Source organism: Hemiscyllium ocellatum, chromosome 34 (genome assembly GCF_020745735.1).
Source record: "Hemiscyllium ocellatum isolate sHemOce1 chromosome 34, sHemOce1.pat.X.cur, whole genome shotgun sequence".
NCBI classification, from domain to species: Eukaryota; Metazoa; Chordata; class Chondrichthyes; order Orectolobiformes; family Hemiscylliidae; genus Hemiscyllium; species Hemiscyllium ocellatum.
This window is the reverse complement of record NC_083434.1, coordinates 11,849,026-11,921,114: the sequence shown is the minus strand read 5'-3', so window position 1 is coordinate 11,921,114 and position 72,089 is coordinate 11,849,026.

The window sequence follows — 72,089 nt, the reverse complement described above, 5'->3', positions numbered from 1 at the left end:
TGATGCAATGAGAATATTAATGAAAATGGAAGGTTAGTGACTGTGGTACAATGGGAATGTTAGTGATTGTGGTGCAATGGGAATATTAGTGAATGCGGTCGAATGCAGATGTTAGTGACTATGGGGCAATGATAATGTTAGTGACTGTGGTGCATTGGGGCTGTTAGGGATTGTGGTGCCATGGGAATGTTAATGATTGTGGTGCAATGGGAATGTTTGTGATTGTGTTGCAATGGGAATGTTAGTAACCGTAGTGCATTCGGAATGTTAGTGACTGTGGTGCAATGGGAATCTTAGTGAATATGGTACAATAGGAATGTTAGTGCTTTTGGTGCAATGGGAATATTAGTGACTGAGGAGGAATGGGAATGTTAGTGATTGTGATGCAATGGGAATGTTTGTGAAAGTGGGACAATTTTAGTGATTGTGGTGCCATTTGAATGTTCGTGACAGTGGTGCAATGGGAATGGTACTGATCGTGGTGCCATGGGAATGTTATTGAGAGTGGTGCAATGGGAATATTAATGATTGTGGTGCAATGGGAATGTTAGTGACTGTGATGCAAAGAGAATGTTAGTGACTGTGGTGTACTGGGAAGGTTAGAGACTGTGGTGCAATGGGAATGTTAGTGACAGTGGTACACAGGGAATGTTCGTGATTGTGTTGCCATGGGTAGCTTAGTTACGGAGGTGCAATGGGAATGTTAGTTAATGTGGTTCCGTGGGAATGCTGGTGATTATGATGGAATGGGAATGATCGTGCTTGTGGTGCAATGGAATTTTAGTGTCTGTGGTGCAATGGGATTGTTAGTGACTGTGGTACAATGGGAATGTTTGTGATTGTGGTGTAATGGGAATGTTAGTAACTGTGGTGCAGTCAGCTGTTAGTCGCTGTGGTGTAATGGGAATGTTAGTGACTGTGTTGCAATGGGAATGGTATTGTTTGAGGGGCAATAGGAATGTTCACCAGTGTGGTGCCATGGGAATGTTATTGAGAGTGGTGCAATGGGAATGTTTGCTGCTGTGGTGCAATGGGAGTGTTAGTGACTGTGGCGCAATGAGAATGTGAATGACTGTGGTGTAATGGGAATGTTAGTGATTGTGGTGCAATGGGATTTTAGTGACTATGGTGCAATGGTAGCCTTTGTGAATGTGGTGCCAAGGAATGCTAGTGATTGTGTGGTGCAATGTGAATGTGAATGACTGCGGTGTAATGGGAATGCTAGTGATTGTGGTGCAATGGGAATATTTGTGACTGTGGTGCAATGGGAGTGTTAGTGACTGTGGTACAATGGGAATGTTAGGGATGGTGATGCAATGGGAATGTTTGAAATTGTGGTGCAATTGGAATGTTAGTGCTTTTGGTGTCACGGGAATGTTATTGAATGCAGTACAATGGGAATGTTAATGATTGTGGTGCAAAGGGAATGTTTGTGATTGTGGTGCAATGGGAATGTTAGTAAATGTGGTGCAGTCGGAATGTTCGTGACTGTAGTGCAATGGGAGGCTTTGTGAATATGGTGCAATTGGAATGTTAGTGCTTTTGGTGCCATGGGCATGTTATTGAATGCAGTGCAATGGAAATGTTAATGATTGTAGTGCAAAGGGAATGTTAGTAAATGTGGTGCAGTCGGAATGTTAGTGACTGTGGTGCAATGGAAATATTAGTGACTGAGAGTGTTTGTGATTGTGGTACAATTGGAATGTAATGACTGTGGTAAAATGGGATTGTTTGTGACTGTGGTGCCATGGGAATCTTAGTTACGGAGGTGCAATGGGAATGTTAGTTAATGTGGTTCAGTGAGAATCCTGGTGATTATGATGGAATGGGAATGATAGTGCTTGTGGTCCAACAGAATCTTAGCGACTGTGGTGCAATGAGATTGTTAGTGACTGTGGTACAATGGTAATGTTTGTGTATGTGGTGCAGTGGGAACGTTAGTAACTGTGATGCAGTCGGAATGTTAGTGACAGTGATGCAATAGGATTGTTAGAAAATGTGGTGCAATGGGAATGTTTGTGCTTTTAGTGCAATGGGAATGTTAGTGACTGAGAAAGAATGGGAATGTTAGTGATTGTGATGCAATGGGAATGTTAGTGACTATGGTATAATGGGAATGTTTGTGTATGTGGTGCAATGGGAATGTTAGTAACTGTGGTGCAGTGGGAATGTTAGTGACTGAAGAGGATTGGCAATGTTAGTGACTGCGATGTAATGGGAATGTTAGTGAAAGTGGGGCAATTGTAGTGATTGTGGTGCCATGCGAATGTTAGTGACAGTGGTGCAATGGGAATGGTACTGATTGAGGCGCAATAGGAATGTTCACAATTGTGGTGCCATGGGAATGCTATTGAGATTGGTGCAATGGGAATGTTAGCTACTGTGGTGCAATGGTAATGTTTGTGACTGTCGTGCAATAGGAATGTTAGTGACTGTGGGGCAGTGGGGGTCTTAGTGAATGTGATGAAAAGGGAATGTTAGTGATTGTGGTGCAATGGGAATGCTGGTGATTGTGGTGCCTTGGGAATGTTAGTGAAAGTGGTGTGAAGGGAATGATGGTGACTGTGATGCAATGAGAATATTAATGAAAATGGAAGGTTAGTGACTGTGGTACAATGGGAATGTTAGTGATTGTGGTGCAATGGGAATATTAGTGAATGCGGTCGAATGCAGATGTTAGTGACTATGGGGCAATGATAATGTTAGTGACTGTGGTGCATTGGGGCTGTTAGGGATTGTGGTGCCATGGGAATGTTAATGATTGTGGTGCAATGGGAATGTTTGTGATTGTGTTGCAATGGGAATGTTAGTAACCGTAGTGCATTCGGAATGTTAGTGACTGTGGTGCAATGGGAATCTTAGTGAATATGGTACAATAGGAATGTTAGTGCTTTTGGTGCAATGGGAATATTAGTGACTGAGGAGGAATGGGAATGTTAGTGATTGTGATGCAATGGGAATGTTTGTGAAAGTGGGACAATTTTAGTGATTGTGGTGCCATTTGAATGTTCGTGACAGTGGTGCAATGGGAATGGTACTGATCGTGGTGCCATGGGAATGTTATTGAGAGTGGTGCAATGGGAATATTAATGATTGTGGTGCAATGGGAATGTTAGTGACTGTGATGCAAAGAGAATGTTAGTGACTGTGGTGTACTGGGAAGGTTAGAGACTGTGGTGCAATGGGAATGTTAGTGACAGTGGTACACAGGGAATGTTCGTGATTGTGTTGCCATGGGTAGCTTAGTTACGGAGGTGCAATGGGAATGTTAGTTAATGTGGTTCCGTGGGAATGCTGGTGATTATGATGGAATGGGAATGATCGTGCTTGTGGTGCAATGGAATTTTAGTGTCTGTGGTGCAATGGGATTGTTAGTGACTGTGGTACAATGGGAATGTTTGTGATTGTGGTGTAATGGGAATGTTAGTAACTGTGGTGCAGTCAGCTGTTAGTCGCTGTGGTGTAATGGGAATGTTAGTGACTGTGTTGCAATGGGAATGGTATTGTTTGAGGGGCAATAGGAATGTTCACCAGTGTGGTGCCATGGGAATGTTATTGAGAGTGGTGCAATGGGAATGTTTGCTGCTGTGGTGCAATGGGAGTGTTAGTGACTGTGGCGCAATGAGAATGTGAATGACTGTGGTGTAATGGGAATGTTAGTGATTGTGGTGCAATGGGATTTTAGTGACTATGGTGCAATGGTAGCCTTTGTGAATGTGGTGCCAAGGAATGCTAGTGATTGTGTGGTGCAATGTGAATGTGAATGACTGCGGTGTAATGGGAATGCTAGTGATTGTGGTGCAATGGGAATATTTGTGACTGTGGTGCAATGGGAGTGTTAGTGACTGTGGTACAATGGGAATGTTAGGGATGGTGATGCAATGGGAATGTTTGAAATTGTGGTGCAATTGGAATGTTAGTGCTTTTGGTGTCACGGGAATGTTATTGAATGCAGTACAATGGGAATGTTAATGATTGTGGTGCAAAGGGAATGTTTGTGATTGTGGTGCAATGGGAATGTTAGTAAATGTGGTGCAGTCGGAATGTTCGTGACTGTAGTGCAATGGGAGGCTTTGTGAATATGGTGCAATTGGAATGTTAGTGCTTTTGGTGCCATGGGCATGTTATTGAATGCAGTGCAATGGAAATGTTAATGATTGTAGTGCAAAGGGAATGTTAGTAAATGTGGTGCAGTCGGAATGTTAGTGACTGTGGTGCAATGGAAATATTAGTGACTGAGAGTGTTTGTGATTGTGGTACAATTGGAATGTAATGACTGTGGTAAAATGGGATTGTTCGTGACTGTGGTGCCATGGGAATCTTAGTTACGGAGGTGCAATGGGAATGTTAGTTAATGTGGTTCAGTGAGAATCCTGGTGATTATGATGGAATGGCAATGATAGTGCTAGTGGTGCAACAGAATCTTAGTGACTGTGGTGCAGTCGGAATGTTTGTGATTGTGATGCAATAGGAGTCTTAGAAAACGTGGTGCAATGGAAATGTTTGTGCTTTTGGTGCAATGGGAATGTTAGTGACTGAGAAAGAATGGGAATGTTAGTGATTGTGGTGCAATGGGAATGTTAGTGACTATGGTACAAAGGGAATGTTTGTGATTGTGGTGCAATGGGAATGTAAGCTACTGTGGTGCAATAGGAATGCTGGTGGTTATGGTGCAAAAGGAATGTTAGTAACTGTGGGGCAATGGGAGTCTTAGTGAATGTGATGAAAAGGGAATGTTAGTGAATGTGTCGCAATGAGAATGTGAATGACTTTGGTGTAATGGGAATGTTAGAGTAAGTGGTGCAATGGGAATTTAGTGACTATGGTGCAATGGTAGCCTTAGTAAATGTGGTTCACAGGGAATGCTAGTGATTGTGGTGTAATGGGAATATTTGTGACTGTGGTGCAATGGGAGTGTTAGTGACTGTGGTACAATGGGAATGTTAGGGATGGTGATGCAATGGGAATGTTTGAAATTGTGGTGCTATTGGAATGTTAGTGCTTTTGGTGTCACGGGAATGTTATAGAATGCGGTACAATGGGCATGTTAATGATTGTGGTGCAAAGGGAATGTTTGTGATTGTGGTGCAATGGGAATGTTAGCGACTGTGGTGTACTGGGAAGGTTAGTGACTGTGGTGCAATGGAAATATTAGTGACTGTGGTACACAGAGAATGTAAGTGACTGTGGTGCAATGGAATTGTTAGTGACTGTGGTACAATGGGGTGTTTGTGATTGTGGTACAATGGGAATGTAATGACTGTGGTAAAATGGGATTGTTCATGACTGTGGTGCCATGGGAATCTTAGTTACGGAGATGCAATGGGAATGTTAGTTAATGTGGTTCAGTGAGAATCCTGGTGATTATGATGGAATGGGAATGATAGTGCTTGTGGTGCAAAGGTATCTTAGTGACTGTGGTGCAATGGGATTGTTAGTGACTGTGGTACAATGGGAATGTTTGTGATTGTGATGCAATGGGAATGATAGTAACTGTGGTGCAGTCGGAATGTTAGTGACTGTGATGCAATAGGAGTCTTAGAAAACTTGGTGCAATGGGAATGTTTGTGCTTTTGGTGCAATGGGAATGTTAGTGACTGAGGAAGAATGGGAATGTTAGTGATTGTGGTGCAATGGGAATGTTAGTGACTATGGTACAATGGGAATGTTTGTGATTGTGGTGCAATGGGAATATAAGCTACTGTGATGCAATAGGAATGTTTGTGACTGTCGTGCAATAGGAATGCTGGTGGTTGTGGTGCAAAAGGAATGTTAGTGACTGTGGGGCAGTGGGAGTCTCAGTGAATGTGATGAAAAGGGAATGTTAGTGATTGTGGTGCAATGGGAATGCTGGTGATTGTGGTGCCGTGGAAATGTTAGTGAAAGTGGTGTGAAGGGAATGATGGTGACTGTGATGCAATGAGAATATTAATGACTGTGCTGAAAATGGAAGGTTAGTGACTGTGGTACAGTGGGAATGTTAGTGATTGTGGTGCAATGGGAATATTAGTGAATGTGGTCGAATGCAGATGTTAGTGACTATGGGGCAATGATAATGTTAGTGACTGTGGTGCATTGGGGCTGTTAGGGATTGTGGTGCCATGGGAATGTTAATGATTGTGGTGCAATGGCAATGTTTATGATTGTGTTGCAATGGGAATGTTAGTAACCATAGTGCATTCGGAATGTTAGTGACTGTGGTGCAATGGGAGTCTTAGCGAATATGGTACAATAGGAATGTTAGTGCTTTTGGTGCAATGGGAATATTAGTGACTGAGGAGGAATGGGAATGTTAGTGATTGTGATGCAATGGGAATGTTTGTGAAAGTGGGTCAATTTTAGTAATTGTGGTGCCATGTGAATGTTCATGACAGTGGTGCAATGGGAATGGTACTGATCGTGGTGCCATGGGAATGTTATTGAGAGTGGTGCAATGGGAATGTTGGCTACTGTGGTGCAATGGGAATGTTAGTGAATGTGTCGCAATGAGAATGTGAATGACTGTGGTGTAATGGGAATGTTAGTGATTGTGGTGCAATGGGAGTCTTAGTGAATGTGGTGCAAAGGGAATGTTAGTGACTGTAGTAGAATGGGAATGTTCGTGATTGTGATGCCATGGGAATGTTAGTTATGGTGGTGCAATGGGAATGTTAGTTAATGTGGTTCCATCAGAATGCTGGTGATTATGATGGAATGGGAATGATAGTGCTAGTGGTGCAACAGAATCTTAGTGCCTGTGGTGCAATGGGATTGTTAGTGACTGCGGTACAATGGGAATGTTAGTGATTGTAGTGCAATGGGAATGTTTCTGTGTGTGGTGAAATGGGAATGTTAGTAACTGTGGTGCAATTGGAATGTTAGTGACAGTGGTACACAGGGAAGGTTAGTGTTTGTGGTGCATTGGGATTGTTAATGACTGTGGTGCAAAGGGAATGTTAGTGATTGTGGTGCCATGGGAATGTTTGAGTTTGTGGCGTGATGGGATAGTTAGTGACTGTGGTGCCATGGGAATGTTAGTAAATGTGGTGCAGTCGGAATGTTAGTGACTGTGGTGCAATGGGTGCCTTAGTGAATATGGTGCAATAGGAATGTTAGTGCTTTTGGTGCCACGTAAATATTATTGAATGCGGTGCAATGGGAATGTTAATGATTGTGGTGCAATGGGAATGTTAGTGACAGTGGTACACAGGGAATGTTCGTGATTGTGTTGCCATGGGTATCTTAGTTACGGAGGTGCAATGGGAATGTTAGTTAATGTGGTTCCGTGAGAATGCTGGTGATTATGATGGAATGGGAGTGATAGTGCTTGTGGTGCAACGGAATCTTAGTGTCTGTGGTGCAATGGGAATGTTTGTGATTGTGGTGCATTGGGAATGTTAGTGACTGTGATGCAATGGGAATGTTAGTGCTTTTGGTGCAATGGGAATGTTAATGACTGAGGAGGAATGGGAATGTTAGTGATTGTGATGTAATGGGAATGTTAGTGACCATGGGGAACCTTTAGTGATTTTGGTGCCATGGGAATGTTAGTGACAGTGGTGCAATGGGAATGGTATTGAGAGTGGTGCAATGGAAATCTTAGCTAATGTGGTGCAATCGGAATGTTAGTGACTGTGGCACAATGAGAACGTGAATGACTGTGGTGTAATGGGAATGCTAGAAATTGTGGTGCAATGGGAATATTTGTGACTGTGGTGTAATGGGAGTGTTAGTGACTGTCGTGCAACGGGAATGTTTGTGATTGTGGTGCAATGGGAATGTTAGTTAACGTGGTTCAGTGAGAATGCTGGTAATTATGATGGAATGGGAATGATAGTGCTTGTGGTGCAATGGGAATATTTGGAACTGTGGTGCAATGGGACTGTTATTGACTGTGGTACAATGGGAATGTCAGTGATGGTGATGCAATGGAAATGTTTGAAAATGTGGTGCAATTGGAATGTTAGTGACTGTGGTACACAGGGAAGGTTAGTATTGTGGTGCAATGGTAATGCTAGTGACTGTGGTACACAGGGAATGTTAGTGTTTGTGGTGCAATGGGATTGTTAATGACTGTGGTGCAATGGGAATGTTAGTGATTGTGGTGCAATGGGAATGTTAGTGACTGTGGTGCAGTTGGAATATTAGTGACTGTGATGCAATAGGAGTCTTAGTGAAATTGGTGCGATAGGAATATTAGTGCTTTTGGTGCAGTGGGAATGTTAATGTCTGAAGAGGATTGGCAATGTTAGTGACTGTGATGTAATGGGGATGTTAGTGAAAGTGGGGCAATTGTAGTGATTGTGGTGCCATGCGAATGTTAGTGACAGTGGTGCAATGGGAATCGTACTGATTGAGGCACAATAGGAATGTTCACGAAACTGGTGCCATGGGAATGCTATTGAGATTGGTGCAATGGGAATGTAAGCTAGTGTGGTGCAATAGGAATGTTTGTGACTGTCGTGCAATAGGAATGCTGGTGGTTGTGGTGCAAAAGGAATGTTAGTGACTGTGGGGCAGTGGGGGTCTTAGTGAATGTGATAAAAAGGGAATGTTAGTGATTGTGGTGCAATGGGAATGCTGGTGATTGTGGTGCCGTGGGAATGTTAGAGTAAGTGGTGTGAAGGGAATGATGGTGACTGTGATGCAATGAGAATATTAATGACTGTGCTGAAAATGGAAGGTTAGTGACTGTGGTACAGTGGGAATGTTTGTGATTGTGGTGCAATGGTAATATTAGTGAATGCTGTCGAATGTGGATGTTAGTGACTATGGGGCAATGATAATGTTAGTGACTGTGGTGCATTGGGGCTGTTAGGGATTGTGGTGCCATGGGAATGTTAATGATTGTGGTGCAATGGGAATGTTTATGATTGTGTTGCAATGGGAATGTTAGTAACCATAGTGCATTCGGAATGTTAGTGACTGTGGTGCAATGGGAGTCTTAGTGAATATGGTACAATAGGAATGTTAGTGCTTTTGGTGCAATGGGAATATTAGTGACTGAGGAGGAATGGGAATGTTAGTGATTGTGATGTAATGGGAATGTTTGTGAAAGTGGGGCAATTTTAGTAATTGTGGTGCCATGTGAATGTTCGTGACAGTGGTGCAATGGGAATGGTACTGATTGTGGTGCCATGGGAATGTTATTGAGAGTGGTGCAATGGGAATGTTTGCTACTGTGGTGCAATGGGAATGTTAGTGACTGTGGCGCAATGAGAATGTGAATGACTGTGGTGTAATGGGAATGTTAGTGATTGTGGTGCAATGGGAATTTAGTGACTATGGTGCAATAGTAGCCTTAGTGAATGTGGTGCAAATGGAATGCTAGTGATTGTGGTGCAATGGGAATATTTGTGACTGTGGTGCAATGGGAGTGTTAGTGACTGTGGTACAATGGGAATATTAGGGATGGTGATGCAATGGGAATGTTTGAAATTGTGGTGCAATTGGAATGTTAGTGCTTTTGGTGTCACGGGAATGTTATTGAATGCGGTACAATGGGAATGTTAATGATTGTGGTGCAAAGAGAATATTTGTGATTGTGGTGCAATGGGAATGTTAGTAAATGTGGTGCAGTCGGAATGTTCGTGACTGTAGTGCAATGGGAGGCTTTGTGAATATGGTGCAATTGGAATGTTAGTGCTTTTGGTGCCATGGGCATGTAATTGAATGCAGTGCAATGGAAATGTTAATGATTGTAGTGCAAAGGGAATGTTAGTAAATGTGGTGCAGTCGGAATGTTAGTGACTGTGGTGTACTGGGAAGGTTAGTGACTGTGGTGCAATGGGATTGTTAATGACTGTGGTACAATGAGAGTGTTTGTGATTGGGAATCTTACAATGGGAATGTAATGACTGTGGTAAAATGGGATTGTTTGTGATTGTGTTGCCATGGGAATCTTAGTTACGGAGGTGCAATGGGAATGTTAGTTAATGTGGTTCAGTGAGAATCCTGGTGATTATGATGGAATGGGAATGATAGTGCTAGTGGTGCAACGGAATCTTAGTGACTGTGGTGCTATGGTAATGTTTGTGATTGTGGTGCAGTGGGAATGTTTGTGATTGTGGTACAATGGGAATGTTAGTGACTGAGGTGGAATGGGAATGTTAGTGACTGTGGTGCAATGGGAGTGTTAGTGACTGTGGTACAATGGGAATATTAGGGATGGTGATGCAATGGGAATGTTTGAAATTGTGGTGCAATTGGAATGTTAGTGCTTTTGGTGTCACGGGAATGTTATTGAATGCGGTACAATGGGAATGTTAATGATTGTGGTGCAAAGAGAATATTTGTGATTGTGGTGCAATGGGAATGTTAGTAAATGTGGTGCAGTCGGAATGTTCGTGACTGTAGTGCAATGGGAGGCTTTGTGAATATGGTGCAATTGGAATGTTAGTGCTTTTGGTGCCATGGGCATGTAATTGAATGCAGTGCAATGGAAATGTTAATGATTGTAGTGCAAAGGGAATGTTAGTAAATGTGGTGCAATCGGAATGTTAGTGACTGTGGTGTACTGGGAAGGTTAGTGACTGTGGTGCAATGGGATTGTTAATGACTGTGGTACAATGAGAGTGTTTGTGATTGGGAATCTTACAATGGGAATGTAATGACTGTGGTAAAATGGGATTGTTTGTGATTGTGTTGCCATGGGAATCTTAGTTACGGAGGTGCAATGGGAATGTTAGTTAATGTGGTTCAGTGAGAATCCTGGTGATTATGATGGAATGGGAATGATAGTGCTAGTGGTGCAACGGAATCTTAGTGACTGTGGTGCTATGGTAATGTTTGTGATTGTGGTGCTATAGGAATGTTTGTGCTTTTAGTGCAATGGGAATGTTAGTGACTGAGGAGGAATGGGAATGTTAGTGCTTGTAGTGCAAGGGAATGTTAGTGACTGTGGTGCAAAGGCAATGTTTCAGATTATGGTACAATAGGAATGTTCGTGACTGTGGTACACAGGGAAGGTTAGTATTGGGTGCAATGGGAATGTTAGTGACTGAAGAGGAATGGGAATGTTAGTGACTGTGATGTAATGTGAATGTTAGTGACCGTGGGGCAATTTTAGTGATTGTGGTGCTGTGGGAATGTTAGTGACAGTGGTGCAATGGTGCATTGGGGCTGTTAGGGATTGTGGTGCCATGGGAATGTTAGTTAATGTGGTTCAATGAGAATGTTAGTGATTATGATAGAATGGGAATGATCGTACTTGTGGTACAACGGATTCTTAGTGAATGTGGTGCAAAAGGAATGTTAGTGCTTTTAGTGCAATGGGAATGTTAGTGACTGAGGAGGAATGGGAATGTTAGTGATTGTGATGTAATGGGAATATTAGTGACCGTGAGGCAATTTTAGTGATTGTGGTTCCATGCGAATGTTAGTGACAGTGGTGCAATGGGAATGTTCGTGATTGTGGTTCCATGTGAATGTTAGTGACTGTAGTGCAATGGGAATGGCACTGATTATTGCACAATAGGAATGTTCATGATGGTGGTGCCACGGGAATGTTATTGAGAATGGTGCAATGGGAATGTTAGTGTCTGTGGTGCAATGGGAGTCTTCGTGAACGTGGTGCAAAGGGAATGTTATTGATTGTGCAGCAATGGGGACATTAGTGACTGTGGTGTAATGGGAATGTTAGTGATTGTGGTACAATGGGAATGTTAAAGACTGTGGTGCAATGGGAATGCTGGTGATTGTGGTGCAATGGGAATGTTAGCGAAAGTGGTGCGGTGGGAGTCTTAGTGACTGTGCTGTAATGGGAAGGTTAGTGACTGCAATGGTAACGTTACTGATTGTGGTACAATGGGAATGATCGTGATTGTGGTGCAGTGGGAATATTAGTGAATGTGGTCGAATGTTAGTGACTATAGGGCAATGATAACGTTAGTAACTGTGGTCCATTGGGGCTGTTAGTGATTGTAGTGCAATGGAAATGTTTGTGATTGTGTCGCAGTGGGAATGTTAGTAACTGTGGTGCAATGGGAGTCTTACTGAATATGGTGCAATAGAAATTTTAGTGCTTTTGGTGCAATGGGAATGTTATTAACTGCAGTGCAATGGGAATGTTAATGGTTGTGGTGCAATGGGAATGTTAGTGATTGTGGTGCAAGGAAATGTTAGTGACTGAGGAGGAATGGGAATGTTAGTGATTGTGGTTTAATGGGAATGTTAGTGACCGTGGTGCACTGGGAATTTTAGTGATTGTGGTGCAAAGAGAATGTTAGTGACTGTGGTGCAAAGAGAATGTTAGTGACTGTGGTGCAATGTGAATGCTGGTGATTGTGGTGCCATAGGAACATTAGTGATTGTGGTGCAATGGGAATGTTAGGGATTGTGGAGTAATGGGAATGTTCGCGATTGTGGTGCCATGGGAATGTTATTGCAAGTGGTGCAATGGGATTGTTAGTTACTGTGGTGCAATGGGAATATTAATGTCGGTGGTGCAATGGGAACGTTACTGATTGTGGTGTAATGGGAATGTTAGTGACTGTGGTGCAATGGAGTCTTAGTGAACGTGGTGAAACGGGAATGTTAGTGATTGTGGTACAAAAGGAATGTTAGTGACTGTGGTGCAATGGGAGTCGTAGTGAATGTGGTGCAATGGGAGTGTTAGCGATTTTGGTACACAGGGAAGGTTAGTATTGTGGTGCAATGGGAATGCTCGTGACTGTGATACACAGGGAATGTTAGTAATTGTGGTGCATTGGGAGTGTTTGTGACTGTGGTGTAATGGGAATGTTAGTGCTTGTTGTGCAAGGGAATGTTAGTGACTGAGGTGCAATAGGAATGTTATTGATTGTGGTGCAAAGGGAATGTTTCAGATTATGGTACAATGGGAATGCTCGTGACTGTGGTACAATGGGAATATTTGTGATTGTGGTGTAATGGGATTGTTAGTGCTTGCGGTGCAAGGGAATGTTAATGACTGTGGTGCAATGGGATTGTTTTTGACTGAGGTACAGTGGGAATGTTAGTGATTGTCATACAATGGGAATGTTAGTGATGGTGGTGCAATGGGAATGTTTGAGATTGTGGTACACTAGGAATGTTAATGACGGTTAGTATAGTGGTGCAATGGGAATGTTAGTGACTGTGGTACACAGGGAATGTTAGTGACTGAGGAGGAATGGGAGTCTTAGTGAATGTGGTGCAATGAGAATGCTAGTGACTGTGGTGCAATGAGAATGTTAGTGCTTTTGGTGCCTTGGGAATGATATTGACTGTGGTGCAATGGGAATTTTAATGATTGTGGTGCAATGGGAATGTTTGTGACTGAGGAGGAATGCGAATATTAGTCATTGTGGTGTAATGGGAATGGTAGTGACCGTGGTGCCCTGGGAATGTTCGTGATTGTGGTTCCATGCAAATGTTAGTGACTGTGGTGTCATGGGAATGGTACTGATTGTGGCGCAATAGGAATGTACACGATTGTGGTGCCACGGAAATGTTATTGAGAGTGGTGCAATGGGAATGTTAGTGTCTGTAGTGCAATGGGAATGCTAGTGACTGTGCAGCAATGGGGACATTAGTGACTGTGGTGCAATGGGAATATTAGTGATTCTGATGCAATAGGAATGTTAGAGACTGTGGTGCAATAGGAATGTTAGTGAAAGTGGTGCAGTGGGTGTCTTAGTGACTGTGCTGTAATGGGAAGGTTAGTGACTGTAGTACAATGGGAATGTTCGTGATTGTGGTGCAATGGGAATATTAGTGAACATGGTCGAATGTCAGTGACTATAGGGCAATGATAATGTTAGTGACTGTGGTGCATTGGGGCTGTTAGTGATTGTGGTGCAATGGGAATGTTTGTGATTGCGTTGCAGTGGGAATGTTAGTAACTGTGGTGTAGTCGGAATGTTAGGAATTGTGGTGCAATGGGAGTCTTACTGAATATGGTGCAATAGAAATTTCAATGCTTTTGGTGCAATGGGAATGTTATTGACTGCGGTGAAATGGGAATGTTAGTGATTGTTTTGCAATGGGAATGCAAGTGATTGTGGTGCAATGGGAATGTTAGTGACTGTGGTGCAATGGGAATGTTAGTGATTGTGGTGCCATGCGAATGTTAGTGACTGTGGTGCAAAGAGAATGTTAGTGACTGTGGTGTACTGGGAAGGTTAGTGACCGTGGTGCAGTGAGAATCCTGGTGATTATGGTGCCACGGGATTGTTAGTGATTGTGGTGCAATGGGAATGTTAGTGATTGTGGTATAAAGGGAATGTTAGTGATTGTGGAGCCATGCAAATGTTAGTGACTGTGGTGCAATGGGAATATAAGGGATTGTGGATTAATGGGAATGTTCACTATTGTGGTGCCATGGGAATGTTATTGAGAGTGGTGCAATGGGAATGTTAGTTACCTGTGGTGCAATGGGAATGTTAATGTCTGTGGTGCAATGGGAATGTTAGTGACAGTGGTACTTAGGGAATGTTAGTGATTGTGGTGCAAAGGGAATGTTAGTTACTGTGGTGGAAAGGGAATGATAGTGACTGTGGTGCAATGGAAATCTTAGTGAATGTGGTGAAACGGGAATGTTCATGATTGTGGTGCAAAGGGAATGTTAGTGACTGGTGCAATGGGATTCATAGTGAATGTGGTGAAAAAGGAATGTTAGCGATTGTGGTGCAATGAGAATGTTAATGATTGTGGTGCCATGGGAATGTTAGTGATTGTGGTGTAATGTGAATGTTAGTTAATGTGGTACAATGGGAATGTTAGTGATTGTGGTGCCTGAGAATGTTGGTGACGATATTGCAATGGGAATGTTACTGATCGTGGTGCAATGGGAATGTTAGTGACTGTGGTGCAATGGGAATGTTATTGAGAGTGGTGCAATGGGAATGTTAGTTACTGTGGTGCAATGGGAATATTAATGTCTGTGGTGCAATGGGAATGTTACTGTTTGTGGTGTAATGGGAATGTTAGTAATTGTGGTGGAAAGGGAATGTTAGTGATTGTGGTGCAATGGGAGTCTTAGTGAATGTGGTGAAACGGGAATGTTCGTGATTATGGTGCAATGGAATGTTAGTGACTATGGTACAATGGGAATGTAAGTGATTGTGGTGCCATGGGAATGTTAGTTACTATGATGCAATGAGAATGTTAGTGATTGTGGTGCAAAGGGAGTGTTAGTGATTCCGATGCAATGGGCATTTTAGTGACTATAAGGAAATGAGAATGCTGATGATTATGGTGGAATGGAAATGTTAGTGATTCTGATGCAATGGGAATGTTAGTGATTGTGGGGCAATAGGAATGCTGGTGATTGTGGTGCAAAGGGAATGTAAGTGACTGTGGTGCAATGGGAGTCTTAGTTAATGTGGTGCAAAGGGAATGTTAGTGATTCCGATGCAATGGGAATGTTAGTGACTGTGGTGCAATAGGAATGCTGGTGACTGTGGTGCAATGGGAATGTTAATGACTGTGGTGCAATGGGACTGTTGTTGACTGTGGTGCAATGGGAATGTTAGTGATTGTGGTGCAATGAGAATGCTGGTCATTGTAGTGGAATGGGAGTCTTAGTGAATGTGGTGCAATGGGAATGTTCGTCATTGTGGTGTTATGGGAATGTCAGTGATTTTGGTGCAATGTAAATGTTAGTGACTGTGGTGCAATGGGACTGTTGGTGACTGTGGTGAAATGGGAATGTTATTGACGGAGATGGAATGGGAATGTTAGTGATTATGGTGTAATAGGAATGTTAGTGTCTGTGGTGCAATGAGAATGTTAGTGATTGTGGTAGAATGGGAGTCTTAGTGAATGTTATGCAATGGGAATATTAGTGACTGTGGTACAATGGGAATGTTAGTGACTGTGGTGCAATGAGAATGTTAGTGACTGTGGTGCAATGAGAATACTGGTGATTGTGGTAGAATGGGAGTCTCAGTGAATGTGGTGCAATGGGAATGTTAATGATTGTGGTGCAATGGGATTGCTGGTGATTGTGGTGCAATGGGAATGTTAGTGACTGAGGAGGACTGGGAATATTAGTGATTATGGTATAATGGAAATGTTAGTAACTTTGGTGCAATGGGAATGTTAGTGGTTGTGGTGCCATCTGAATCTTAGTTACTGTTCTGCAATAGGAATGTTGGTGACCGTGGTGCAAAAGGAATGTTAGTGATTGTGTTGCCATGTGAACGTTAGTGACTGTGGTGCAATGGGAATGGTACTGATTGTGGCACAATAGGAATGTTCACGATTGTGATGCCATGGGAATGTTATTGAGAGTGGTGAAATGGGAATGTTAGTTACTGTGGTGCAATGGGAATGATAGTGACTGTGGCGCAATGGGAGTCTTAGTGAATTTGGTGCAAAGCGAATGAGAGTGATTGTGGTGCAATGAGAATATTGGTGATTGTGGTGGAATGGGCGTCTTAGTGATTGTGGTGCAATGGAAATGTTAATGACTGCAGTGCAGTGGGAATGTTAATAATTGTGGTACAATGGGAATGTTAATGATTATGGTGGAATGCAAATGTTAGTGATTGTGGTGCCATGGGAATGTTAGTGATTGTGTTGCAATGGGAATGTTTGTGATTGTGGTACAATGGTGTGGGATATGGTAAATTAATGTTACTTCTGCAAATCTCAATTATAATTTCTGATACAACGTGAATGAACTCACATCAGTGTGTAATTGTTTCAGCCAAGAGCTGAGTCAACAAGAATGGGAACTATGTGGAGGAAATGCATAATGTTTTTTTTGTATTAGCTAAAAATGTATGCAAGAAAGAAATGGGACTGTAAGACTTTGGTTAAAAAAATACAGGCTTAGTGATAAGATGCTGTGAAGACAGGCCTGTACAAACAGTAGGTATAAACATCTGTTTCCCACTATTACAGAAACACAGGAACAAACCCCAATTAAAAGAGTCTTAGTGATAAGATGCTGAGAGGGGCGGCACAGATGGAGGGAGTAAATAATGGTAAGGCAAGGATGTGCCCACAGCAGGAGGAGGTCAAATGGCCTTGAGAACAGGAATAAGCATTTTGTCACAGACAAGGCCGGATAAGACAAGAGATAAACAGGAGAAATAGGTACCGGTCTTAGGGAAGTGGAGGATGGAAACGGGGGGGGGGGGGGGGGGGAACAGGGAAATAAGAAAAAAAATGTAGGAACCAAATTATATAAATATCGAGTATTTGTTGAATTCAGTGTGTTTTGTCCCTTGCCTTGTGGACATCACACCCACTTGAAAGTGTGAAATAAAGGGCACTACTGATTCAGATCTTGTCTCGGACTAAAATTATTGAAGTGAGTGGGCTTTGTATCTCACAATTGGGGGCTCGTCCGGGATGTTCTTCCATCGCTGGGGGGAGTGGCTGGTCCTGGACACTGGGAAGACGCGTCCCGTTCCCAATTGAGGAGCGGTCTCGTGTCCCAGTTTGGTCCACTACCTTGGGCGACTGGTACGAATCCCACAAGAGAGACATCTGAATCAGGCAGTGGCAGGCGGTCGATAGAAAATACGGCAGAAAGGGGCCAGGCAACTCTGTGCACAGACCAAGGTAAGAAAATTGATTTTTAAGTATTGCCTTGGTGGCCGGGATTGAGTTTTAGTAGTTAATAAGGGACTAACGAAGGAACTCAATATGGGTTGTGCCGTGGGTGAGGAAGAAGCCTCCGGGGATATGAAAGAGGAACAAGGCAATGGAAATGGAGGCGGGGTCCCTTACAACATACTTCCAGAAAGTCCGTTGGGCAGGATGTTGTGGAATTGGCAAAAATAATACTTGTACAAAGGAAAAAGGTGATTAAATATTGTTGCTTTGTATGGACAAAGGAATTCATTCTTCATCTGGCCAAAGTACAGGTCGGACGAAGACTGGGTTTGTAAATATCTGAATTTATATGTCAATGTGTGTGTGAGAGAGAGAGAGAGAGAATGAAAAGAGCTGTACAGCTGGTAGAAAGTTTAACCCTTTGTGATTTGGTTTGAATGCACATTTGTTTGTTGGTGATTGAATGTTTGCGTTTTATTCCCTGGAGCTTGAGTTCCAGGACTGTTTGGAATCTGATTTTTATTATGGAAACTTAACATGATTTCTTTTAAGGTTAAGGATTCTATAGAGATTATGAAAAATGATAACTCCTGTTCTTTTTACAGGTCATGACTGCCTTAATATCAGTTTCTAACTAATCTCTTTTATCCTTACATAAAAGCGATTTATGGAGGATAGTTGAAGTTTCAGTTCAACATTAGATAGTAGTAAAAACAAAATTCTATGGTTAATATCTGTGACCTTGGATTCGGCCATTGTTCATGCATTAGAAGATTTTTTTTAAACTTGTATAGACAAATTCTTTTGAAGCAGCTCCGATTATTTCACAACCTATAGTATTGTAATTGAGCAATGATTGGTCAGGACTACTTCAGAAAACTAATTTTGGATTTAAATTAAGGGACTAAAACTGGGTGATTACAGTGGATTTCAAAATTGGGAACTATATGCATTTTACATTTTAAATATTAATACTGAATAAATGAACGTAAATATATAAATATGTTTACAAATGAGGAACAGGCTTTAAAGTTAGTCAAGCACAAATTGATGAATTGGTGTTTGAAGTTATGGGGAGCTAGAAATATTGCAATATTTCTTTAAAAAAAGACAAAGGGGAAGAACGTAACGACTTATCCCCTTCGGGAGGTACCAATAGGGGACAAAGAAATTGGGTTTGTAAGTGCCCCCCCCCCTCACCAGTGGGGAGGTCAGAACATTTAAAAAGGAAATGACGTCCTGGTTGAGGATCCGGTAGGATTGTCTGAACGAATTGATCAATTTTTGGGGCCCAGTTTGTATACGTGGACTGAGTTAATGTCTATTTTGAATATACTATTTACTGGGGAGGAAAGGGGACTTATATGGGGAGCAGCCATTAGAATATGGGACAGGGAACACCCGATTGGAGATGGGGATGCTGGACAGGGAGAGATCAAGTTTCCCCTCAGAGACCCCCAGTGGGAAAAACAAAACCCGGAGCATAGAGAAGAAATGAGGGAATTGAAAGACCTGATTCTAAAAGGAATAAGAGAGGCAGTTCCGAAGTCGCAGAATCTGACTAAAGCCTTTGAAGTTAGTCAGGAGAAAGATGAGACTCCCTCAGCTTTCTTGCAAAGATTAAGAGACTCAATGCAGAAATATTCTGGAATGAACCCTGAGGACCCAGTGGCACAGGGTCTTTTGAAAGTACATTTTGTGACAAAGGCATGGCCAGACATACAGAGAAAGATACAGGAGTGAAAAACCATTAGATGAATTGTTAAGAGAGGCACAGAAAGTGTTTGTAAAGAGAGAAGATGAGAGACAAAAACAGAAGGTGAAAATGATGGTAGCTACGGTTGATGAGGTAGTTAAGAAAAGAATGGAACCAATGGTGAGCAACCGGAGCAGCAGGTGGCAGCATGTAGGGCAGAGAGGAAAGGGGAGAGGGAGAGGACAAGGGGGAGCATTTGTTAGAGGGTTTGAGCGACAGGGGCAGAGATGGAGGTCTCCACAGGAAGGATGCTATTATTGGAAACATAGGGCATTTTAGGCGGGAGTGTCCTAATCTACACAGGGAGGATAGGGCAATTCCACTTATGAATTTTGATGAAGAATAGGGGCGTCAGGGGTTCCTGCCTTCAGGGACCCACCAGGAACCCTTAAAATAAATTTAAAAAGGAAAAGGGACATTGTCTGTGAGCGACAATATCCCATTTCCATAGAGGGTAAACAAGGACTGCAGCCAGTAATTGAGGGACTGATTAGAGATGGCTTGTTGGAGCCATGTATGTCTCCTTATAATACCCCAATCCTACCTGTGCAGAAATCTGATGGAACTTATCGAATGGTGCAGGATTTGAGAACATTAAATCGGCTAGTACAGGTCAGACGTCCAGTGGTGCCAAACCCCTATACGTTATTGAGTAAGATCCCTCATGACCACAAATGGTTTAGTGTGATAGATTTAAAGGATGCCTTTTGGGCTTGTCCCTTGGCGGAGGAAAGTAGGAATTTGTTCGCCTTTGAATGGGAAGACCCCAAGACAGGACGGAAACAGCAAACAGCAACACCAAAACAGTGGACTGTGCTCCCCCAGTGGTTTACAGAATCCCTGAATTTATTTGGACAGATGTTAGAACAAATATTGGAGAAACTTTGCAGCCCCAAAGGGACTACCCTGTTGCAGTATGTAGACGACCTGTTAGTAACAGGAAAAAGAAGAGAAAGAGTAGTAGAAGCTGCTAACAAATTATTGAATTTCCTGGGTCAGCAGGGCCTGCGAGTGTCTAAAAACAAATCGCAATATGCGGAGCAACGAGTGAAATAATTGGGACATTTAATTAGTGAGGGAAAGCAAAAGATAAGTCCGGAACGGATAGAGGGAATAGTGGGGATGCCGCTGGACTAAACAGGAGTTACGTAAATTTTGGGTCTAATGAGATATTGCAGATTGTGGATTGATTCCTATGCTCAAAAGACTAAGAAATTATATCTCAAACTATTGGAGGAGGAACCAAAACGTCTAAGTTGGGACGATGAGGAAAAAGAACTAGTTGAGGAACTCAGAAGAGGTCTGATCCATGCCCCCGTGTTAGCCTTACCTTCCCTAGATAAACCTTTCCTCCCCTTTGCTACTGTGGATAAGGGGGCAGCTTTGGGACTATTAACCCAGAGGTGTGGAGGAATGAAACAGCCAGTAGCATATCTTTCGAAGCTATTAGATCCAGTATCCCGGGGGTGGCCTGAGTGTGTGCAGACTGTGGCTGCCACTGCGCTGTTGGTGGAGGAAAGCAGAAAGCTGACATTTGGGGGAGCCCTAATAGTAAGCACCCCACATCAAGTGAGAATGACAGACTCGCGGATTTTGAAATATGAGGCAATATTAATAGCAAAAGATGATCTAGTGTTGGTCACGGATAATTGTTTAAATCCAGCTGCCTTTCTTTGGAAAGGGGAAGGAGAATCTCCTCAAAATCCAGGGCATGACTGCCTTGACATTATAGAATACCAAACTAAGGTCCGCATGGATCTGAGAGATGTTCCGCTTCATGCAGGGGCTAGACGTTTTATAGGTGAATCATCCCAGGTGACTGAAGGGAGAAGACATTATGGGTATGCAGTCATAGATGGGACAAAAGGTAGTGTGGTGGAGGCAGGCAGGTTGCCAAATGGGTGGTCAGCTCCGACCTGCCAACTCTATGCATTGGAAAGAGTCCTTAGGGCATTAGACAACAAAGAGGGAACTGTATATACTGACTCCAAATATGCCTTTGGTGTTGTGCATACTTTCGGAAAGATATGGCAGGAAAGAGGACGGATCAACAGCCGGGGGAAGGAATTAATACATGAAGAATTGATTAAACGGGTCTTGGAGTCCCTATTACTCCCCTGAGAAATAGCAGTAGTGCATGTAAATGATCATCAGGCAGGAAATGAACCAGAAGTTAGGGGAAATAGATTAGCCGATGAAGTGGCTGGGGAAGCAGCCCTGAACTCACAAGAAGTGGTGATCCATTCCCTAATACCTACTGTCCCAATCCTCGGGAAGCTCCTACATTTACTGAAAGAGAAGAAAAAGAATTGGAAGATTTAGGGGCAGCAAAAACAGCAGATGGGCATTGGATGTTACCTGATGGAAGGGAAATGTTGAACAAAATGATGGTACGAGAGATTATGGCTGTCCTACACCAAGGCAGCCATTGGGGAGTACAAGCAATGTGTGATTTAGTTCTTAGGGAATATGGATGTAAAGGAATATATACAATTGCTAAACAAATATGTGAGGGATGTATAATATGCAGAAAGGTAAATAAAGAAGTCTTGAGAAAACAGACCCCAGGAGGAAGAGACCCAGGATTGAGACCCTTCCAGAGTATACAAGTAGATTATACTGAGTTACTCAGGGTAGGGAGACTAAAATATATGTTGGTCATAGTAGATCATTTATCCGGTTGGGTTGAGGCATACCCCCTAGCTACTGCCACTGCGAGTGGGGTGTCTAAAGCAATATTGGAAACACTCAAACGCCAGCTCTCTAAATTGATAATAGAAACCAGACTCCGTTGGACCAAATGTTTACCTATAGCTCTTTTGCGAGTATGAACAGCCCCAAGGAAAGATTTGGGACTATCCCCCTATGAAATCTTATTTGGATTACCTTATTTGGGAACAAATGGAGAATTGCCAATTTCCGAAACTAAAGATTTGTTCTTAAAGAAGTATATACTGGGCTTGTCCTCCCCTTTGTCTTTCCTCAGGAAACAGGGTTTATTGGCACAGACTCCACCCCTTGAATTCACCGTTCATCCCATCCAGCCGGGAGATTGGGTCTGAGTAAAATCATGGACAGAGACTAAATTGCAGCCGGACTGGGAAGGGCCGTACCAGGTTCTTTTGACTTCCGAAACAGCAATAAGGACGGCGGAGAAAGGCTGGACTCACTACACTCGGATCAAAGGGCCAGTGGAATCTCCAGTTGAGGAAGAAGTCTGGACAGCCGAATCAACGCAAGACCCGCTGAAACTCAGGCTAAAGAGACTTTGAGTAACTGATAATACGGTGGCGATGCGAGTGCTGGATGATTTTTGTAGGATTGTATATTAAGTCTTTTTGTGCTTCAGCATGATGTTTAAAGTACTGGGAATGCTTAGAATTATGATGCTAGCCCTATTAGTATTGGGATTTTATCAAATATCCTTTTCATATGTATTATTAATGGTTCCAGAGTCTGATATTTCACAAGTAATAGACGTTGATGCATGCAGCTTAGTAAATTGTGGGGATGTAGATAATCAGAGACAGTACCACAGTTCAGAGATACATCTTAAATCCTATGGGGATGGTACTTGGTATAATGGTCTCGGCACAGTACACCGGACCCCCTTCCAACCAGCTCGCGATTGTCCCAATAAAAAGTGTAACCCAATATACCTGACAATAAAGAAAACCACATGGCACGAAGCAATTTTGAGGGGGGGCACCTATGAGATACAATTAAATGAGACATTTGGGATAGAAATGAAAACACATGGGAAGAATTTCGTGGGCTGTTGTTTTCGAATTAGCGTAGGACAGGGAAAACAGGCAGAATTACTGGATAATGAGATACAACCTTTCACCCCTCCCGCTGATCCTAAAGTAATAAAAATTACAGAGGTGAAGGACTTGAAACAGACTATCGAAATAGAAACTGGGTACAGGGATGCAAATGCCTGGGTTGAATGGGTAAAGTATACTGAACAAAAGCAATTGCTATGCATGTGCCTCCGGTAGGCTAATGGCCCAGGTGGTTCCCTTTCCGCTCGGGTGGAAGCGAGACAGGAAGGGCATGAAATGTATGATAACCCTGTATCAGGATGAGACTGCATGGAATGATGGGAATTATACCTTCCTATCTCTGATGTTCCCTCCCTTGGAGAAGGAAGATGTACAAGGTCCCCCACATTTTCCGCTGCAGTTGGAAATCACACGTTGTGTGTGTGTAGATGAGGTATAAGTTGGTCTAGAGATTTGGGGGAGCTGAAATTGTGTGCAGAGATTAAAAATGTTACCGACATGGAGAAAGGAGGGAACTACTCAGCACTGAAGGTTCCCTGAGCGGATCTGTGGTGGTACTGTGGAGGCAAAATATTGAGACCCACCTGACCTCTGGATTGGAGAGGGATATGTGCAATTGTACAATTGGCAATTCCATTTACCCTGGCATTTGAGAAGGAAAAGATAGTAGGGAAAAAGGGAAGGGATAAGAGATCAGTGTTCGACACTTCTTTTGATGACAGGATTTATCTCGATTCGGTAGGAATCCCTAAGGGGGTACCTGATGAGTTCAAGGCACGTAACCAGATTGCAGCAGGCTTTGAGTCTGCTCTCTTTTGGTAGGTACCAATGAATAAAAATATAGATTGGATAAATTACATTTTCTATAATCAACAACGATTTATAAATTATACAAGAGATGTGGCTAAAGGGATATCAGAACAGCTGGATGCGACAAGTAAGATGGCATGGGAGAACAGAATGGCCCTTGATATGATTTTAGCAGAAAAAGGGTGTGTGTGTGTGTGTGTGTGTGTTTTTAGGAGGAAGCTGTTGTACCTTTATTCCTAATAGCACTGCAACTGATGGTTCAATTACTCGGGCCTTAAGGGGATTGACTACCTTAGCAGAGGAACTGGCTGAGAATTCAGGAGTAGACACATCTCTCACAGGATGGCATGAATCCTGGTTTGGAAGGTGGAAGGGGGTGGTAGTTTCCATCCTTACTTCCCTGATAGTAGTAGTCGGGGTATTGGTGGCTATTGGCTGTTGTAACATACCCTGTATACGAGGGCTCACCCAAAGACTGATTGAGACAGCCTTGATGAAACAAATGCCCCTAAAAGGAAATCAGGCAGAGAAACTTTATCAACTAAATATTGAGGAGATGAGTGAGACCAAGATGGATGAAATCTCTGGAATGATGCTTGCGAATGTTGGGGGCGATATTTAAAAGAAAAATGCAGAAGATAACAAATGGTTAAGGAAGAAAAGGGGAAATTGTGGGATATGGTAAATTAATGTTACTTCTGCAATTCTCAGTTATAATTTCTGATACAACGTGAATGAACTCACATCAGTGTGTAATTGTTTCAGCCAAGAGCTGAGTCAACAAGAATGGGAACTATGTGGAGGAAATGCATAATGTTTTTTTTTGTATTAGCTAAAAATGTATGCAAGAAAGAAATGGGACTGTAAGACTTTGGTTAAAAAAATACAGGCTTAGTGATAAGATGCTGTGAAGACAGGCCTGTACAAACAGTAGGTATAAACATCTGTTTCCCACTTTTACAGAAACACAGGAACAAACCCCAATTAAAAGAGTCTTAATGATAAGATGCTGAGAGGGGCGCCACAGATGGAGGGAGTAAATAATGGTAAGGCAAGGATGTGCCCACAGCAGGAGGAGGTCAAATGGCCTTGAGAACAGGAATAAGCATTTTGTCACAGACAAGGCCGGATAAGACAAGAGATAAACAGGAGAAATGGGTACCGGTCTTAGGGAAGTGGAGGATGTAAACGGGGGGGGGGGGGGGGGGGAACAAGGAAAGAAGAAAAAAAATGTAGGAACCAAATTATATGAATATCGAGTATTTGTTGAATTCAGTGTGTTTTATCCCTGCCTTGTGGATATCACACCCGCTTGCAAGTGTGAAATAAAGGGCACTATTGATTCAGATCTTGTCTCAGACTGAAATTATTGAAGTGAATGGGCTTTGTTTCCCACAATGGCAATGTTAGTGACTGTGGTACACAGGGAAGGTTAGTATTGTGGTGCAATGGGAATGTTATTGACTGTGATGTAATGGGAGTCTGAGTGAATGTAGTGCAAAGGGAATGTGAGTGATTGTGGTGCAATGAGAATACTGGTGATTGTGATGGAATGGGAGTTTTAGTGAATGTGGTGCAATGGGAATGGTAGTGACTGTGGTACACAGGGAATGTTAGTGACTGTGGTGCAATGGGATTGTTAGTGACTGTGCTACAATAGAAGTGTTAGTGATTGTGGTGCAATGGGAATGTTAGTGACTGTGGTACACAGGAAATGTTAGTGACTGTGGTAAAATGGGATTGTTCGTGACTGTGGTGCAATGAGAATGTCAGTGACTGTGGTACACAGGGAATGTTAGTGATTGTGGTGCAAGGGAGCATTGGATCTGTTACTGACTGAGGTACAATGGGAAAGTTAGTAACAGTGGTACAATGGGATTGTTCGTGACAGTAGTACAATGGGAATGTTAGTGACTGTGGTACACAGGGAATGTTAGTGATTGTGGTGTAATGGGAATGTTAATGACTGTGGTACAATGGGAATGTTAGTGACTGTGGTACAAAGGGAATGTTAGTGATTGTGGCGCAATTGGAATGTTCGTGACTGGTGGAAGGGGAACGTGAGTGATTGTTTTGCATTGGGAATGTTAGTGAATGTGGTGCAATGGGGGTCTTAGTGAATGCGTTGCAAATAGAATGTGCGTGATTGTGGTGCAATGGGAACGTTCATTACTATGATGAAACGGGAATGTTACTGAATGTGGTGCAATGGGCGTCTTAGTGAATGTGGTGCTATGGGAATGTTAGTGTTTCTGGTGGAATGGGAATGTTAGTGATTGTGGTGCAATGGGAATGTTAGTGATTGTGGTGCAATGGGACTGTTGGTGATTATGGTGTAATGGGAATGTTAGTTGTAGTGCAATTGGACTGTTGGTGATTGTGGTGTAATGGGAATATTAGTGACTGTGGTGCAATGGGAATGTTAGTGATTGTGGTGCAAGGGAGCATTGGGAATGTTAGCGACTGTGGTACACAGGGAATGTTAGTGACTATGGTGCAATTGGATTGTTAGTGACTGTGGTACAAAGGGAGTGTTTGTGATTGTGGTACAAAGGGAATGTTAGTGGCTGCGGTAAAATGGGATTGTTCGTGACTATGGTGCAATGGGAATGTCAGTGACTGTGGTTCACAGGGAATGTTAGTGATTGTGGTGCAATGGGATTGTTAGTGACTGTGGTACAATGGGATTGTTAGTGACTGTGGTGCAATGTGAATGTTAGTGATTTTGGTGCAAGGCAACATTAGGACTGTTAGTGACTGTGGTGCAATGGGAATGTTACTGACTGAGGTACAATGGGAATGTTAGTGACTGTCGTACAAAGCGAATGTTAGTGATTGTGGTGTAATGGGAATATTAGTGACTGTGGTACAATGGGATTGTTAGTGACTATGGGACAATGGGAATGTTAGTGACTGTGGTACAGTGGGAATGTTCGTGATTGTGGTGTAATGGGAATGTTAGTGATTGTGGTACAATGGGAATGTTAGTGACTGGTGGAAGGGGAACATGAGTGATTGTTTTGCATTGGGAATGTTAGTGAATGTGGTGCAATGGGGGTCTTAGTGAATGTGTTGCAAATAGAATGTGGGTGATTGTGGTGCAATGGGAACGTTAGTTACTATGATGAAACGGGAATGTTACTGAATGGTGCAATGGGCGTCTTAGTGAATGTGGTGCTATGGGAATGTTAGTGTTTGTGGTGGAATGGGAATGTTAGTGATTGTGGTGCAATGGGACTGTTGGTGATTGTGGTGTAATGGGAATGTTAGTTGTGGTGCAATGGGAATATTAGCAAATGTGGTGCAATGGGAACGTTAGTCAATGTTTTGCATTGGGAATGTTAGTGATTGTGGTGCAATGCGAATGTTAGTGACTGTGGTGCAATGGGACTGTTGGTGACTGTGGCGCATTGAGAATGTTTGTGATTTTGGTGCAATGGAAATTCTGATGATTGTGGTGGAATGAGAGTCTTCGTGACTGTTGTGCAATGGGAATGTTAGTGACTGTGGTACAATGAGAATACTAGTGATTGTGGTGGAATGGGACTGTTGGTGACTGTGGTGCAATGAGAATGTTATTGATTGTGGTGCAATGAGAATGCTGGTGATTGTGGTGGAATGGGAGTCTTAGTGAATGTGGTGGAATGGCAATGTTCATGATTGATTGTGGTGCAATGGGACTCTTGGTGATTGTGGTGCAATGGGAATATTAGTGAATGTGGTGTGATGGGAATGTTAGTGTCTGTGTTGCAATGGGAATGTTAGTGACTGTGGTGCAATGGGAATGTTGGTGATAGTGGTAGAATGGGAGTCTTAGTGACTGTGGTGCGATGGGAATGTTAGTAACCGTGATGCAATGGGAATGTAAATGATTGTGATGCAATAGTATTGTTCGTGATTGTGGTGCAATGGGAATATTAGTGACTGAGGAGGAATGGGAATATTAGTGATTATGGTGTAATGGGAATGTTAGTGACGATGGTGCAATGGGAATGTTAGCAATTGGGGTCCCATGCGAATCTTAGTGACTGTGGTGCAATGAGAATGTTAGTGATTGTGGTGCAATGGGAATGTCAGTGACTGTGGTACACACGGAAGGTTAGAATTGTGTGCAATGGGAATGTTAGTGGCTGTGGTTCACAAGGAATGTTAGTGATTGTGGTGCTATGGGATTGTTAGTGACTGTGGTACAGTGGGATTGTTAGTGACTGTGGTGCAATGTGAATGTTAGTGATTTTGGTGCAAGGGAACATTGGGACTGTTAGTGACTGTGGTGCAATGGGAATGTTACTGACTGAGGTACAATGAGACTGTTAGTGACTGTGGTGCAATGGGAATGTTAGTGACTGTGGTGCAATGGGAATGTTAGTTACTGTCTTGATACGGGAATGTTAGTGATTGTGGTGCAATGGGAATGGTAGTGATTATGGTGCAAGGGGAATGTTAGTTACTGTCTTGAAATGGGAATGTTAGTGACTGTGTGCAATGGGGTCTTAGTGAATGTGTTGCAAATAGAATGTGAGTGATTGTGGTGTAATGGGAATGTCACTGATTGTGGTGCAATGGGAATATTAGTGACTGTGAAGCAATGGGAATGTTATTGATTGTGGCGCATTGAGAATGTTTGTGATTATGGTGCAATGAGAATGCTGGTGACAGTGGTAGAATGGGAGTCTTAGTGAATGTGGTGCAATGGGAATGTTAATGATTGTGGTGCAATGGGAATGTTAGTGACTGCGGAGGAATGGGAATGTTAGTGATTATGGTGTTATGGGAATGTTAGCGACTGGGGTCCCATCTGAATCTTCGTGACTGTGGTGCAATGGGACTGTTGGCGACTGTGATGCAATGAGAATGCTTGTGATTGTGGCGCATTGAGAATGTTAGTTACTGTGGTACAATGAGAATGTTAGTAACTGAGGAGGAATGGGAATGTTAGTGATTGTGGTGCAATGGGAATGTTAGTTACTGTCTTGAGACGGGAATGCTAGTGACTGTGGTGCAATGGGGGTCATAGTGAATGTGTTGCAAATAGAATGTCAGTGATTGTGGTGCACTGGGAGTCTTAGTGAATGTGGTGCAATGGGAATGTTAGTGATTGTGATGGAATGGGAATATTAGTGACTGTGGTGCAATGGAAATTTTAGTGACTGCAGAGGAATGGGAATGTTAGTGATTACGGTTTAATGGGAATGTTGGTGATTATGGTGTAATGGGAATGTTAGTGACCATAGTGCAATGGGAACATTAGCGACTGGGGTCCCATCTGAATCTTCGTGACTGTGATGCAATGGGACTGTTGGCGACGGTGATGCAATGAGAATGTTAGTGATTGTGGGGCAATAGGAATGATAGTGATAGTGCTGCAATGGGAATGTTAGTTACTGTCTTGAGACGGGAATGTTCGTGACTGTGGTGCAATGGGGGTCATAGTGAATGTGTTGCAAATAGAATGTCAGTGATTGTGATGCACTGGGAGTCTTAGTGAATGTGGTGCAATGGGAATGTTAGTGATTGTGGTGGAGATGGAATATTAGTGACTGTGGTGCAATGGAAATGTTCGTGATTGTTGTGCAATGGGAATGTTAGTGATTGTGGTGTAATGGGAATGTTAGTTGTGGTGCAATGGGAATATTAGCGAATGTGGTGCAATAGGAATGATAATGACTGCGGTGCAATGGGAATGTTAATGATTGTGGTGCAATGGGATTGTTAGTGATTGTGGTGCAATGGGAATGTTAGTGACTGAGGTGTAATAGGAATGTTATTGATTATAGTGTAATGGGAATGGAAGTGATCGTGGTGCACTGGGAATGTTAGCGATTGGGGTCCCATCCGAATCTTAGTGACTGTGGTACAATGGGAATGTTAATGACTGAGGAGGAATGGGAATGTTAGTGATTGTGGTGCAATAGGAATGTTAGTGATTTTGGTGCAATGGGAATGTTAGTTACTGTCTTGAAATGGGAATGTTAGTGACTGTGGTGCAATGGGAATGTGAGTGATTGTGGTACAATGGGACTGTTGCTGATTGTGGTGTAATGGGAATGTTAGTGATTGTGGTGCAATGGGAATGTTAGTGACTGTCGTGCAATGGGAATGTTAGTGATTGTGGTGCAATGGGATTGTTAGTGAGTATGGAGGAATTGGAATGTTAGTGATTATGGTGTAATGGGAATGTTAGTGACCGTGATGCAATGGGAATATTAATGACTGTGGTGCAATGGGATTGTTAGTGTTTGTGGTGCAATGGGAATGTTAGTGACTGAGGTGGAATGGAAATGTTAGTGATTATGGTGTAATGGGAATGTTAGTGACCGTGGTGCAATGGGAATGTTAATGATTGTGGTGCAATGGGAATGTTAGTGACTGAGGTGGAATGGGAATGTTATTGAATATAGTGTAATGGGAATGGAAGTGATCGTGGTGCACTGGGAATGTTAGCGATTGGGGTCCCATCGAATCTTAGTGTCTGTGGTACAATGGGAATGTTAATGTCTGAGGAGGAATGGGAATGTTAGTGATTGTGGTGCAATAGGAATGTTAGTGATTTTGGTGCAATGGGAATGTTAGTTACTGTCTTGAAATGGGAATGTTAGTGACTGTGGTGCAGTGGGAATGTTAGTGATTGTGTTACAATGGGACTGTTGCTGATTGTGGTGTAATGGGAATGTTAGTGATTGTGGTGCAATGGGAATGTTAGTGACTGTCGTGCAATGGGAATGTTAGTGATTGTGGTGCAATGGGATTGTTAGTGAGTATGGAGGAATTGGAATGTTAGTGATTATGGTGTAATGGGAATGTTAGTGACCGTGGTGCAATGGGAATATTAATGACTGTGGTGCAATGGGATTGTTAGTGATTGTGGTGCAAATGGAATGTTAGTGACTGAGGTGGAATGGAAATGTTAGTGATTATGGTGTAATGGGAATGTTAGTGACCGTGGTGCAATGGGAATGTTAATGATTGTGGTGCAATGGCATTGTTCGTGATTGTGGTGCAATGGGAATGTTAGTGACTGAGGTGGAATAGGAATGTTATTGATTATAGTGTAATGGGAAGGGAAGTGATTGTGGTGCACTGGGAATGTTAGCGATTGGGGTCCCATCCGAATCTTAGTGACTGTGGTACAATGGGAATGTTAATGACTGAGGAGGAATGGGAATGTTAGTGATTGTGGTACAATGAGACTGTTGCTGATTGTGGTGTAATGGGAATGTTAGTGATTGTGGTGCAATGGGAATGTTAGTGACTCTGGTGCAATTGGACTGTTAGTGACTGTGGTGCAATGGGAATATTAATGATTGTGGAGCATTGAGAATGTTTGTGATTATGGTGCAATGAGAATGCTGGTGATAGTGGTAGATTGGGAGTCTTAGTGTCTGTGGTGCAATGAGAATGCTGGTGATTGTGGTGGAATGGGAGTCTTAGTGAATGTGGTGCAATGAGAATGTTAATGACTGTGGTGCAGTGGGAATGTTATTGATTATGATGCAATGGGATTCTTAGTGATTGTGGTGGAATGGGAATATTAGTTACTGTGGTGCAATGGGAATGTTAGTGACTGTTGTACAATAAGAATGTTAGTGACTGTTGTACACTGAGAATGTTAGTGCTTGTGGTGCAATGAGAATACTGGTGACTGTGGTGCATTGGTGATGTTATTGATTGTGGTGCAATGGGAATGTTAGTGACTGTGGTGCAATGGGAACGTTAGTTACTGTCTTGAAACAGGAATGTCAGTGATTGTGGTGTAATGGGAGTCTTAGTCAATGTGGTGCAATGGGATTGTTAGTGACTGTTTTGCATTGGGAATGTTAGTGATTGTGGTGCAATGGGAGTCTTAGTGAATGTGGTGCAATGGGATTCTTAGTGATTGTGGTGGAATGGGAATATTAGTGACTGTGGTGCAATGGGAATGTTATTGATTGTGGCGCATTGAAAACGTTTGTGATTGTGGTGGATTGGGAGCCTTAGTGAATGTGGTGCAATAGGAATGTTAGTGACTGTTGTACAATGAGAATGTTAGTGCTTGTGGTGCAATGGGACTGTTGGCGACTGTGATGCAATGAGAATGTTAGTGACTGTGGCGCAATGAGAATGTTAATGACTGAGGAGGAATGGGAATGTTAGTGATTGTGGTGCAATGGGAATGGTAGTGATTATGGTGCAATGGGAATGTTAGTTACTGTCTTGAAATGGGAATGTTAGTGATTGTGGTGCAATGGGACTGGTAGTGACTGTGGAACAATGAGAATGGTAGCGTCTGTAGCGCAATGAGAATGTCAGTGACTGAGGCGGAATGGGAATGTTAGTGATTGTGGTGCAATGGGAATGTTAGCTACTGTCTTGAGACGGGAATGTTAGTGACTAGGATGCAATGGGGGTCATAGTGAATATGTTGCAAATAGAATGTCAATGATTGTGTGGCACTGGGAGTCTTAGTGAATGTGGTGCAATGGGTTTGTTAGTGATTCTGGTGGAATGGGAATATTGGTGACTGTGGTGCAATGGGAGTGTTCATGATTGTGGTGCAATGGGTATGTTAGTGATTGTGGTGCAATGGGACTGTTGGTGATTGTGGTGTAATGGGAATGTTAGTTATGGTGCAATGGGAATATTAGCGAATGTGGTGCAATAGGAACGATAATGACTGCGGTGCTATGAGAATGTTAATGATTGTGGTGCAATGGGATTGTTAGTGACCGTGATGCAATGGGAATATTAATGACTGTGGTGCAATGGGATTGTTAGTGATTGTGGTGCAATGGGAATGTTAGTGACTGAGATGGAATGGGAATGTTAGTGATTATGGTGTAATGAGAATGTTAGTGACCATGGTGCAATGGGAATGTTAATGATTGTGGTGCAATGGCATTGTTCGTGATTGTGGTGCAATGGGAATGTTAGTGACTGAGGTGGAAACGGAATGTTATTGTTTATAGTGTAAGGGGAGTGTCAGTGATCGTGGTGCACTGGGAATGTTAGCGATTGGGGTCCCATCCGAATCTTAGTGACTGTAGTGCAATGGGAATGTTAATGACTGAGGAGGAATGGGAATGTTAGTGATTGTGGTGCAATGGGAATGTTAGTGATTTTGGTGCAATGGAAATGTTAGTTACTTTCTTGAAATGAGAATATTAGTGACTGTGGTGCAATGGGAATGATAGTGATTGTGGTACAATGGGAATGTTAGTGACTCTGGTGCAATGGGACCTTTGGTGTCTGTGGAGCAATGGGAATGTTATTGATTGTGGAGTATTGAGAATGTGTGTGATAATGGTGCAATGCGAATGCTGGTGTTAGTGGTAAAATGGGAGTCTTAGTGAATGTGGTGCAATGGGAATGTTAGTGACTGAGGAGGAATGGGAATGTTAGTGATTATGGTGTAATGGGAATGTTAGTGACCATGGTGCAATGGGAACGTTATCGACTGGGGTCCCATTCGAATCTTAGTGACTGTGGTGCAATGGGACTGTTGGCGACTGTGATGCAATGAGAACGTTAGTGACTGTGATGCAATGAGAATGTCGGTGATTGTGATGGAATGGGAGTCTTAGTGAATGTGGTGCAATAGGAATGTTAGTGACTGTTGTACACTGAGAATGTTAGTGCTTGTGGTGCAATGAGAATACTGGTGACTGTGGTGCATTGGTAATGTTATTGATTGTGGTGCAATGGAAATGTTAGTGACTGTGGTGCAATGGGACTGCTGTGCACTGTGGAGCAATGGGAATGTTAGTGATTGTGGTGCAATTGATTTTTTAGTGATTGTGGTGGAATGGGAATGTTAGTGACTGTGGTGCAATGGGGGTCTTAGTGAATGTGTTGCAAATAAAATGTGAGTGAGTATGGTGCAATGGGAACGTTAGTTACTGTCTTGAAACGGGAATGTCAGTGATTGTGGTGCAATGGGAGTCTTAGTGAATGTGGCGCAATGGGATTCTTAGTGATTGTGGTGGCATGGGAATATTAGTTACTGTGGTGCAATGGGAATGTTCGTGACTGAGACGGAATGGGTAATTTAGTGGTTGTGGTGCAATGGGAATGTTAGTTACTGTGGTGCAATGGGAAAGGTAGTTACTGTCTTGATACGGGAATGTTAGTGACTGTGGTGCAATGGGGGTCATAGTGAATGTGTTGCAAATGGAAAGTCAGTGATTGTGGTGCAATGGGAGTGTTAATGAATGTGGTGCAGTGGGAATGTTAGTGATTGTGGTGGAATGGGAATATTAGTGACTGTGGTGCAATGGAAATGTTAGTTGTGGTGCAATGGGAATATTAGTGAATGTGGTGCAATGGGAATGTTAGTGATTGTTTTGCATTGGGAATGTTAGCGATTGTGATGCAATGGGACAGTTGGTGACTGTGGTGCAATGAGAATGTGATTGATTGTGGCGAATTGAGAATGTTTGTGATTGTGGTGCAATGGGAATACTGTTGATTATGGTGGAATGGGAGTCTTAGTGAATGTGGTGAAATGGGAATGTTAATGACTGTAATGCAATGGGAATGTTAATTATTGTGGTGCAAAGGGATTGTTAGTGACTGAGGAGGAATAGGAATGTTAGTGAGCGTGGTGTAATGGGAACGTTAGCGATTGGGGTCCCATCTGAATCTTAGTCGCTGTGGGGCAATGGGACTGTTGGCAACTGTGATGCAAAGAGAATGTTAATGACTGTGGCCCAATGAGAATGTTAATGACTGAGGAGGAATGGGAATGTTAGTGATTGTGGTGCAATAGGAATGTTAGTGATTGTGGTGCAATGGGGGTCTTAGTAAATGTGTTGCAAATAGAACGTAAGTGAATGTGTTGCAATGGGAATGTTAGTGATTGTGATGCAATGGGAGTCTTAGTGATTGTGGTGGAAAGGGAATGTTAGTGTTTGTGGTGCAATGGGATTGTTTGTGATTGTGGTGGAATGGGAATATTAGTGACTGTGGTGCAATGGAAATGTTAGTGATTGTGGTGGAATGGGAATGTTAGTGACAGTGGTGCAATGGGACTGTTGGTGATTGTGGTGTAAAGGGAATGTTAGTTGTGGTGCAATGGGAATATTAGCGAATGTGGTGCAATGGGAACGTTAGTGGTTGTTTTGCATTGGGAATGTTAGTGATTGTGATGCAATGGGAATGTTAGTGACTGTGGTGCAATGGGATTGTTAGTGACTGTGGTGCAATGGGAATACTGGTGATTGTGGTGGAATGGGACTGTTGGTGACTGTGGTGAAATGGGATAGTTAATGACTGCGATGCAATGGGAATGTTAATGATTGTGGTGCAATGGGAATGTTAGTGACTGTGGTGCAAGGGGACTGTTGGTGATTGTGGCGCATTGAGAATGCTGGCGATAGTGGTAGAATGGGAGCCTTAGTGACTGTGGTGCAATGGGAATGTTATTGATTGTGGCGCATTGAGAATGTTTGTGATTGTGGTGCAATGAGAATGTTGGTGGTTGTGGTGGAATGGGAGTCTTAGTGAATGTGGTGCAATGGGATTCTTAGTGATTGTGGTGGAATGGGAATATTAGTGACTGTGGTGCAATGAAAATGTTCGTGAATGTGGTGCCATGGGAATATTAGTTACTGTGGTGCAATGGGAATGTTAGTGACTGTGGGGCATTGGGAATGGTAGTGATTTTGGTGCAATGGGAATGTTAGTGACTGTGGTGCAATGGGGGTCTTAGTGAATGTGTCGCAAATAGAATGTGAATGATTGTGGTGCAATGGGAACGTTAGTTACTGTCTTGAAACAGGAATATCAGTGATTATGGTGCAATGGGAGTCTTAGTCAATGTGGTGCAATGGGTTTGTTCGTGATTGTTTTGCATTGGGAATGTTAGTGATTGTGGTGCAATGGGAATGTTATTGATTGTGGCGCATTGAGAATGTTTGTGTTCTGGTGCAATGAGAATGCTGGTGATTGTGATGGAATGGGAGTCTTAGTGAATGTGGTGCAATGGGATTCTTAGTGATTGTGGTGGAATGGGAATATTAGTGACTGTGGTGCAATGGAAATGTTCGTGATTGTGGTGCAATGGGAATGTTAGTTACTATTGTGCAATAGGAATGTTAGTGACTGTGGTGCAATGAGAATGTTAGTGACTGAGGAGGAATGGGAATGTTAGTGATTGTGGTACAATGGGAATGTTAGGTACTGTGGTGCAATGGGACTCTTAGTCAATGTGGTGCAATGGGATTGTTAGTGATTGTTTTTCATTGGGAGTGTTATTGATTGTGGGGCTTTGAGAACGTTTGTGATTGTGGTGCAATGAGAATGCTGGTGATTGTGGTGGAATGGGAGTCTTAGTGAATGTGGTGCAATGGGATTCTTAGTGATTGTGGTGCAATGGGAATGTTAGTGACTGTGGTGCAATGGAAATGTTCGTGACTGTGGTGCAATGGGAATGTTAGTGACTGTGGCGCAATGAGAATGTTAGTGACTGAGGAGGAATGGGAATATTAGTGATTGTGGTGCAATGAGAATGCTGGTGATTGTGGTGGAATGGGAGTCTTAGTGAATGTGGTGCAATGGGATGTAAGTGACTGTGGTGCAATGGGGGTCTTAGTGAATGTGTCGCAAATAGAATGTGAGTGATTGTGGTGCAATGGGAATGTTAGTTACTGTCTTGAAACAGGAATGTCAGTGATTGTGGTGTAATGGGAGTCTTAGTCAATGTGGTGCAATGGGATTGTTAGTAACTGTTTTGCATTGGGAATGTTAGTGATTGTGGTGCAATGGGAGTCTTAGTGAATGTGGTGCAATGGGATTCTTAGTGATTGTGGTGGAATGGGAATATTAGTGACTGTGGTGCAATGGGAATGTTAGTTACTGTGGTGCAATGAGAATGCTGGTGATTGGGGTGGAATGGGAGTGAATATAGTGCAATAGGGTTGTTAGTGACTGTAGTACAATGAGAATGTGAGTGATTGTGGTGCAATGAGAATGTTAGCGCTTGTGGTGCAATGAGAATACTGGCGATTGTGGTTGAAAGGGAATCTTCGTGGACGTGGTGCCATGGGAATTTTAATGACTGTGGTGCAATTGAAATGTTAGTGATTGTGGTGCAATGGGAATGTTAGTGACTGTGGTGCATTGGAAATGGGAGTGATTTTGGTGCAATGGGAATGTTAGTGACTATGGTGCAATGGGGGTCTTAGTGAATGTGTCGCAAATAGAATGTGAATGATTGTGGTGCAATAGGAATGTTAGTTACTGTCTTGAAACAGGAATGTCAGTGATTGTGGTACAATGGGAGTCTTAGTCAATGTGGTGCAATGGGATAGTCAGTGATTGTTTTGCATTGGGAATGTTAGTGATTATGGTGTAATGGGAATGTTAGTGACCATGGTGCAATGGAAATGTTAGCGACTGGGGTCCCATCCGAATCTTAGTGACTGTGGTGCAATGGGACTGTTGGCGACTGTGATACAATGAGAATGTTAATGACTGTGGCCCAATGAGAATGTTAATGACTGAGGAGGAATGGGAATGTTAGTGATTGTGGTGCAATAGGAATGTTAGTGACTGTGGTGCAATGTGGGTCTTAGTGAATGTGTCGCAAATAGAATGTGAGTGATTGTGGTGCAATGGGAACGTTAGTTACTGTCTTGAAACAGGAATGTCAGTGATTGTGGTACAATGGGAGTCTTAGTCAATGTGGTGCAATGGGATTGTCAGTGATTGTTTTGCATTGGGAATGTTAGTGATTATGGTGCAATGAGAATGTTGGTGATTCTGGTGGAATGGGAGTCTTAGTGAATGTTGTGCAATGGGATTCTTAGTGATTGTGGTGGAATGGGAATATTAGTGACTGTGGTGCATTGTAAATGTTCGTGATTGTGGTGCCATGGGAATGTTAGTTACTGTGGTGCAATGGTAATGTTAGTGACTGTGGCGCAATGGGACTGTTAGTGACTGTGGGGCATTGGGAATGATAGTGATTTTGGTGCAATGGGACTGTTAGTGACTGTGGTGCACTGGGGGTCTTAGTGAATGTGTCGCAAATAGAATGTGAATGATTGTGGTGCAATGGGAATGTTAGTTACTGTCTTGAAACAGGAATATCAGTGATTGTGGTGCAATGGGAATCTTAGTCAATGTGGTGCAATGGGTTTGTTAGTGATTGTTTTGCATTGGGAATGTTAGTGATTGTGGTGCAATGGGAATGTTATTGATTGTGGCACATTGAGAATGTTTGGGATTGTGGTGCAATGAGAATGCTGGTGATTGCGGTGGAATGGGAGTCTTAGTGAATGTGGCGCATTGGGATTCTTAGTGATTGTGGTGGAATGGGAATATTAGTGACTATGGTGCAATGGAAATGTTCATGATTGTGGTGCAATGAGAATGTTAGTTACTGAGGAGGAATGGGAATGTTAGTGATTGTGGTGCAATGAGAATGCTGGTGATTGTGGTGGAATGGGAGTCTTAGTGAATGTGGTGCAATGGGATTCTTAGTGATTGTGGTGCAATGGGAATGTTAGTGACTGTGGTGCAATAGGGGTCTTAGTGAATGTGTCGCAAATAGAATGTGAGTGATTGTGGTGCAATGGGAACGTTAGTTACTGTCTTGAAACAGGAATGTCAGTGACTGTGGTGTAATGGGATTGTTAGTGACTGTTTTGCATTGGGAATGTTAGTGATTGTGGTGCAATGCGATTCTTAGTGATTGTGGTGGAATGGGAATATTAGTGACTGTGGTGCAATGGAAATGTTATTGAGAGTGGTGCAATGGGAGTGTTAGTTACTGTTGTGCAATGGGAATGTTAGTGACTGTGGTGTAATGGGAATGATAGTGACTGTGGAGCAATGAGACTTTTAGTGACTGAGAAGGAATGGGAATGTTAGTGATTGTGGTGCAATGGGAATGTTATTTACTGTGGTGCAATGGGTATGTTAGTTACTGTCTTGAGACGGGAATGTTAGTGACTGTGGTGCAATGGGGGTCATAGTGAATGTGTTACAAATAGAATGTCAGTGATTGTGGTGCAATGGGTGTCTTAGTGAATGTGGTGCAATGGGATTGTTAGTGATTGTGGTGGATTGGGAATATCAATGACTGTGGTGCAGTGGAAATGTTCGTGATTGTGGTGCAATGGGTATGTTAGTGATAGTGGTAGAATGGGAGCCTTAATGACTGTGGTGCAATGGGAATGTTAGTGACTGAGGAGGAATGGGAATGTTAGTGATTATGGTGTAATGGGAATGTTGGTGACTGTGGCGCATTGAGTATGTTTGTGATTGTGGTGCAATGAGAATGTTAGTGATAGTGGTAGAATGGGAGCCTTAATGACTGTGGTGCAATGGGAATGTTAGTGATTATGGTGTAATGGGAATGTTAGTGAACATGGTGCAATGGGAATGTTAGCGACTGGGGTCCCATCCGAATCTTAGTGACTGTGGTGCAATGGGACTGGCAACGACTGTTTGCAATGAGAATGTTAGTGAGGAGGAATGGGAATGTTAGAGATTATGGTGCAATGGGAATGTTAGTGACTGTGGTGCAATGGGAAAGTTAGTGACTGTGGTGCAATGGGAATGATAGTGACTGTGGAGCAATGAGAATGTTAGTGACTGAGGAGGAATGGGAATGTTAGTGATTGTGGTGCAATGGGAATGTTAGTTACTGTCTTGATATGGGAATGTTAGTGACTGTGGTGCAATGGGGGTCATAGTGAATGTGTAGCAAATGGAATGTCAGTGATTGTGGTGCAATGGAGTGTTAGTGATTGTGGTGGAATGGGAATATTAGTGACTGTGGTGCAATGGAAATGTTAGTGATTGTGGTGCAATGGGAATGTTAGTGAAAGTGGTGCAATGGGACTGTTGGTGATTGTGGTGGAAAGGGAATGTTAGTTGTGGTGCAATGGGAATATTAGCGAATGTGGTGCAATGGGAATGTTAGTGATTATTTTGCATTGGGAATGTTAGTGATTGTGATGCAATGGGAATGTTAGTGAATGTGGTGCAATGGGACTGTTGGTGACTGTGGTGCAATGAGAATGTTTGTGATTGTGGCGCATTGAGAATGTTTGTGATTGTGGTGCAATGGGAATACTGTTGATTGTGGTGGAATGGGAGTCTTAGTGAATGTGGTGAAATGGGAATGTTAATGACTGCGATGCAATGGGAATGTTAATGATTGTGGTGCAATGGGATTGTTAGTGACTGAGGAGGAATAGGAATGTTAGTGATTATGGTGTAATGGGAATGTTAGTGACCGTGGTGCAATGAGAATGTTAGTGACTGAGGAGGAATGGGAATGTTAGTGATTGTGGTGCAATGGGAATATTAGTTACTGTCTTTAAAAGGGTATGTTAGTGACTGTGGTGTAATGGGGGTCTTAGTAAATATGTTGCAAATAGAACATGAGTGAATGTGGTGCAATGGAATTGTTTGTGATTGTGGTGGAATGGTAATGATCGTGATTGTGGTGCCATGGGAATGTTATTCAGAGTGGTGCAATGGGAATGTTAGTGACTGTAGCACAATGAGAATGTTAGTGACTGAGGAGGAATGGGAATGTTAGTGATTGTGGTGCAATGGGAATGTTATTTACTGTGGTGCAATGGGTATGTTAGTTACTGTCTTGAGACGGGAATGTTAGTGACCGTGGTGCAATGGGGGTCATAGTGAATATGTTGCAAATAGAATGTCAGTGATTGTGGTGCAATGGGAGTCTTAGTGAATGTGGTGCAATGGGAATGTTAGTGATTGTGGTGCAATGGGACTGTTGGTGATTGTGGTGTAATGGGAATGTTAGTTGTGGTGCAATGGGAATATTAGCGAATGTGATGTAGTGGGAACATTAGTGATTGTTTTGCATTGGGAATGTTAGTGATTGTGGTGCAATAGGAATGTTAGTGACTGTGGTGCAATGGGACTGTCGGTGACTGTGGTGCAATGAGAATGTTTGTGATTGTGGCGCAATGAGAATGCTGGTGATTGGGGTGGAATGGGAGTGAATGTAGTGCAATAGGGTTGTTAGTGACTGTGGTACAATGAGAATGTGAGTGATTGTGGTGCAATGAGAATGTTAGCACTTGTGGTGCAATGGGAATACTGGTGATTGTGGTTGAATGCGTGTCTTCGTGAACGTGGTGCCATGGGAATTTTAATGACTGCGGTGCAATTGGAACGTTACTGATTGTGGTGCAATGGGAATGCTAGTGACTGTGGTGCATTGGGAATGGTAGTGATTTTGGTGCAATGGGAATGTAAGTGACTGTTGTGCAATGGGGGTCTTAGTGAATATGTCGCAAATAAAATGTGAGTGATTGTGGTGCAATGGGAATGTTAGTTACTGTCTTGAAACAGGAATGTCAGTGATGTGGTACAATGGGAGTCTTAGTGAATATGGTGCAATGGGATTCTTAGTGATTGTGGTGGAATTGGAATATTAGTGACTGTGGTGCAATGGAAATGTTCGTGATTGTGTTGCCATGGGAATGTTAGTTACTGTGGTGCAATGGGAATGTTAGTGACTGTGGCGCAATGGGAATGTCAGTGACCGAGGAGGAATGGGAAATTTAGTGATTGTGGTTCAATGGGAATGTTAGTTACTGTGGTGCAATGGGAATGTTAGTGAACGTGGTGCGATGGGAATGTTAGTGACCGTGGTGCAATGGGACTGTTGGTGATTGTGGTGCAATGGGAATATTAGCGAATGTGGTGCAATGGGAACGTTAGTGATTGTTTTGCATTGGGAATGTTAGTGATTGTGATGCAATGGGAATGTTAGTGATTGTGGTGCAATGGGACTGTTGGTGACTGTGGTGCAATGAGAATGTTTGTGATTGTGGCACAGTGAGGATGTTTGTGATTGTGGTGTAATGGGAATGTTAGTGACCATGGTGCAATGGGAACCTTAGCGATTGGGGTCCCATCCGAATCTTAGTGACTGTGGTGCAATGGGACTGTTGGCGACGGTGATGCAATGAGAATGTTAATGACTGTGGCCCAATGAGAATGTTAATGACTGAGGAGGAATCGGAATATTAGTTATTGTGGTGCAATGGAAATGTTAGTGACTGTGGTGCGATTGGAATGTTAGTGACCGTGGTGCAATGGGACTGTTGGTGATTGTGGTGCAATGGGGATATTAGCGAATGTGGTGCAATGGGAATGTTAGTGACCGAGGAGGAATGGGAAATTTAGTGATTGTGGTTCAATGGGAATGTTAGTTACTGTGGTGCAATGAGAAAGTTAGTGACTGTGGTGTAATGGGAATGATAGTGACTGTGGAGCAATGAGAATGTTAGTGACTGAGGAGGAATGGGAATGTTAGTGATTGTGGTGCAATGGGAATGTTAGTGACTGTTGTGCAATGGGAATGTTAGTTACTGTCTTGATACGGGATTGTTAGTGACTGTGGTGCAATGGCGGTCACAGTGAATGTGTTGCAAATGGAATGTTAGTGATTGTGGTGGAATGGGAATGTTAGTGACCGTGATGCAATGGGACTGTTGGTGATTGTGGTGCAATGGGAATATTAGCGAATGTGGTGCAATGGGAACGTTAGTGATTGTTTTGCATTGGGAATGTTAGTGATTGTGATGCAATGGGAATGTTAGTGATTGTGGTGCAATGAGAATTTTTGTGATTGTGGCACATTGAGAATGTTTGTGATTGTGGTGCAATGGGATTGTTAGTGACTGAGGAGGAATAGGAATGTTAGTGATTATGGTGTAATGGGAATGTTAGTGACCGTGGTGCAATGGGAACCTTAGCAATTGGGGTCCCATCCGAATCTTAGTGACTGTGGGGCAATGGGACTGTTGGCGACGGTGATGCAATGAGAATGTTAATGACTGTGGCCCAATGAGAATGTGAATGACTGAGGAGGAATGGGAATGTTAGTGATTGTGGTGCAATGGGAATGTTAGTGACTGTGGTGCAATGAGAATGTTAGTGACTGAGGAGGAATGGGAATGTTAGTGATTGTGGTGCAATGGGAATATTAGTTACTGTCTTTAAAAGGGTATGTTAGTGACTGTGGGGCAATGGGGGTCTTAATAAATATGTTGCAAATAGAACATGAGTGAATGTGTTGCAATGGTAATGTTAGTGATTGTGGTGCAATGGGAGTCTTTGTGATTGTGGTGGAAAGGGAATGTTAGTGTTTGTGGTGCAATGGGATTGTTTGTGATTGTGCTGGAATGGGAATGTTAGTGATTGTGGTGCAATGGGAGTCTTAGTGAATGCAGTGCAATGGGATTCTTAGTTATTGTGGTGGAATGGGAATATGAGTGATTGTGGTGCAATGGAAATGATCGTGATTGTGGTGCCATGGGAATGTTATTTACTGTGGTGCAATGGGTATGTTAGTTACTGTCTTGAGACGGGAATGTTAGTGACTGTGGTGCAATGGAGATCATAGTGAATATGGTGCAAATAGAATGTCAGTGATTGTGGTGCACTGGGAGTCTTAGTGAGTGTGGTGCAATGGGAATGTTAGTGATTGTGGTGTAATGGGACTGTTGGTGATTGTGGTGTAATGGGAATGTTAGTTGTGGTGCAATGGGATTATTAGCGAATGTGATGCAATGGGATCATTAGTGATTGTTTTGCATTGGGAATGTTAGTGATTGTGGTGCAATAGGAATGTTAGTGACTGTGGTGCAATGGGACTGTTGGTGACTGTGGTGCAATGAGAATGTTTGTGATTGTGGAGCATTGAGAATGTTTGTGATTGTGGTGCATTGAGAATGCTGGTGATAGTGGTAGAATGGGAGCCTTAGTGACTGTGGTGCAATGGGAAAGTTAGTGACTGTGGTTCAATGGGAATGTTAGTGATTAAGGAGGAATGGGAATGTTAGTGATTATGGTGCAATGGGAATGTTATTTACTGTCTTGAGACGGGAATGTTAGTGACTGTGGTGCAATGGGGATCATAGTGAATATGTTGCAATTAGAATGTCAGTGATTGTGGTGCACTGGGAGTCTTAGTGAATGTGGTGCAATGGGAATGTTTATGACTGCGATGCAATCGGAATGTTAATAACTGTGGTGCAATGGAATTGTTAGTGATTGTGATGCAATGGAAATGTTAGTAACTGAGGAGGAATAGGAATGTTAGTGATTATGGTGTAATGGGAATGTTAGCGACCGTGGTGCAATGGGAACGTTAGCGATTGCAGTCCCATCCGAATCTTAGTGACTGTGGGGCAACGGGACTGTTGGCGACGGTGATGCAATGAGAACGTTAATGACTGTGGCCCAATGAGAATGTTAATGACTGAGGAGGAATGGGAATGTTAGTGATTGTGGTGCAATAGGAATGTTAGTGACTGTGGCGCAATTAGAATGTTAGTGACTGAGGAGGAATGGGAATGTTAGTGATTGTGGTGCCGTGGGAATGTTAGTTACTGTCTTGAAACGGGTGTGTTTGTGATTGTGGGGCAATGGGGACCCTAGTAAATGTGTTGCAAATAGAACGTGAGTGAATGTGTTGCAATGGGAATGTTAATGATTGTGGTGCAAGGGAGTCTTAGTGAATGTGGTGGAAAGGCAATGTTAGTGTTTGTGGTGCAATGGGATTGTTTGTGATTGTGCTGGAATGGGAATATTAGTGATTGTGGTAGAATGGGATTGATTGTATTTGTGGTGGAATGGGAATGTTAGTGAATGTGGTGCAATGGGATTGTTTGTGATTGTGCTGGAATGGGAATATTAGTGATTGTGGTAGAATGGGATTGATTGTATTTGTGGTGGAATGGGAATGTTAGTGAATGTGGTGCAATGGCAATATTAGTGATTGTGGTGGAATGGGGGTGTTAGTGACTGTGGTTCAACGGAATTGTTAATGATTGTGGTGCAATGGCATTGTTCGTGATTGTGGTGCAATGGGAATGTTAGTGACTGAGGAGGAAAGGGAATGTTAGTGATTATGGTGAAATGGGAATGTTAGCGATTGGGGTCCCATCCGAATCTTAGTGACTGTGGTGCAATGGGACTGGTGGCGACTGCTTGCAATGAGAATGTTAGTGATTGTGGCGCAATGAGTGTACTGGTGATTCGGATGAAATGGGAGTGAATGTGGTGCAATGGGAACGTTAGCGATTGGGGTCCCATCCGAATCTTAGTGACTGTGGTGCAATGGGACTGTTGGCGACTGTGGTGCAATGAGATTGTTAATGACTGTGGCCCAATGAGAATGTTAATGACTGAGGAGGAATGGGAATGTTAGTGATTATGGTGTAATGGGAATGTTAGTGACTGTGGTGCAATGAGAAAGTTAGTGACTGAGGAGGCATGGAAATGTTAGTGATTATGGTGTAATGGGAATGTTAGTGACCATGGTGCAATGGGAATGTTAGTGACTGGAGTCCCATCCGAATCTTAGTGACTGTGGCGCAATGAGTATGTTAATGACTGAGGAGGAATGGGAATGTTAGTGATGGTGGTGCAATGGGAATATTAGTTACTGTCTTGAAACGGGTATGTTAGTGACTGTTGGGCAATGGGGGTCTTTGCAAATGTGTTGCAAATAGAACGTGAGTGAATGTGTTGCAATGGGAATGTTAGTGATTGTGGTGCAATGGGAGCCTTAGTGAATGTGGTGCAAAGAGAATGTTAGTGTTTCTGGTGCAATGGGATTGTTTGTGATTGTGATGCAATGGGAACGTTAGTTATTGTTTTGCATTGGGAATGTTAGTGATTGTGGTGCAATGGGAGTCTTAGTGAATGTGGTGCAACGGGATTGTTAGTGATTGTGGTGGATTGGGAATATTAATGACTGTGGTGCAATGGAAATGTTAGTGATTGTGGTGCAATGGGAATGTTAGTTGTGTTGCAATGGGAATATTAGCGAATGTGGTGCAATGGGAACGTTAGTGATTGGTTTGCATTGAGATTGTTACTGATTGTGGTGCAATGGGAATGTTAGTGACTGTGGTGCAATGGGACTGTTGGTGACTGTGGTGCAATGGGAATGTTAGTGATTGTGGTGGAATGGGAATATTTGTGATTGTGGTGCAATGAGATTGCTGGTGATTGTGGTGGAATGGGAATGTTATTGATTGTGGTGCAATGAGAATGCTGGTGATTGTGGTGGAATGGGAGTCTCAGTGAATGTGGTGCAATGGGAATGTTAATGACTGCAATACAATGGGAATGTTAATTATTGTGGTGCAATGGGATTGTTAGTGACTGTGGTACAATGAGATTGTTAGCGACTGAGGAGGAATAGGAATGTTAGTGATTATGGTGTAATGGGAATGTTAGTGACCGTGGTGCAATGGGAACGTTAGCGATTGCAGTCCCATCCAAATCTTAGTGACTGTGGTGCAATGGGACTGTTGGCGACTGTGATGCAATGAGAATGTTAGTGACTGTGGCCCAATGACAATGTTAATGGCTGAGGAGGAATGGGAATGTTAGTGATGGTGGTGCAATGAGAATGTTAGTGACTGAGGATGAATGGGAATATTAGTGATTGTGGTGCAGTGGGAATGTTAGTTACTGTCTTGAAACGGGTGTGTTAGTGATTGTGGGGCAATGGGGACCTAGTGAATGTGTTGCAAATAGAATGTTAGTGAATGTGGTGCAACGGGATTGTTAGTGATTGTGGTGGATTGGGAATATTAATGACTGTGGTGCAATGGAAATGTTAGTGACTGTGGTGCAATGGGACTGTTGGTGATCGTGCTGTAATGGGAATGTTAGTTGTGGTGCAATGGGAATATTACCGAATGTGCTGCAATGGGAACGTTAGTGATTGGTTTGCATTGAGATTGTTACTGATTGTGGTGCAATGGGAATGTTAGTGACTGTGGTGCAATGGGACTGTTGGTGACTGTGGTGCAATGGGAATGTTAGTGATTGTGGTGGAATGGGAATATTTGTGATTGTGGTGCAATGAGATTGCTGGTGATTGTGGTGGAATGGGAGTCTTAGTGAATGTGGTGCATTGGGAATGTTAATGACTGCGATGCAATGGGAATGTTAATGATTGTGGTGCACTGGAATTGTTAGTGATTGTGATGCAATGGGAACGTTAGTGATTGAGGAGCAATAGGAATGTTAGTGATTATGGTGTAATGGGCATGTTACTGACCGTGGTGCAATGGGAACCTGAGCGATTGTGGTCCCATCCGAATCTTAGTGACTGTGGTGCAATGGGACTGTTGGCGACGGTGATGCAATGAGATTGTTAATGACTGTGGCCCAATGAGAATGTTAATGACTGAGGAGGAATGGGAATGTTAGTGATTGTGGTGCAATGGGAATTTTTGTTACTGTCTTGAAATGGGTATGTTAATGACTGCGATGCAATGACAATACTGGTGATTGTGATGGAATGGGAGTCTTAGTGAATGTGGTGCAATGGGAATGTTAATGACTGCGATACAATGGGAATGTTAATGATTTTGGTGCAATGGAATTGTTAGTGATTGTGATGCAATGGGAATGTTAGTGACTGAGGAGGAATAGGAATGTTAATGATTATGTTGTAATGGGAATGTTAGTGACCATGGTGCAATGGGAATGTTAGCGATTGGGGTCCCATCTGAATCTTAGTGACTTTGGTGCAATGGGACTGTTGGCGACGGTGATGCAATGAGAATGTTAGTGACTGTGGCCCAATGAGAATGTTAATGACTGAGGAGGAATGGGAATGTTAATGATTGTGGTGCAATAGGAATGTTAGTGACTGTGGCGCAATTAGAATGTTAGTGACTGAGGAGGAATGGGAATGTTAGTGATTGTGGTGCAGTGGGAATGTTAGTTACTGTCTTGAAACGGGTGTGTTAGTGATTGTGGTGCAACGGGGACCCTAGTAAATGTGTTGCAAATAGAACGTGAGTGAATGTGTTCCAATGGGAATGTTAGTGATTGTGGTGCAATGGGAGTCTTAGTGAATGTGGTAGAAAGGCAATGTTAGTGTTTGTGGTGCAATGGGATTGTTTGTGATTGTGATGGAATGGGAATATTAGTGATTGTGGTGCGATGGGATTGTTTGTGATTGTGGTGCAATGTGAATGTTGGTGATTGTGGTGCAATGAGACTGTTGATGATTGTGGTGTAATGGGAATGTTAGTGACTGAGAAGGAATGGGAGTGTTCATGATTCTGGTGTAATGGGAATGTTAATGATTGTGGTGCAATGAGAATGCTGGTGATTGTGGTGGAATGGGAGTCTTAGTGAATGTGGTGCCGTGGGAATGTTAATGATTGCGGTGCAATAGGATTGTTAGTGATGTGGTGCAATGGGAATGTTAGTGACGGAGGAGGAATGGGAATGTTAGTGATTATGATGTAATGGGAATGTTAGTGACCGTGGTGCAATGGGAATGTTAGTGATTGTGGTGCAATGAGAATGCTGGTGATTGTGGTGGAATGTGAGTCTTAGTGAATGTGGTGCCGTGGGAATGTTGGTGATTGTGGAACTGTGATAACGTTAGTGACTGTGGTGCAATGATAATGGTCCTGTTTGTGGCACAATAGGAATGTTCATGATTGTGGTGCCATGGGAATGTTATTGAGAGTGGTGCAATGGGAATGTTAGTGACTGTGGTGCAATGAGAATGTTAGTGACTGAGGAGGAATGGGAATGTTAGTGATCATGGTGCAATGGAAATGTTAGTTACTGTCTTGAAATGGGAATGTTAGTGACTGTGGTGCATTGGGAGTCTTAGTGAAAGTGGTGCAACGGAAATGTTAGTGATTGTTGTGGAATGGGAATATTAGTGACTGTGGTGCAATGGGAATGTTGGTGAATGTGATGCAATGGGAATGTTAGTGACTGCAGTGTAATGGGAATGTTAATGATTGTGGTGCAATGGGAATGTTAGTGACTGAGGAGGAAAGGGAATGTTAGTTTCTGTGATGCAATGAGAATATTAGTTACTGTCTTCAAACGAGACTGTTAGTGACTTTGGTGCCATGAGAATTTTGGCGATTGTGATGAAATGGGAATGTTGATGACTGCGGTGCAATGGGAATGTTAGTGACTGGTGTAATGAGAATTTTAGTGCTTGTGCTGCAATGGGAATGGTCGTGACTGTGGTGCAATGGATAATGTTGGTGTATCTGCTCTAGCTGAAAAGCCTCATGTACTTGAGGACATCGAATGGTGGATGTGAGACTGGCTGCATTGATATACATGAGATGGTGAAGTGTAGTGTTTGGTGGGGAGATATCAAATAAGGAAAAATTGCCAGAATCTTTTGTCCTAGGGTTTGGTGCTGAGTGTGTGATTTAAATCTGGTGCGTCTACCAGAATGAGAAGCTTGTGTTACATTGGACAAATCCATTCACCAATGTTTACACATATATGATTTAATTTAGCTTCGTCTGATACCACTCTTATCACAGGCTCTGGGAATTCACTTTCTGGCTCGTCTGCTCCACCCTCAGGGTGGTCTTTTCCTGACGTGATGTGGGACTCTAGCATCTTTCCTCTGGCCTACCTGCACCAAGTTCGTAGTTACATGTCAATGTTGGACCCTCTCTCTGCCTTGGTGACAATTTTTCAGTAATTTACATTGTCGCATTCATGTTGGGGTTTACTTTAAGAGACAGCGTGCCTATAAGAAGAGCCAGCTGGCTCTACCACATGGTGCTGCTGACCATTTTGCTGACCTCTTAGCTGATCATAGAGACCACAAACAGCTTGGAAATACAGACTGCTGCTTGGCAGCCAATCAGTCCAACACTACACTCATCGAGATGAAGTAGGAGTACTGAGTTTGCTTATTACTGACCTTGATCTGTAGAGTGACAAGTAGATCTAATTTCTGTGCCCAAAATGAAATGAGGAACACCAGTATCTAGCCAAGCACAAATGTGATGAAGAACAGATTCATCATAGAATTCAGCACAGAGTTCTGCAGCTGAGTTCTGAAATCTGATGCTCCTCACTGTTTCAGCAATGAAGCCAGATTGCTTTTCCCATCCACCATATGGTGACATCAACCCTTTAACCGCATTGCTACTTCAGCGTAAAGACCTCTGCATGGCTCGGTTGGAGCTGTTAATTTCACCACAGAATGCAGTGGAAAATGAAACAAAATTTACCAAATAGCAGTTTTAAAATTAAGCCCAGAGATGACAGCCAGACGTGAATTTCAGTTAAGTACTGCATTTCCAAAGACAGCATTAGAATCCAGGAATGTGGTGTTAAAATTAATTCACATCAGCAGTTGTAGTAAGCATAAAAAAAATACCTGGACCTAGCAAAGAGCCACTTCTACTGTGTGGACAGCTTCCTGTTCAACAGCTGGCTTGATAAGGAAAGACTGATTCAGCTGTATATCAGAGGTATTAATAACTATGAACATCGAATCAATTAGCCCACACAACATGGGCATATCAATTCCATCCTCTCATGAATACCATTATACTCTCTGTAAATTACTGAAATGATAAAGAATCATTTTGATCTTAGATTTATGTACTGATTTATCTTAAAATGATCAGGGCACCAAATGCCAAATTGAAATGATGATACAAATAATACATTAATAAAATATGTCCAGACAATCATTAAAATAACGTTAACATACAAATAATTACAACACATTGCAAACTTAAGGTCTGCTGCTCTCTGTATTTAGCATTAAATCCATGGGTCATATATTGTTGGGTTGAGTTCATTAAATTCTCAATCATTCACATACTATTCATGAGCTTTATAAAGTGGAGAATTAGGCTGTCTTATGGTCTAGCCATTCTATGTCGTAATTTTATGAATTATTCTCTCAATTGTGATTTAAGTTGATTTGTCTCAGATGAGTTTTGAGTGGCTCATAAATATTTGTCTGAATTAAGGCTATAATATGATGTTTTAGTAATTTAGATTTACACTGCAATGAAGCGAAAAAACTTAAAAAGTACTTTATTGGTTATAAAATGTTTTGTAAAGCCTGAGTTTGGAAAAGACATTATATAAATACAAGTTCTTTCTTTGTCAATATATTGTATATCATAATCCTGAGGAGACAGTGAGGTCTGCAGATGCTGGAGATCAGAGCTGAAAATGTGTTGCTGGAAAAGCGCAGCAGGTCAGGCAGCATCCAAGGAACAGGAGAATCGACATTTCGGGCATAAGCTATCATAATTCTGAAGGTGAGACATTAGCCCATTTAGTTGGGAGACAATCAATCTCATCAGTTTCTGAGAAGGAACAAGAATGAGGGGAGTGATTACATTTCCTGTTAAGAACAGGATATTATGAACAGTACATTTTGGCACCTAGCATTCACTCTTTGATAAGCACACGGTTTTAAGCAGATGAGATCAGCAGATAGATCAGTTCTCTCCAGAACACTGACTCCATATTTTGCTGGAATTATTTTACATTCAAATACGCAGGTTTTAACAAAATAATCTATTCTCCAAATGTTCTGGAGATAGCAGCTGTGCAAATTGTTATTTACAACCTCTGGAAATGCTAGTTACTTAGTGACAGACTGTGTACACACAAGAAAAGAAAAAGAGATTAATTATCTGCAAAGTGTAGCTTTTTTCATGTAGACTTTTCATTACTCCATATTCCATGACATCACAGCTCAGACACGAACCCACAATTTATACTACACTGTCTCTTAGATCACTGACAATGACCATAGGTTTGTGCTATAGCCCAGTAGCGAATCATGGAAGTTTCACTTTCCACTACAGAGACATTGCTTGATAGGTAAGGGTTCAATAGAGGAGATATTGCCTGCATGATCTCTGAGGATTAACTTGGGCAGATATTTCCAGGTCACTGCATCTTTAGATGGGGACACACTTCCTAATCAATAAAGCTTATTGAGGGAGATATTAGTAAGATTGTAGGAGGGGAGAAATCAAATAAGGAAGAATTGCCAGATCACTGAGTGTTTCCTCTGGGACACAACTGACTGGTTTGTTGAAGAATGCAATTGTCTGTCCTTTTTGAGAATGCTGCCTGACCTGCCGTGGGAGAGAAGGTTCTGACTTTATCAAATATAAAGCTTTGGAAGAGCATTGTTGTAAATCTAAAGTTAATTTATTTAGGAAATCTATATTAAGAAAATGAAGACTGTATAAAATCACTTATGTTGCCCTGTCTTATTATTGAACAATGAGATGTTAAAATGTCAGGTTTAAATGAACAATTAACAGATTAGCAGCTGTTTGAAGTGCACTAATGCCCACCATTTGCATTTTAAGCATACATTGTCTACACTAAGTTCATAACCATGTATTTGAATGCAAATTATTTTATGCAGAAATTAAATTCTGTATTTTATGCAGAAATTAAATCAGGATATACCCTGATTACATTTGCTACATTACAACATGGGCTGAAATTTCCACTCCCTTGAGTGACATGAAAAATGGTGCAAAAGTGGAGAAAATATGGCAAAAATAGAAAAATCAGATATTCAACACCATGAAAATAATTCTGCTTTTTCCCCCTTAGAATTTAAATGGCGAGTTCTGAATTTTGCTAATGAGCCCACTTGATTTCCATACATTTTACATGTCATTATTAAATAACCTCATCTCGTTCCTATGCAGCTCCCAGTTCTCCTCTCCTTGCTTCAGAAACCAGACTTTGCCAACTCCCAACATGGATACAAGATCAGCTGCCTGGCAGCAGCACCTCGCTGCTATCTTCTCCAGGCAATCACCCAGCTCTGTACTCATCACAATTAGATGAGATTAGATTCCCTACAGTGTGGAAACAGGCCCTTCGGCCCAACCAGTCCACACCAACCCTCCGTAGAGTAACCCACCCAAACCCATTTCCCTCTGACTAATGCACCTGGCACTATGAGCACACCTTTGGACTGTGGGAGGAAACCGGAGCACCCAGAGGAAACCCACGCAGACATGTGCAAGCTCCACACAGACAGTCACCCAAGGCTGGAATCAAACCCAGGACCCCGGTGCTGTGAGGTTGCAGTGCTAACCACTGAGCCACCGTGCCACCCTGCTACAATATCTCTACATTCTCCATGAATGCCACCATCCGCTACCCTTTATCTATGCAACTGGGTATTGGCAAAGCAATAGCCTCATCACATCACCTTGCCGGCTTTTGGACTAACCCATACATCACTTTGGCTCTTCAGGACTTCACGCTGGGAGTGAAAGGGGCACTTATGATTTGCATGTCTATCAGTTTTGTTTGCCTGGAGTGACACACATTTATTTCATACATTTGCTGATGACCCTCCCCACCAAAATTGGAGATGTAGTAGACTTTGAAGAAGGTTATCTCAGAGTGCAACAGGATCTTGATCAAATGAGCTGATGGGATGAGGAGTGGCAGATGGAGTTTGATTTAGATAAATGTGAGGTGCTGCATTTTGGAAAGCCAAATCAGGGTAGGATTTATATACTTAATGGTAGGGTCCTGGGGTGTGCTGCTGAACAAAGACACCTTGGGATGCAGGTACATACTTCCTTAAAAGTGGAGTCATGGGTAAACAGGGTAATGAAGAAGATATCTGGTATGCTTGTCTTTCTTGGTCAGTGCATTGAGTATAGGAATTGGGACGACACATTGCAACTGTACGGGACATTGATTCAACTACATTTGGAATACACATTCAATTCTGGTCTCTCTGCTATAGGAAAGATGCTGTGAAATCTGAAAGGGTTCAGAAATAATTAACAAAGATGTTGCCAGGGTTGGAGAGTTTGAGCTGTAGGGAGAGGCTAAATAGGCTGAGGCCGTTTTTCCTGGTGTGTCGAAGGCTGAGGGGTGACCTTCGAGAGCTTTATAAAATCACAAGGGGCATGGATAGGATAAATAGACGAGCTCTTTTTTCCCATGGTAGAAGAGTCCAAAACTAGAGGGCATTGGTTTAAGGTGAGAGGGGAAAGATATAAAATAGACTAAAGAGCCAACTTTGCCACACAGAGGGTGGTGTGTGTGTGTGAAATGAGCTGCCAGAGGAAGTGGTGGAGGCTGGTATAATTACAACATTTAAAAGACATTTGGTTGGGTACATGAAGAGGAAGCGTTTAGAGGGATATAGGGGCTAAGTGCTGTCAAATGGGACTAGAATAGTTTAGGGTATGTGGTTGGCATGGACAAGGTTGATCAGCTGTCCATCAGCTGTGCAACACTATGACTCTATTTGCATAGCGTACAATTTAAGCTCTTAATTTGCTTTCTTAGCACTCATTCATTGATTGCTAAGAAGTTGTCAGTCTTTCTGGAAAGCATCACTTTTTAGGGCTATGGGAGAGGCAGAGAACTTGTGACGGTTCAGAACACTGAATGGTCAAGAGGTGGACTTGTTGCCGTACAGCACTGTACTATGTCAATCTTGCACCTACAGTACATGCCAGCAGTTCAGTCGGCAAAGACAGTACATGTGCTTCAATCAAATAGCTTCAATCAAAAAGTCAAAGAACACAGACCAGTCCTTAAAGAGGTCAAGGAGAGCCAGGTCAAGGAGAGATCAAGGACAGTCTCCACACCCAGTCAAGGACTGTCCAGTACCAGTGCAGGGAGTTTGACCATGGCCACCCTTGCATGTCAGGTAAAACCACCCCAGGGATTACAGGAACGCCAATCAGCTGTTATAAAGCCATCAGTCCAGGGTCAGCCCAAATTCTCCTGCAATGAGAAAAAGGGAAGGATTAAGTATGCTGGAAAAGCAGCTATCATTGGAGAATGAGCAGCAGTGCCTTTAGTGAGTGAATAAAAAGCACAGAAGGCAGGAATCATAGATACTTTGAGAGGATGGAGCGTGGTGGGTGGAGGGGGGTGATGATTCATTCATCAAGGTGATGAAAACAAAACTGAGAGTGATAGTCCATGAGCCTTGGAGAGAGGTGGGTGCAGTGGTGGAGTTAGAGTAAGCAGTGATTCTCTGGGTGTGGGGTAGCAGAGAGAAGGTGGTGGCCCTTTCCCTTGTGGAATGCCAAAGATCATTAATCTTTGCCCCTGGGAAATTGTACTGACCTAAGCAACTAGCTCAGTCCAGGCTTGGTCTGGTAGCATGGCTGGTTAGCAGGAAACAGCACTGCCTTTCTTTCCCCCTTTCTGTCTCCCAGCTCCTCCCGGATTCTCTCGGTAAATCCCAAGGAGCTAACCTGCCTTTCTGGGCCATCTCCTTGGCAGGACAACAGTGTGAGAGCCACTTCCAAGCTTGCAGTCATTTGAATTGTTGTAGAGCAGACATTTTGATATTACGCCAACGGAGTGAGCATCACAAAATCTAGGCAGCAGTGAATCTTTCGGCCTCTCCTGCCGCACAATACCAGGGAATGAGTGTCGGACAGGCCAGTTGCATAATTGTTTGACAAGCCCCCAAGCAAGCTTCCCCAATTAATTCCAGTTCCAGACTGAGTACCTCAAACCATTGAGTGCTCAGGAGGTTTAAACTGCCTCCCTTGGTGATTCATCCACTGCCTCGGTTATGTTTATTCACTCAAGGAATGAGGGCGTCACTAGCTGGCTAGCATTTATTGCCTGCCTCTGGTTGATTTTGAGCTTGCAATAGGGTTTATTTTGGAAGGATGTCTTCCCTTGTCAATGTCTTTTTCTGATGTTTCTCTGAAATGAACTTATGTTTCAAAAGGAGGTAATTTAACCAGGCTACCTTGAATTAACAACAAGAGTGAGCTTATTCATCACTAAATACAAGAAGAAATAGTAATATGACATATATTCACAAATTAAACATAAGTAGTCAGGGTAAGAGATAAAAGTTGAAACAAAACCTGATTCAGTGTCTGAATTGTTCATGAAGAACAGAACAGATTGCAACCATTAAGGTAGTTGTCACAGTCATATTGATATTTGTAGATGAACTGTCTATTTGGAGATTTCAGACAGAATTAAACTCTATGGCTTGATTCCTTTAGCAGTGGTTGACTGATAGGGTAAGCGTTTTTCCCTTTTCTTTTACCTGTACTGCAGGGGTGTTTAAATGGCTGTTCCCAGAGCTGGAATCCTCACAGCTCATTGGTCCACACATGAGGATATCAGGCTACTAAAACACACAAGATAGTGTTGCAGTCAGGTTATAACATTTTTTTAAAATATATTCAGTAAGACCAAACCCCAAAATTCTGTAAGAGGTGGTTTTTTGCTGAAGGAGATTGTCAACCCATTTGTTATCTCTTCCTATTACATTTCTCTCTCTGCTTGAAGTTTCCCTGACACTGTACAGATGTTACATTCCATGGGTCTTACGAACAACTTTGCCAGACAATAACTAAACATACATCTACAATTATTTCTTGTCTTAAGACTTATTTTAAAATATATTTTGCAGTTAAAAGTTAACAGAGCCCATGATACTTTGGGGTCATGATCCATTGTCATGACATAATTAACAATGTGTAGACAGATAGTTTGTACGAGAATAGGTATGACCATTGGAGACCATCTGCCATGAATCCCACTTCAAAGGAAAAACATCTTGCTGAAAAATAGAAAATTCAGTTCATTCGTTCTCAAACAGTGACAAGAATGGAATACTAAAGGTGAAGGAAATACCAAGAAAAATTAAAACCGTCAAGAAAATTCATGCAGAAATGGGAAAAGACTATTAGGAAGTCACTCATAAGGAGTTATCAAAATTAAATTACCACCTTGAGGAAGTTAGATAAATACTTTTTTGTGTATTAACTTGTCAGAATCTGGAATGTTACAGGGAGTAGTTGGGACAAATTAGAAAAAATTCTAAAGTGAAGTGGATGTAAACAGAAGAAACAACAGAACAGTTGAATTAGTTTGGATTGTTCAAATAAACAACCAGTGTTAAAAGCATGGACCCAATGTATTCCATCTGTCCAATAAATGACAATGTTTCTAAGGAAGACTTGTATTAATGTGGCATCTTTCATAACCTCAGGATATTCCAAAGCACTGTTCATTCAAATTGGGTGCTGTTGAAGTGCAGTCACTATTATCGTGCAGGATGCAATGCAGCCAAATAGCAGACAATATTCTCCAACACATTAATATAAATAACCAGACACCGGTCTTCAATGTTGCTTAGGGATATGTGTTTGACAAGCAGAATTCCTCTATTGTTCTTCACATAGTGCTAAAGAATTTTTATGACCACCCGAGAGGACAGAGGTTTACTTCTTTGTTCAAAACAAAACTGTTCCAATGCCTCTGTACTGCCCAGGAGTACCAGCCTAAATAATATGTTCATTTCCCTGAAATGGGTTTGAATCCATAAATCCCTGACACAGACATGACAAATTTGACAACTGACAATCGTGACGAAGCTGTTCCTTTAACAAGGCTATGTTGTTCTTGGTTCTTTTTCAGAAAGGTTGTAAAAGACCAAGACTCCAAAAAGTCTGAGTTGAAGGGTTTTAAGGTTAGTTTGATTGTAGCGAACTCCTTCAGGTAACAAGCTTTCAGGTTTTTGGGGAAAAAAGCACTTGTACAATGAAAGGGGAGTGGCCAGTTCTCCCAGCTCATCTTTTCTCTGGCTTGGTTTGGTTTTTAGAAGTGGTGTTGTAAAAGCTGCTGGACCCAAAAAAGCAGGTCCTCTCTCTCTCTGATTTCTCTCCTGTCAGACCCTGTATTTGATTTTTTATTTAGTGCCGGGGGTGTCGATGGGGATCATTGCAAGTATTTGGAACAGCATTATTAAACTGGGATAATCTGTTGGATATTCAGATAGGTTAAGCTATTCTGTATTCTGTTTTCTTTTGTTTGTGTTTCGTTTAGTAATCTTGTAAATAAATTCTGTTTTGTTTAAAACTAAGTAGTTTGACCAACTGCATCCCTCCTGCAATATCCTCTTCACACCTGCTTAAAATGAGTAAAGTGATGGTCAGGGATCTTTCTTGAATTGTCTTGGCGAGGGTCTACCTGGTCCATAACACAGCAAAATGACCCCTTCCATTGTTCATGTCAGTTGAATATAACTCTCCCAATTAATAATTTTGGAGTGAACAAATCCAATAGATTAAGGTATTCTACAGTTATATTATCTGATATAACTGTAATTTAAAAGATCAGGAGAAATAACGTTTGGCTAAAAGTTTGGTGTTTTTTGGTCCAAAACTCTTTTCCATTACTTGCCACTTCTAGGTCAGGAAAGAACTCACAGGTGGGTAAGGCTCCATCGAAACCAGACATCCTCAAGAAAAGGGTGTTCTGCTATAATGCATGTTTCATTAACGTGAATTCACCATAGCATGATTGATGAATTAGGAACCCTGTTTCTAAAGTGTGAACTTTTAAAACATGCGTTGGCTGTAACACAATTACATCACCAACACTTTCAGCGTTGTTTCTAAAGCACGAATTTTCTTTAACATAGGATTGCACAAGAATGCAACCATCACATTATGGAAGAACTACCTGTATGTCTTTAAAGAGTATGTTGGCACAAGGGATTCACAAGAAATGTAAACAGTCTAACTATAAACAAAACAGGAGAAGTGAGCACAATGGAAGAATAAAGTAAGAACAAACAAGGAGTAAATAGAGCTGTAGAAAAATAATTTTAAAAAGATGGAATACCATGTAAGGAGAAATTCTCTTCAAATTATCAGTAGAGAATGCACCGCAGTAAAGAACGGGAGTGGAAGCAAGCATGCATTAGAAGAATCAAACAGAATAGAGATTGCTGATACACAGCTACTGAAAAATCAGGGTACAAGACATTCGGAAAGGTGAGAAAGGACAAAAGGAAGGATGGAGTGAATGTATTTACTCAGGATGACACAACGGCAGTAGAAAAAAGGAACACAGCTAGCTTTCAGCGAGACAAAAATAGATTCCATATGAATGCTTTCTATCCTGCCATGTTAAATCCCCAACAAGGAGAAATTTATGTTTATGTCTAAAATAGGGACAAAACAACAGATAACAGATAGGGGGACATCGAGGCAGGAGTGATCACAAATGCTTTAAGATGATAATACAGAAGGTGCTATTCAAGTTAATAGATTGGAGACCAGTTGATTTTGAGGGGCTGAGAATAGGAAATGGAAAATTAAAATGGACAACAATATTGACAAACTACAATGTTGAACAACAAGGGAAAGCATTTAAAATTAGATTCAGCATAGTGTGGAAAAATATTTGGAGAGATTCTTGCGACAAGGCCCAATGAGACTTCTCACGATATATTACAAAACGCATGTCATAAACTACAAACCCTGGTACTGGAGCACTCCTTACACTGGTTCAAACTCAATCTGACCACACACTGCTTTAGGAACTCAGCTGACATCGCCAGAAGTCTGGCACCTTTTGCACCTACTCCATCTTTAAAAGGCCATTCTAGACCCAGACAAGTATTGTCAATCCAGAACTGGATATTTATCCAAGACATGGGGCGGGGGGGGGGGGGAGGCGGTGAGATTGGCAATCTGCTCTGTGGGCAGGGAAAAGAGGTCCTGTTCAATGGGATGATTTAGACACAGAGTATCCTCTTCCCCCATGAAGGCCAGAACACCAGACCTTGTCAGCCTGGCCTAAGATTCCCATCCAGGTCCATGTAGTCTCAGCCAACTGGAAGAATGCCCAATGACATAGGAAAAGGACAATGACCTCCTCCACTCTGCCAGTCCAAGTGCCTGATGAAGGGCTTTTGCCCAAAACATTGATTTTCCTGCTCCTCGGATGCTGCCTGACCTGCTGTGCTTTTCCAGCACCACTCTGATCTAAACTCTGATTTCCAGCATCTGCAGTCCTCACTTTTGCCAAGTACCAATACACTTTGTCTTTGGTGTTGTATTCACCTTCTACCAAGACTCTGCAATTATCACTATTACCTGCAATATCTTCACCACTTGCTCTCACCCAGCTGAATGCCCGCAAAACTAACTCTGCTAGCCCTTTCTGCTGCCTACCCATACACTCTTGACACTTCCCCAGCTGCACTGAAAGTATGGCATGCCACACTTGTGTCCCCTATAATACCTGTTTCTCTCTCATTCCAAGAGGAAAATAGCTCCTAATAGGCCAGAAGGAGTCGCACATGTGGTCTGTCCAACAGTCACTTCCTCATTCCATTCGACAACAGCATCCTGACACTCTCTGCTCCAACTGATTGATTGACCATGTCCAAGGCCCGAGGCTGTTGACAGAGCTGCCATTGATGTACCTCGCTGGGAGCCCCTGAGAGAAGACCAGCCCTGTTGGTTTACTAGGGGCCCCCACTGACAGTTATGACAAGCTTCATGCCTTTGTCAGCAATAAATGCAAAAAAGGGACAGCAATAATATGAGCCTGGAATCGTTGACGGAGTGGGGAAAAGTGCAGAAAAGCAAGGCAATGCGACACAGATAGGGTTCAGAGTAAATGAACACTATGACAGTAAATGGTGCCTGGAGACGCAGCCCAGTCGAATCCATGAGCTGGGTGTGTGTTCCTGAATGCACAGTGTCTTTGCTGCAGCATGACAATGATAGTTTCTGGTGCAGACCGAGGTGTAGCATTGAAATGCAGAACTGTTCTGTAGGTGGATTGTAGATGCCCCAAGAGGGTCTTTAGAGGTTGGCACAAGCCTGTAGATGTGAGGTGCATATGGCCAATGCCAGTGGAGTGTGTACTAAGAGATTGGTGCTAACTGCGGTAGTGTTTATTTTTCCCCAGCACCCATGGTGTGTGTGCAAGTGTGCAAGACGCAGTGAGAGATGCAAAGTGCACAAATCTTTATTTAATTTCCACCACCAGGAAGAAAGGAAACACCCGAGTGGCTTGTGACAAGCAGTGCCCTTCACATCAAAGGGCAATGCTGTGTGATCAAACAGTGAAGGGGAGGCTTCAAGTTTATTATTGGTAAGGTGGAAAGCTGAATATTAATGATGTGAGTTGCAGTGTTAATAAGATGCTTAACAAGTTAAAGCCCCTTAGCTCACTTCTGCCTCACAGAAAACCACATCACTCATCAAAAGCATAAAAGTTGGTGTGAGATACTCCTAACATCAAGTGCAGCCTCACTGGGATTCTCATCTGATTCTGCCTCACTGTAGCCCACATTTCCCTGTTTCCACTCATAAAAACATCAGGCACAAGAATTACTGTGATTTTAAAAGAGATAAATGCAGTGCCAGAAAATATTTTCTCTCACTGCAAATGTTCAGGCCTAAATTGCAGCGCCTGGAAAGATGATGGATGCAAGTTCAGTTGAAGCATTTAAGTGGATATTGGATGGTTGTTTAAGTGGAAACAACATGAGGATTGCAGAGCAAGGGCAGGAAAATGGCATTCAGTCACAATGATACACATTGTCCTTCAGTGGGGGAGGGAGTGGATGTTGAAGGTGGAGGTTGGGGTGTCAGTTAAATAGACTTTTTTGATCTGCATCATATTTAGCTTCTTCCCATTGCTGTGGGAGTTGCAGCCAGGCAAGTAAAGTTTATTACAGCAAATTGATGACGTATTCCTTGCAGATGTTGTTTGGGCTGTGGTGAGTTAGGACGTAAGTTAATTGTTATATAATCTCTAGACTCTGACCAGCTCTTCTCGCCATGGGTTTTGTATGGCTGGTCCAGTATGGTTCCTGATCAATGGTAACACTCAAGGTATTGATAATGGTGGATATAATGATGGTAATGTCATTGCATATCAAGGGACAACATTTAAATTCTCTCTTGTTGATGAGCATAATTGCCTGGCACTTGTATGGTGCAATTGTTACTTGCCAGTCACACCCCTCAAGGTAAATTAGAAATGGGCAATATGTACCAGGTTTGTCCATGGTATTTATATCAGATAAACAAATAGAAGGGAAGATTGGAATTGAAATTTCTTTTATTCTGTTACAGGACATGGGTTTTACTGCTAATGTCTGGCAGTTAAGAGTCAATCACATTGCTATGTGTCTGGAATCACAAGTATGCTAAAATATTCCATTTTCTAAAGATCTTGAGTGAACCAGATGGGTTTTTATTAATAGTACTTACATAAAAAGTAAAGTCACCTGAGTCCCACCAGACCATAGGCTAATCTCTCATTAGTGAGAGACAATTGGCAGTGGTTTAAATTGAGTGTTACCACATTTCAGGTGAGGGAAAGCTTTATTGTAACATCAGCTGATAGGGGAATTGAGCTGAGGCCTTTGGTATGGCTCTGCATTGTAACCTAGCCATCAAGTCAACTAGGTGAACCAAACTCTAGTATTTAAATGGTCACTATTAGGTGAGCCTTTTATTCCAGAAATGTGTATTGAATTTAAATTTTACTATCTCCCATAACACCATATGACCTTGGAGCAGAAATAGGCCATTCGGCCCACTAAGTCTGCTCCGCCATTCAATGAGATCATGGCAAACCTGATAATTCTCAACTCAACTTTTCTGCCTTTTCCCAATAACTCTTGATTCCCTTACTGATTAAAAACATGTCTGTCTCAGCCTTGAATATACTTAATGACCAGGCCTCAACAGCCCTCTGCAGAAAGTAACTCCACTGATTCACCTGCCTCTGAGAAAAGAAATTCCTCCTTACCTCCATCTTAAATGTGTGGCCCTTTACTCTGAGATTATTAGATTTTCCCACAAGTAGAACCAACCTTTTTTGCACCAACTCTGTCAAGTCCTTTCAAAACTTTTCAGGAAGGTAATCTCTCATACAACTAAATTCCAGGAAGTACAAGCCTAACTTTCTCAACCTTTCCTCCATATAGAGTATCAACTTAATTAATTTTCTCTGGACTGCCTACAGCACCAGTCTATCTTTCTTTAGATAAGGGGCCCAAACTGTTCACGATATTCTGGCTGTGGTCTGCAGGATTTGAACTCATGCCACTAAAACAACAGCCTCAGGGTCTGCTAGACAAAGTAGCATTGCCAGTTTGCTTACAACTCCCCACATAACAATAGCCCAAAAGTGATAAAAAGCAAGATTGATTAAGTCGCTGTGGAGAAAACTGCTAAAGGAAAAAGAGAGAATTAACAAGGTACAGGATCTTTTAAAGGACGTGTCAGCAAGTGGAACAGACATTCCTTGAAAAAGAAATGTTGGACAAGAATGCAAAGCTTTCCCAAAGGAAGAAGAGCACAGTGAGTGGACAGGAACATAGTGCTGAAGGAGGTCATGGAGAGTGGGATGGGAGACACATGTACTCAAATAAATACTGTGAAAAGTTGTCACTTACAGCACCATCTTAGTTACAAATGTACCTAGGTACAGATTCTTGAGTACAAATTCTTAAGGGAAAGAAAAATTAGAAAACTAAAGAAATGAAATGTTCAAACTAACTGTCCTTCCAATTCAGTCCATGCCAGCAGCTAGTCTCTAGTCCACACCTTGCCTTGATTCCTGAGCATGCTGGGCTTTACCTCATTGTTCTCGGGGCCAGGATACTGCTCTGGAATTACCTTGAGGCCGGAAGTCCATGCTGAGGCCACGCTGAGCCGAAAAACTGCCAATGAAAGGCCTCTATCCACACAACTGAAGACTCTCATCCCTGATACTGCACTGTACATTTTTCTTGCACTCACTTTAATCTACAATACAACAGGTGCAAGTTAAAATGTTACCAAGGAGCCAATGGATTAGATGGCATTTGTGCCAGGGTATTGGAGCCAATGACCCAGCCATTTTTGCCTTCTTTAAGTACCGGTTGCTTGGATAATGGGGGTTGAGTTGGGGGAGAGAAGGTCTTGGAGAGAAGCGGGACATACCACTCGCGCTTCACCGGAGACTCTCACTGATGGGAGTTTCCTAGTCTGGTGACGAAATGTCTGAAAACAAGCCTTCAATCTCAGCGAGCTAACTTACATCTTTTATTGCATGAGACTAATTGGAGGTGTAGTGGACAGCGAAGAGGGTTGCCTCAGATTACAACGGGATCTTGACCAGATGGGCCAATGGGCTGAAAAGTGGCAGATGGAGTTTAATTCGGATAACTGCGAGGTGCTACATTTTGGGAAAGCAAATCTTAGCAGGACTTATACGCTTAATGGTAAGGTCCTAGGGAGTGTTGCTGAACAAAGAGACCTTGGAGTGCAGGTTCATGGCTCCTTGAAAGTAGAGTCGCAGGAGATAGGATAGTGAAGGAGGCGTTTGGTATGCTTTCCTTTATTGGTCAGAGTATTGAGTACAGGAGTTGGGAGGTCATGTTGTGGCTGTACAGGACATTGGTTAGGCCACTGCTGGAATATTGCCGGCAATTCTGGTCTCCTTCCTATCGTAAAGATGTTGTGAAAAGGGTTCAGAAAAGATTTACAAGGATGTTGCCAGGGTTGGAGGATTTGAGCTATAGGGAGAGGCTGAACAGGCTGGGGCTGTTTTTCCTGGAGCGTCGGAGGCTGAGGGGTGACCTTATAGAGGTTTACAAAATTATGAGGGGCGTGGATAGGATAAATAGGCAAAGTCTTTTCCCCGGGGTCAGGAAATCCAGAACTAGAGGGCATAGGTTTAGGGAGAGAGGGGAAAGATATAAAAGAGACCTAAAGGGCAAATTTTTCATGCAGAGGGTGGTACGTGTGTGGAATGAGCTGCCAGAGGATGTGGTTGAGGCTGGTACAATTGCAACATTTAAGAGGCAATTCCTTGAAATACAAACTGGTTTGTGTACCTCTATCTGTGCCTATTGTTTCCAAGCTTATGATTGCAGAAAACGTATTTCATCTCCAATTTGTGAAACTTATAAAAACTGAAAGGACTGCGGATGCTGTAAATCAGAAGCGAGAAAAAAATGTGCTGGAAAAGCTCAGCTGGTCTGACAGTATGTGTGAAGAGAAATCAAAGTTAACGTTTCAGGTCTTGTGACCCTTCCTCAGTTCTGAAATGTTAACTTTGATTTCTGTTCACACCGTGCTGTCAGATATGCTGAGCTCTCTCCAACGCCCCTCCCCCAAGTCCCTCCTCCCTACCTTTTATCTTAGCCTGCTGGACACACTTTCCTCATTCCTGAAGAAGGGCTTATGCCCGAAACGTTGAATCTCCTGCTCCCTTGGAGGCTGCCTGACCTGCTGCGCTTTTCCAGCAACGCATTTTCATGCTGAGCTTTTCCATCAACTTCCATTTGCCTTTGTGAAACGTACAGATGTAAATCAAGATACAAGTGGAGGGTTTCTTAACACCTGACTGGGTGAACTTGTTTTAAGATCTTATGATAGCAGTAATTTCACGTTACAACCATTTTGTGAAGCTTAGTTCGTCTATTTATTAAATACCATGGCTACTTTGAATCAGTGGTTTTCCTTTCTAAAACCAGTTCAATCCAGAAAAGTCTCAAGCATTAAAATATGGTAATATAATTTGAAATACTTTAGTCCATACTTTAATGGGGCCATTTCACTCATTGGACTCTCAGGTTAGGGAAAGATTAAAAATAAGTTCCCATTAGATTTCTATTGTACTTATTAAGCACAAATGCAGAGCACCCACAAGGAGAAGGTTAATGGACCGGATATTTGCCCTTTGTTCGGAAATCACAAATCCATCCTTTTCCTGACAATAAGACCATGGGATGTAAGAAAATATGGGGGAGAAAAGTTCATTTTTCTACCTCATAGAGGTATCAAATTGACCAGTTATTTGTAGTCTCAATGAATAAAGCATCAGTGGAATAGGCTTGATGGGCTGAATGGCCTAAACCTGGTTCCTATGTACCTGATATCTGTTAATCCCAATAATTTTGACTAAATAAACAAGCAGGCCCAAACCACATTAAAAAAGGATAAGTTGTTACAATCTGATAAACCTGTTGATCAAACAAAGCTCGCACTATCCTTCAAGATGAGTAGACCAACTCCAATGAGCTGACTCAATTACATATTCTTGGAGTTCAGCCAAGTATTCATAATGAGGCCATTTGGAAACTGTATCAAGTGCAGCAATTTGAACAGATGGCCAGAGATTTACAAAGTGGAAAAAAATCCTCTGTGTGCTTTTCAATTTATTAAATGGTGTCAAGAGACAGAAGGGGATTAGTGCAGTGTTTGACATTTACTCAGTGGTATAGTTACTCTTGTATTTCAGGTAAACATAGCAAGCAATTCAAGTGAGAGAAATGATTAGTTAACCCATTTTTTTGTTGTGGTGGTTTACGTACTGGTTGTTGGCTAGGATCCTGGGACAGGTATTTCATATTTACATTTTGACCAATGTTCCTCATTTTGATTGAAAACCTTTCCATACAACAGATGTTACAGTACCTAGTCAAAACTTTCAAACTAATACCTTAATCCTTGAGGCTGGAAGGGAGTAGAAAGTTCAGTAGAAAAAAGTACATTCCGAAAGGATTAAGACAGTAAATCAGTTTCACATGCATTGTTCTTCACTTTCACAAATTGCTTTTGGATTAAGCATTCACTGCAGTGTGTTATATCCTATCTCTGAGGAGTTTTCACAGATTTCTGTGGGAGGTCATTCTTATCAATCATTTTAAGCTTTGTGACTGCAGCATCTCCTTTGGTCCCAGGTCAGATTCGTGTTGATGTTATAGGATACATGAATCACCCAGCTATGTCAAAGGTTGTACCTCATGTTGCTGAAGTGTGGGTCATGAATGATTGTCACTCCACCTTTACCTCTTTGATAATGCAAGGCCAGGTGAGAAAAATAAAGCACGTATTATCATTGCTGGAATCCATTGGCTGAACTCATTTTCTGAGCATTGCCACTTGCTAAAGTAATTGACAGAAAAAGAAGATTGTGGCACAGGCAGTCCTCATGCATCTACCGATATTTTTTAATCAAACTGCATGAGGGATATTATCACACACCTTTTGATAGTAAGCCCATAAGATAGAGGAACAGAATTACAACATTCAGCTTATTGAGTATGCCCCACCATTTCTCATGGTTGTTATGTGTCTCAACACCATTCTCTGGCTGGAGAGATTCCTCCTGATCTCAGTTCTAAAAATGGTTATTCCTTCACCCTGAGGCTGTGCCTTAATCCTATTATTTCCTACTAGTGGAGATATCTTCTCCATAGCCACTCGATCCAATCCTCTAATGTACTGTAAGTTTCACAGATCACTCCCTCATTGTTCTAAATCCCATCAAGTACAGACCCAAAGCCCTCAACTGCTCTTTATATGACAAGCCCCTTGCATTCCTGGAATCATTCTTGTCTGGACCCCCTCCAAGGACAGCAAAACCTTCCTTTGATACAGACTCAAAACTGCTCACAGTATTCCAAATGTCGGCTGACCTGAGTCTTATACAGCCTCAGCAGTATATCTCTGCTCTTACATTATAGCCTTCTTAAAAGGAATGCTAACAGCACACTTGCCTTCCTAATTGCCAATTGATACTGCATCCTAATCTTAACAGAATCCTGAACCAGGACTCCTAAGTCCCATTGTGTTTCAGATTTCTGAAACTGTTCTCCATTTAGAAAATAATCTACATCTCTATTTTTCCTACTAAAGTGCAAAACCTCACACTTTCCCATATTGTATTCCATCTGAGATTTATTTGCCTACTCTTCTAGCCTGTCTATGTCCTTTTGCAGGCTGAAGTGGGACTTGAACCCAAGTCTGCTGGCTCAGAGGTAGGGATACTACCACTGTTCCACAAGCACCCTGAAATATTACCCCCAACCCTGCAGCACTCTGACACTATTACACTGAATTGCAAGACTAGCATTCATCAAACGGCTATACTGTTAGGATTGTTATCAATCCAACTGGCCTTCATTTACATAGGCTCAGTGAGTGTTCTCAGTTCTGTCAGAGGAATGTGAATTCAAATTCCACTCTGGAGATTTGAGCATTTACCTTGGGCTGACACTTTTGTGTAGTTCTCAGGGTGTGCTGTACTATTGAGGTGTTATTTCCACATGAGAAATAAAAAATATTGTTCTCTGAGGTGAAAGTAAAATATTCAAAGTAAAGTTGTTCTCTCCTGTGCCCTGGCCAATACTAATACCTCAACTTGATGATCTTTGCCATTGCTGTTTTTGGGAACTTGCTGCATGCAAATCATGTGAGTACATATGACAATAAGTTAATTCTAATTCTATATTTCTAAATTACCAGTGACCACAATAAATTCCAGTGGGATTTGTGGGTGGCACGGTGGCACTGCTGCCTCACAGCGCCAAAGACCTGGGTTCAATTCCCAACTCAGGCGACTGACTGTGTGGAGTTTGCACATTCTCCCCGTGTCTGTGTGGGTTGGCTCCGGTTTCCTCCCATAGTCCAAAGATGTGCAGGTCAGGTGAATTAGCCATGCTAAATTGCCCGTAGTGTTAAGTAAAGGGGTAAATGTAGGGGAACGGGTGGGTTGCAGGTCAGTGTGGACTTGTTGGGCCAAAGGGCCTCTTCCCACACTATAAGTAATTTAATATCTGTATTAATGACTTCCTGAAGTTACAAACAATCCTATTTTTATTCTTTCATTGTTAAGAATCAGAAAAGTTTACAGCACAAGAGAAGAACTTTTGAGACATATAGCTGTATTGGTTCTTTGTTGGAACAATTTCAAACCAATTCATCTGCTCGGCTTTGTTTTTCTAGTCCCTGATCTTCTTTGTTTCAATTATTTATCCAGTTATCCCTTAAAATCAAATTATTTGGCTATAAAGCACTCGGAACAATCTGAATTGCGAAATGGTAATTGATGGCAAATCTTTGGTTAGCTCCCATTACTGACTGCGCAATCACGATCCTTTGACCTGTACCTTCATTGACAGAAAGTTGATGATTGGCTACAGGGGCAACCCTATTCACACACATTACGTTCATATCCATTAAAATTAACAATTAAGGTTGTTGTTAAAAAGCACAAAAGATGGAATTTTAAGACTGAAATGGTGTAAGATGGAAGAAGCCATACAAATTTAAACTTGATATAGCTCTCAATATGACATCAATAATCTTTCCCAACACTGCCCCATGTACCTGACAGTGAAAGTGAACCGTAGCTTTGTGTCAGCACTAATCACAGAATTGTTCCGATTGCTGCAAGGTTACATAGTATGGAGTATGGTGCAAAGTATGCCAAATGATCATCATCACCCTCAATGTTAGAACAAATTGTCCATTTTCACTGCACAGTTAGTTTTTCCAAAGCACAGGAATTATTATTGGCATTCCAGTTGAGCAGCTGAGGTGCAGGCTCTGTTTCTCCACTGCTCACGTCACAGGTGAACAGGATGCTAACAGTGACTTGGAAACAGTCAGCCCTGCAGATGCTGGAAGCCAGAGTCAATAGATGTGGAACTGGAGAAGCACAGCAGGTCAGACAGCAGGAAAGTCAACGTTCCAGACCAAGACCGTTCATCAGGACTGGGGAGGGGGAATGGAGCCCAGAACTAAATAAGGGGTGGGATGGGTGGGGCTGAGGGAAAGGTAAGTGGGATGGTGATTGATGGATGCAGGTAGGGGGTAATCGTGATTGGTTCATGGTGAGGGGTGGAGTGGTTAGGTGACTACGCACATGGAAAAGTTAGATCAGGTCAGGTCAGGAAGGTGAGGAGGAGAGGGAAGGCTGGACAAGGGACGTGGTTGAGGGTGGGGAGATTTTGAAGCCAGTGAATTCTATATTGACGCCATTGGGCTGTAAGCTTCCAAAGTGGAATATAAGGTTTTGCTTAACTTTGACAGTGGAGGAGGCCCAGGATGGACATGTCACCAGGGGAGTGGGAGGAGGAGTTGAAATGGAAGGTCATGTTGATTGATGCTTGTGGAGCGCAGGTGCTTCGGGAACCAGTCTCCCAGTCTACGTTTGGTCTTCCCGATATAGAAGAGACCACATCAGGAGCAACAGATACAATATACCAGGTTGGAAAATGTGCAGGCAAATCTCTGCTGGACCTGGAAGGATTGTTTGAGGCCTTGGGTTGAGGTGAGAGGGGAGATGTGGGGGCAGGCATTGTACCTCTTGCGGTTGCAGGCCAAGATCCCAGGTATGGTGAAGAGGTTTTTGGGGAGTGTAGAGCTAACAAGGGAGTCATGGAGGGAATGGTCCATACAGAAAGCAGTCACCGTTAGAGTGGTGCTGGAAAAGCCCAGCAGGTCAGGCAGCATCCGAGAAGCAGGAAAAATTGATATTTCAGGCAAAAGTTCTTCTTCAGAAAATTTCATCAGGAGTTCCTGATGAAGGGCTTTTGCCCGAAACGTCGATTTTTCCTGATCCTCGGATGTTGCCTGACCTGCTGTGCTTTTCCAGCACCACTCTAATCTTGACTCTGATCTCCAGCATCTGCAGTGCCCACTTCCGTCATATAGAAAGCAGACAGGGGTGGGGAAGGAAATAGCTTTTTGGTGGTGGGGTCTGAATGTAGGTGGCGAAAGTGACAGAAGATGACAGTTTGGATTTGGAGATTGGTGGGGTGTTATGTGTGGACCGGGGGACTCTATCATTATTGTAGTTAGTGGGAGGAGTTTGAGGGCAGAGATGCAGGAAATGGAGGAGATGCGATTGAGGGCACCTTTGATCATGGTGGAGGGGAAATTATAGTCCCTAAAGTAGAACGTCTGGGATGTCCTGGAGTAGAACGCCTCATCCTGGGAGTAGATACGGTGGTGCTGGAGGAATTGGGAGAATGGGATCACATTTTTGCAGGAGAGTGAGTGTAGTCAATGCAGCTATGAGAGTCAGTGGGTTTGAAATCGATGTGGGTTTCCAGAAATGGAGATGGAGACGTCCAGGAAGGGGAAGGAAGTGTCAGAGATGATCCAAGTGAACTTGAGGTTGGGGTGGAAGGTATGGGCGAAGTTGACGAACTGGCTGAGCTCTTTTTGGGAGCATGAGGCAGCCTCGATACAGTCATCAATGTAGTGGAGGAACAGATGGGGGATGGTGTTGGGGTAACTGTGGACAAGGAACTGTTCCATGTACCCTATTTAGAGGCAAGCATAGCTGGTGCCCACATGGATGCCCACAGCCACCCCTTTGGTTTGTAGGAAGTGGGAGGAATCAAAGGAAAATTGTTGAGGGAGAGGGCCAGTTGCGCCAAGCGGATGAGAATATCAGTGGAACGGGATTGGTTGGGCCTACAGGAGAGGAAGAAACAAGCGCTTCTAGGCCACTAGTTGGTGGGGGAGGGTGCAGATGTACAGGAACTCAATGTCCATGATGAAAATGAAGTATTGGGGGCGGGGAATTGAAAGTTTTGGTGAAGGTGGAGAATGTGGGTTGTGTCCTGAACATCGGTAGGAAGTTCCTGGACCAAAGGGAAAAGAATGAAGTCGTGGTTGGAGGAGATGAGCTTGGTGGGGCAGGAGCAGGCGGAGACAATGGGTTGAATGAGACAGTCAGGTTTATGGATTTTAGGTAGCATATAGAAATGGACAGTGCTCAGTTGGGGAACTATCAGGATGGGGGCTGTGGATAGGAGATCTCCTGAGGTGACGAGGTTGTTGATGGTTTGGGAGATGACAGTTTGGTGATCAAAGGCAGGGTCGTGATCGAGGAGACAGTAGGAGGAGGTGTCTGAGAGTTGACATCTGGTCTCAGCAATGTAGAGGTTGGTGCGTCATACTACCACCTAGCACCCATCCCATCAACCCTTCCCCAACCCCAGCCCTGATGAAAAGCCTCAGCCAGAAATACCAACTTTCCTGCTCCTCCTCTGCTGCGTCTACTGACTCAGGATGTGGACAATGCTTTGGTTTATCAGCTGCTCATCTCATCCTACAGTTACAGAAAAATGGAGAGTTGCTGCTATGACCTCTGCAAGACGAGCTTTCAAATACAACTTGCATTTCAAATTACACCGTGCCTTACTTGATTGCAGGTTCATATCTGCTGATGAGTGAATGAGAAAGAGAATACATAATTTAACCAAATGGCACTATCCAGTCAGAAGCCGAGTGGACCTGGTGAGAATCCAAACTGAGTAGTAATGAGGAGATTATTGCTGAGTGAGTCTACTTCACTGATTAGAATTAGAATTAGAATTAGCTTTATTGTCATGTGTACTCAAATGAATACTGTGAAAAGTTTTAAGAATCATCATTTCTGGCACCATCCTAGATACCAAGGTACCTAGGTACAGATTCTTACGTACAAATTCTCAGAGAAAAAAGACTAGAAAAGTAAAAAACTATAAGTCCAGCAATAAATTAGAAAAAGTGAGAAATAAGAGGTCAGAATAACAGTCCTTCCAACCCAGTTTGCACCAGGATTCAACTCAAGGCCAGGAGTTGAGTCCACACTGAGGCCAGGAGTTTGAGTCCACACTGAGGCCGGAGTCAAGTCCACACTAAGGCCGAAAGTTTGAGTCCACATGAGGCCTTGAGTCAAGTCCACACTGAGGTCGGGAGTCTGAGTCCACGCTGAGGCCAGGAATTTGAGTCCACACTGAGGCCGGGAGTCAAGTCCACACTGAGGCCGGGAGTTTGAGTCAACACTGAGGCCGGAGTCAAGACCACACTAAGGCCGGGAGTTTGAGTCCACACTGAGGCCGGGAGTCAAGT